The sequence below is a fragment of the Helianthus annuus genome, chromosome 12 (assembly GCF_002127325.2).
Source record: "Helianthus annuus cultivar XRQ/B chromosome 12, HanXRQr2.0-SUNRISE, whole genome shotgun sequence".
In the NCBI taxonomy this organism is placed as follows: Eukaryota; Viridiplantae; Streptophyta; class Magnoliopsida; order Asterales; family Asteraceae; genus Helianthus; species Helianthus annuus.
In genome coordinates this window covers 12,393,418-12,448,112 of record NC_035444.2, presented here as the reverse complement: position 1 = coordinate 12,448,112, position 54,695 = coordinate 12,393,418, and the positions used below count along the sequence as shown (strand labels likewise).

The 54,695-nt window shown below is 39.8% G+C and overlaps 2 protein-coding genes across 2 annotated transcripts; one reads left to right on the top strand and one right to left on the bottom strand.

Moving 5' to 3' along the window:
* The first annotated feature begins 6,557 nt into the window (after positions 1-6,557).
* LOC110892453 lies at positions 6,558-7,720 on the top strand. Its single transcript, XM_022139613.2, has 2 exons — positions 6,558-6,738; positions 6,807-7,720. Exons 1-2 carry the CDS (start codon positions 6,558-6,560, stop codon positions 7,718-7,720), a joined length of 1,095 nt encoding a protein of 364 aa, XP_021995305.1.
* A 2,684-nt stretch (positions 7,721-10,404) lies between these two features.
* LOC110892454 (NADPH-dependent aldehyde reductase 1, chloroplastic) lies at positions 10,405-36,401 on the bottom strand. Its single transcript, XM_035981184.1, has 5 exons — positions 36,279-36,401; positions 11,370-11,752; positions 10,721-11,082; positions 10,600-10,610; positions 10,405-10,446 (listed from the first exon to the last, which is right to left on the bottom strand). The coding sequence occupies exons 1-5, from the start codon at positions 36,399-36,401 to the stop codon at positions 10,405-10,407; spliced, it is 921 nt and encodes a 306-aa protein (XP_035837077.1).
* Positions 36,402-54,695: the final 18,294 nt, after the last annotated feature.

Genomic DNA, 54,695 nt, shown 5'->3' with positions numbered 1-54,695 from the left:
TCTCAACAAAACAACCACCACCACCATCCCACCACAACCACCACCATCACCGCCGCAACTCCCTCCACCACCGCACCACCTCCCCCATCGCCGCAACTCCACCACCGCTGCAACTCCGTCCACCACCTCACCACCTCCTCCATCTAGGGTTTGACGACGGTGGATCTAAGGTTTTTTTCAAAGACATTGGAGGCGGCGCCGTCACAATACGAGGTTTTTTTCAGAGTCTACGGCCGACACAACAAGGTTTCTCGCTCAATGGCGTCATAGGGAATCTTGTGAACGGAGAATGTAGGGAATCCTGTGATATAAAGCCGTTTCAGGAGCATTTTAAGGGGTTTGTAGCACATGTATTTGTCTTTCCATTCGGGTAGGGTTTGTTCCAGATGGATCCCGAATACTTTATTGAATTTCATCAAGATGAAGATCGATTGAAACAGAGAGAGTAGAGATGAGAATATTATTGTGGTGGAATATTCTATCCTATTGTTCTTGATTCCAAGGATAAGACATGATATAATTTAGTAGTAGATAGTGATGTCCTCCTCCCGTGATCTGTCTTTTATATCATCAACCATTACAGGATTCACGTAAACCATTCAAATGTGATATTGGTTAGTAGTTAGTACAAATAATTATGTTTCATTATTCTGATTTGATTGTGAAATGTTTAGGAATGTATGTGAAATCAGATGTTAATTAGGGTGTTTCGATGTGTGATTAAACAGATTATTGAGCTACGGTGGTGGTGGGTGTTTGGAGGTGGCGGTGGTGGGGATGGTGGGGATGGTGGTGACAGTGGTGGGGATGGTGGCTGTTCGGTGGTGTTTAGAGAGAGAATAGTGTGTAAAGATGAGAAAGTGTGTGTGGGTGTGTGTGTTTTATTATATATATGTAATTATTTTTATATATATTATATATTAGAGTAAATTACAAGTTTTGTCCTTTATGTTTGTCCCAAATTTCAGGCGCTGTCCTTTACCTTTAAAATTGATGAGTTTTATCCTTAATGTTTCCAAATCCTGCACGTTAACAAACCCCAACTATATCATCATCAAATCGATTTTCAACAATTTCATCACCACTAGGGTTTCTTTCTTCCACCTCTCCCCATTTCAACCACTGTAATTAGGGTTTCAGTCACAAACCTCCAATGGCACCATCAATGGCAGCAGCACAACCACTACCCTCTTCCAAAACCGAAAGCTACGTCGACAATAAACGCAAAGACGACATCTGAACTGCCAACATCAAAGCCGCCCGCTCCGTCGCAGACGCCGTCCGTACATCTGTGGTAAACAGTGGTTGGAGTCAAAAGAGGGGAAGAATGCGGTGGCGCTCGGGTTGGGGTTAGGGTTCCGGTGGTTGGAGTCAAACCGCACATCTGATTTTGGTTGTTGCAGGTTGGGGTTGGGGTTAGGGTTCCGGTGGGGTGTGTTGATGGAGGAGGTGGGTGAAGGAAAGAGACAAAGAATCGATGGTGGCGGATTGGAGGGGGAATTTAGGGAGAGAGAAGGCAGAGGATTGGAGGGGGTTTGTGACGGTGGCGATGGAGGGTGGTGGTGACGGTGACGGTGTAACATCCCAAAAACGAGTTTGGTAATCAAACCACGTTAATAGTAAAGACGGGTAAAATACCGTTAGTGGTAAAAATTAACCCGGTAAATATTAGGACTCAAATAAATAAACATAATATTAATAAAAAAAGAGGAATAAATACTTTGAGAAAACAAAGTATATAGAAAGGCCAAATTAACGAGAGTTAAAACATAACGGGTTATAACTTTCCGAACCCGTTAAAGTAACTAGGAGTAATTAACCTAGTTAGAAACATGTGATTAAGTGACTAATGGTGGGATATAGCTTCATTTGATCAAAATAAAACATGAGGGACTGATATTGACAAGTGGGAAACTTGTTTTATTAAAACAAAAAAAAATAAAAACACAACACACACTTGGTGTGTGTGTGTGTGTGTGCGTGTAATTACCAGGAGAAGAAAGAAAGGGGTTAAAAACCCTAGTTCAACAAATTCATCAAATTGAAGCTTGATTCGAGCCCTAAATCGATGTATGAATGTGTAGAAACGATCACCTAGTCATGGGAATCATAAGGTATGTCATAAAACCTAGATTGGTTAAAGTTGAAATTTGTGACAAGTAGGGTACTTGCGAATAAATTGATGGATTATGTTGGAAAGATGAAATTAGATGTTTATGTATGCCTAATTTCGTTAGTTATGATAAAATTTTGAAGAATTTGATATAATGTTGCTTGTAAGTGATTAACAAGTAAACTAGGAAGTGGGTTTTGACTAAATAGTGAAGATGATGATATATTTGTTCTAAAAATCATCATAATTGATAGTTGAAGTAAGATACTTGAACAAATTATAAGTTTGAGTAAGAGCTCATGCATGACTTGAAGTGGGTTTTTGTATGATATGATGAAATTGGTAATTTTGTTCATATAAGTAGATGTATGAAATCGTGTAGTATATTAGTTCATATGAAGAACTTGATTTTTATAAGGTGTTGGGATGAATGCTAGTGATATGATGAACGGGTCTCACTTATAGATGAGAACCCTTAGTTCTTGTGAAATGAATGAATAAATTAGTCTTGATAATCACTTGAACTAATTAAAGTGATTGAAATGTGATAAACTTGGTTAGAACTTTGGTTAAAACGATGGCCTAAAGATAACGCCTACTAATTAAAGAATGCTAAAACTAGTTGATGAACTCGAATATGCAATTAGCTTACTAATGGGCATTTGACTTTTAAAAAGTCAAACTGACCGACGATGTGATGAATGATAATTAGATATAGAAATGCGTAAGGTGGAATAATCGTACTAAGTCATGATTAAACTAACCACCTTGTGAATGATGAATAATAGTTGGCGCTAAACAAGCTAGGTGAAGCTTGGGGACAAAACGGGTCAAACAAATCAAGTACGAGACGAAAAGCGTAAACTGGATGAGAGGTAAGTAAAGCTTACACCCTATTTGTAAGACATGTATTTATTATAGGTTATAATTACAACTGTGTTTATATTTGAATTATGTTTCCGACACGAAACGATACGGGTCAGAATATATCAAAAGATGAAAAACCATATGTAATGGTAAAAAGGGTCGAAATGGTAAATTAGTCATGAGATGACATTTATAAAAAAAAAGAGGGTTTCTTTGAATGGCTACTTTATAAGGTAAGCCTAAGAAAATAATAAGGGTAAAATGTTGATTTAGTCACGCATGGATGGGTAAAAAGTTGAAGTTTAAAATGACACCGTATGGCATATGTCATGTTAGGTGGAACGCGTAAGAAACGGATGTAAAAAGATATAACTATATGGTGGGAAATCCGTAATGAATTAAATAATGAAATGGTATATGTATATATGTATACCATTCAAATATAAGCGCAAAATGTTTGGTCATTTAGACCAAGCGGGTCAAATGGTAATTTTAGCGCCATCTGACAAATAACGACTAATAAGTACTTGTTGACTCTAATGCTCACAGAACAAAACGGCTTACGGAGTTGCATTGCTATGGATTAGCAAATCATTAAGGCAAGGTATTAAAGTGGGTCAATATTTTGATCCAACCCAGGTACGCATAAATAAGAATATAGTTAAATATGCAATTTTGGTCAAATAGCTCATTAAAAGTCCTTCGTTGTGAAAGGGGGAACCAATGTTAACCAAAACGCCCTCGGTCGAAGAATCGGGTAAAGGACCCTTAAGGGTTGCTTAGAAATATGTATTATGGTAATGTAACTCTTTGAAATGTATAAGAGTTATGGGCATAAACCTTTGTGGGTCGAATGCCTAAGAATGGGTATTTTCCGTAAAATGACTAAGCAAAGGATAAATTCGGAATAAACGTATTATTGTATTAAATCACCACAATTATAGTTGTGGTGGAATATAAGTAGACATCATAATATGGAAATAAGATGTTAGAAATGAATGGGCGTGAATTATGCGTAAAAGCGCTTAAATACCCTTAACGGGTCAAAATAAACATTTAAGTAAAAATGAGTTTAAGGATGTATATAAACCCGTGATTTGAACCTATTATGATGGGCAACATTGAAATTATGATATTCATGAGAAGTTGGGATCAAACAAACATGTTTGTTTGATAAATACATGAGCGGGTCAAAAATTAGTAAAAAGGGAGTAAACCGAAGACTTAAAAGTCTCAAATTTTGTTAAACTGGATAACAGATCTTAACTCCATATGATGGAGGATAAAATTACAAGCGCATAGGAAAAAGAATCGGGTAAAACGGATGTGTAGTTTGAAAGTTATGCACATTTTCGTAAAAACTTGATGCTGAAAAATGCAGGACCCAGCTCCAAACTTGCTGGAAAATGCTATCCCCCGCGCCACGCGACAGGATCACTTAGATCCGGCGCGACACGCGAGAGCCATCGCGACACGCGACAGAGTGAGGGGTGTCTGCCGCGACACGCGACAGAACCATATTTGAAATTTTATTTTATTTTTCATGATTTGATGCTGTAACTTGTTTATGCGCGCTATATCAATGTCAAAACTAACATTTTAAGTGGTTTTGACTTTAGGTAATGTTGGAAATGTCTCGGATGAAGATCAAGCTCATTGAAGAACCGAACACGACCAAAATACAAGCTTCCGCGCATGGTTTCGTCGTCATTTAAAAACGACGAATTTATACATATTGTATTGTATTGTTTCAAACCCGAAAATATTTTAATTAAACCGTATTTTTCGATGTACATGTAATTATAATTACATGTTTATTTACGAAAATCCTAAAATAATAGCAAGGGTGTTACAGACGGTGACGATGGAGAGTGGTGGAGATGGTGGTGACGGGTTGATTCACCTAACCAGATTCACACCAATTTGAGCACTGGAGTTTATAAATCGATTTGAGGTTAGTTAGTTCGTCTGGATGTGTTTGTTTTTGTTGGGATTTTTGGATAGGGTGGTTGATGGTGGTAGAGATCGAGAGAGAAGCAGAGAGCTAGAGAGAGAGCAATTGTAGAGAGAGAGGAGAATCAATATATATAAATAAATAATAGTAATAATAATAATAATAGTATTTTTTTAATAATAATTATATTAAATATATAGGTAAACCCTTAGGGGATCAGATTTAACCAAAAAATTTAACTGAGTTTGCCATAAAAGACGTAACGTGCAACATTTGCAAACATTAAGGACAAAACTCATCAATTTTAAAGGTAAAGGACGGCACCTGAAATTTTGGACAAACATAAAGGACAAAACTTGTAATTTACTCTATATATTAAAAGTTTATGCATTAGACACTTGTCCCTTATACTTTTGTGCATTTAAGAGTTGTACTTTGTGTGTAAATGACCAAATTACCCTCATAGTTAACAGACTTGATGGATGAAGTTAGAAATTTGGACTCAAATGGTTAAAGAAAATGCTTATGGGGACTCAGGTCGTTAAACTTTTCGTTTTTGGACTCAAGTGGTTAAAACCCATAAAACACAGGGACTCAAAAAGTAATTTACCCTTTAAAATATTATATATATTATCTCCTATATGAATTGTTTAAATTTATATTAAATTTAATTGTATAATTATCTTTTAATTGATATTAATTATCTATAAAAATAGATGACGTCAATGATTGACACATGTCCAAAAATTGGTTTCTTTTATTATAGTAGATAGGTTCAACATGTGATAAATGAGAAGAAATTTGGGGTTGTTGAAATACCGAATACAGGGCCGTCGCTATCTCTCTCTCTCTCTCTTCGCATGTGCTTCTTCCCGATCTAAACTTTGCGTCTCCGTCTCTTTCTCTCTCTCTCTGGTACTATAAAACAGAGATGAAATGAAGCAGAGGTGTGGTCGTCTTTACACGCAAGAGGGATGCGGCCCGATAAGAAGTTTCCACCAACTACCAAGAACTGTTCACAAAGTTGATAATTTTATAGATTGAAATGAAATTGAAATTGAAATGAAATGAAATAATGATAATGATAATATGGAATGTATTTAAACTTAGATTCTAATTCAATTAAAACCTTAATTTGAAAATTGTTCACTTCATTAGATTTTAAAAATTTAGTTTACTTGTTTAGAAAATCGTTCACTTCACACGTGCCGCAAAGGTAAGGAAGCCCCAGGAGACTTGAACATTTTATCCCTTTGATGTTTGTGCACAACTCGTCAACTTATGCTTACTTCATCAGCTTCTAGAAGGCATGCATTTGGGGTCTTCCATTAGACTAGAAGGTATGGGGGCCGGCTTGGCCCGGCTTGGCCCGGCGCCGGACCCCCACACCGCCCCCTGGCCCGGCAAGCATCACAACCGGCAACCTCCAGCCGGGTGTGCCGCCCCAATTTTCAAAACATATAGCCGTTGAACGGCTAGTTCTTTAATAAAAAAAAAAAATTCATTTTTTCCTATAAAATCACCCACTTTCAATATTATTTCCCCACTTTCAACCCAAAACCCTCTCACTTTTATACCAATTTCTCCCTACTTTTATAAAAAAAAAATATCCTTTTACCCACAATGGCTTCTAATCCTTGGTGGCCCTCGTCTTCGGATGACGAAGAGGAGATGTTTTTCGCAAACGCTGTTCTACGGGCGGGACAGATTTTAATCGAAGAGGAAGAGGAAGAGGAAGAGGAAGAGGAAGAAATTGGTGAAAATGTTATTACCACACGAATACGCATTAACAGAGACCGCCAAGGTTTTCATTACAAAATTTCATTGTCCTTATTTTTTTTGTAACTCGTACTTATATAATTTATACGACAGGAGCGCACGACAAATTGGTGAACGATTATTTTTCGGATGAGCCACTTTACAACGCCGACATTTTTAGACGCAGGTTCCGAATGAGTCGCCGCTTATTCACAAGGATTGCCAATGATTTGGCGGGGCTAGACCCGTTTTTCACGCAACGTCCTGATGCTCGAAATTATGAAGGGTTTACAACGTTACAAAAGTGTACTGCGGCCATTCGACAACTGGCGTACGGGACAGTGGCCGACGCTTTGGACGAGTACTTACAGATGTCGGGAAGAACTACGCGGGAATGTTTGTATCGGTTTTGCCATAATGTGGTGAAACTGTATAGCAAAAAATATTTGCGGAAACCAAACGCGTATGATGTTCAACAGTTGTACCAAGCGCATGAAGCAAGGCACGGGTTTCCGGGAATGCTTGGTAGCATTGATTGTATGCATTGGGGGTGGCATAATTGCCCGACTGCGTGGCGCGGCCAATATACGCGAGGTGATCACGGCTATCCAACTGTGATACTTGAAGCTGTGGCATCACAAGATTTGTGGATATGGCATTCTTTCTTTGGTCTCCCTGGTTCACTCAACGACCTCAACGTGTTATACCAATCGGCCATCTTTACCGATGTCGTTAATGGAACGGGACCGGACACAAGTTTTACAGTTTCTGGGGTTGAGTATAGACGTGGGTATTATCTTGCTGACGGGATATATCCGTCTTGGTCTACAATTGTGAAGACTATTCCGTATCCCGAGGACGAAAAACGGAAAAAATTTGCCAAGCGTCAAGAAGCCGCAAGAAAAGAATCGAACGCGCTTTTGGTGTCTTACGAAAAAAATGGGCCATCGTTGCACAACGGGCACGTGCGTTCACCCCAAAAAGGCTGCATCTTTGTATGTACGCTTGCATTTTGCTCCATAACATGATTATTGAAGACGAAGGTCGGGCGATTTGTGAGTATGATGAGAATGCAGCTTGGGGGAACACTGTCCCGGTTGATCCCCCACAACAGGATTTAAACTCGTTCTCGCTAACAAACGACTTCACGCATGCAAACCTTCAACAAGATTTGGTAGAACATATTTGGAACAACGTTAACATTGTGGAGGGTGACGGAGCCGAAGACGAAGACGAAGACGAGTAGTGTGTTTGTTTTAAATTTTTAAATCTAGTCTTTTTTATTTTTTAGGTAGCGTAATTTTTTATTTTTTAGGTTATGTAATTTTTATTTTTTTTATGTAATGGATTTTATTATCTTCCTTTATGTAGTATTTTTATTTAAATGTTGAATACTTTTTATAAAAAATAAAAGTTAAAGAAATAAAAATTAAACAATTAAAATGACTTAAACAATAAAAAATATGTGGTGGGGCCCCATCCTCCATCCCCCTCCATCTTCATTTTGGCTCATCCCATGCTAGCCGCCTACGTGGCGCCTACGTGGAGGCTCATCCCCGTGGGGATGAGCCAAACCATACCTTCTAGTCTTACCGGTAAGACTTCACGTGTATTGTGTACTGATATTATTTCTCCTTGAATCAAATGTTTTGTGTATAAGTTGTTTTAACAAAAATGGCTGTAAACTTGCATTAGTTGGTTGCTGCTGATAATACTTCAATCATCTGATTTGATTTTTGCTAAGGTTCTTCATCTAAAGTTTTTTGGTCATCATCTATAGGCTACTAGAAAACTCCAGCTGCAGATAGAAATACTTTAGCTGACATCAGACGTTTCATTGTTTAGCTAGACTTGTTCTTTAATCAGCTATAAACAATTTTCTTGGAGATTTCTTTCAACACTTAACTAAAATGGACTAACACTCAACTTCTTCTTCGCTTTTGTATACGTATATGGGCAAAAAAAACTGATATGTGATGTCGTAATTGTCAAGTAAGATGCATTCGTATATTATGTGCCATTATCACACACCCGAACATCTTAATTCAATTATAAACAAGGAGCGAATAAACACATAAAAGTGCAAAACAAAAGCTAAAAATTTGTCATTTTGTGTTTACACAAACGAAGGGAGATTAATTTTAAAAACAAATATTTTTTGGTTGGAGAATGCTATAGAATCGGCTCCCTACGTTGGACAATCTATCTAAACGTGGTATTCTGGTTGGCCCCTCTATGTGTGCTCTTTGTAACTCTGCAAGCGACTCCATTGATCATGTTTCCACTTCATGTTTTGTGGCTTCGGTTGTATGGCAAAGCATTTGCTTTCGCTATACGGGATTTAGTGGACATGCACTAGCTTGTTCCAGGCTTGAACGTGAGGAGAAGACTAATCCAGTCCATTATCTTGGTGGCGTGTTGGCAAGAAGCTGTAAGCCCACACACCAAATTACATAATAACGTCTCTAATATTGAAGTCGCGCCATCTCTCCCGGTGAATATTTTGAAATTTAGATCTACTACTAACCCATAAGAAACAATTGAGTAATATATTTAATAACATTCTTGTGAAAATTGACAACATATGTGAAGAAGAGATTAAGACCTATAGCTACTTATGGGTCAAGATTCGGTCTAAAGGTTTTACGATGGATTGGTCTAGATCAGGGGCGGACATATATATAGCCCAAGGTGGGCGGGCGCACCCCCGGGAAAAAAAATTTTAGTGCTATTTTCCGTTGAAAATCTCGTCTGCACCCCTTGGATTTTTTTCGTCCGCACCCCTTGAATTTTTTCATCCGCACCCCTTGGAATTTTTCGTCCACACACCTTAGGAAAAAAATGTTTTCGATTTATATTTTAAATTTTTTAGTAAACTCTAATTAAAAAAACTACCTAAATTATATAAACTTATACTACCCAACTTAACCCAAATACCCAATACCTTAACCCACTATTTCATTAAACATAATTAGCCCACTAATTACTAGCCCATTAACCAAACTCAACCTAAGTTCAAACTATAATAATTAAAATAAGCCTAATAGTCCCTTAGAATTCATCCCTCCCTTCCTCTCTTACGTCGTCTCCTACCAGCGATCATCGACCACAACAGGAACCACAACAGCACGTCATCAGCAGCCGCGAACCACCGCCGTCCGACACCAAAGGGTAACAAAATTCTTACATAGGTTTGAAATTTCATGTGTTTTGACGTTGTTTATGGTTGTTTAGATGATTTTTAGGGTGATTATGTTGTTTAAATGATTTTTTAGGGTGATTACACACGATTTCTAGGGTTGAAAATTAAAATTGAAACATTATTTTATGGAGCGATGAACTTATGCATCAATTTGTTTGTGATAGGAATCATGAGTAGGGACGTTATGGCGCAATTTCTTTTGTTTTACATGACCCGACCCGAACCGACCCGATACGAACCAATTTTTTTACTTATATACCTAGAGGCCTAAAATTTTTAAAAATGTTTCGCACCCCCATGAAAAAATTCTTGGGTCCGCCACTGGTCTAGATGGATAACTTTTGATGTTTGCATGGTTGTTGGTTTGGTTTTTGTTGTAATGTTGGTCTTGTTTGTTGTTTCTGCTCTTTGCTAGTTGCTTGCTAGCAAGTTTGTATTTTTAAATAAAAGTTGTATAAAAAAAGAAATTATCAAATTTACAATCATATCTTTTACTAATATGCGATGTAATCAGGACTTTAGTACAATCGTTAGCTTTGCTATTGATGGAATCTACATCAGAACGTCAATTTATTTAAAATACACCAACATAGTAGGATGTCTACATCAGAATGTCAATTCATTTATACACTCAAAACTTATGTATATATGCTTCACGACATTATTATATGAAATTCAAGGACCTCACAAGTACTAACCATTTACGATTACCCCGCCTGCAAAAATGGAAACACGATCACTATCTTCACACAATATCGAAGACACAAGACCAAAAACTTAAGCAGACTACAACAATAGATTTGCATGTGTGCAGAGAATTTATTACCATTAGGATGAAGAACCTGGCCAGTAAAGTAGGAAGAGTCCTGCTCGGATGCAAGGAATACATACGATGGAGCTACCTCATAAGGTTGACCTGCCCTATCCATGGGTACCTGTGACCCAAATATCGCTATATCCTCGTCATTAAGTGCTGCAGCTTGCAGTGGTGTCCATATAGGACCAGGAGCCACACCATTGACACGAATCTTCTTTTCAACTAGATGCAATGCTAGAGCCCTTGTGAAGGACACTATGGCTCCCTTTGTTGAAACGTATTCGAGCCAACTTGATTGGCTCGCTGTGTACGCCAACACTGATGTCGTGTTTATGATTGCGCTTCCTTCTTTCATATGCTCCAAGGAGTGCCTACATAACCAAGTTATTAATAATCTTTTGTAATATTTAATACTTGTAAATTAAAAACCTAAATGCACAAATTTATTAATTTTTCCTATGTTCATATATAAATTTTATTGAAAACCGAGTTATATTCTAAATAAAATGTTTTTTTAGTGTTCACGAGACCAAAAAACTACTTTATTTTAAATACAACTCGGTTTTCAATAAAGATTTATATGAAATAAAAATGTGTATTTTGATTTTCTACATGTATAAATTTATCCAAGAAAAAATAACAACAATGTTACACACACCTTGTCATGAAAAAATAGGAGAAAATGTTGGTCCTAAATATCCTTTCAATTCTCTCCTCTGTGACCTCTTCTAACGAATACGAATACACATAGTACTCAACAGCTGGATTGTTCACCAGGACATCAATGCGCCCGTATTTTGCAATGACCTCATCTACGACATCTTTACAATTCGCGCTATACCTAAGATCGGTAGGTATTGCAATCGGATCACCCGAGCCTTTAACTTTTGACTCATTTATGGTCCTCAAAGTATCATTTGCGTCTATGTCCTCGACACCCTTCACATAAGTGAAGGCTACAGTTGCACCCTCCATTGCAAAGTGGTAGCAAACAGACCTTCCAATACCTGAATCTCCTCCTGTCACCAATGCCACCTTTCCCTACAACAAGTAACCACATTTTTTTTTGATGATTTTTCTTTTAGTAAAAAAGCAAGGAGAGATGATATTCCTTCTTATGTTTATTACTCATTCGGAAGCTACATACCCATGAAGGCTTCACATACATAACCTAGAAATAATAAATTATTAAGCGTGAAATACTGTATTAATGAGTATATGAGACTTTGACCAAGTATTGTAATGTTTGAGAAAGTATGGACATATACATAATTTGATCAAGTGCAAGAATGTTTGATTCATTATGACTATATTTCACCATGATTCATTATGGCTATGTTTACTCAGCTTTGAGTTCACTTATACAACATCTAACGATATAGTTTCTTTTCTTGTGGGAAAGGCGGACAGTTAATAAATTTAAAAAAGGAACCTATCAGCTACAAAAAAAAAAAAAAAAAAAAAAAAAAAAAAAACCCACTAGTAAAATTTGCAGCTACCCAATACTATAAAGAAGAGTTAAATGCTATTTTCGTCCCTTTGGTTTGTTCATTTTTACCATTTCATACCAATTTTCAAAAATGCATCAGTTTCCTCCCTGACATACTGAAAAAGTGCCATTTCAGTCCAAAAATTAAAACTCAGATAAGTCAGACAGATTAAATGAAGGGTATTACTGTCAATTCATAAATAAGGTGAAAATAAAAAAAATATATGAATTGACAATAATACCTTTCATTTAACATGTCTGACTTAACTGAGTTTTAATTTTTTGACTGAAGTGATACGTTTCCAGAGTATGCCAGGGAGGAAACTGGTGCATTTTTGAAAATAAGCCTAAAATGGCAAAAAACCACAACGACGAAAATGACAAATAACTTTTATCAAAATCAAGATACTCTAGTTAGCCAGATCATGAGAGCTGCGACTCAAGCGGTTCATAACCATCTCTTACAATATATTATATGAGAATATACAGCACATTATTACACAGTCATGACCTCTTATAATACATCATCATCATATAGTCAGTAAATTTCACTAATAGCAAAGCTTAGATAGGGTCTAAGGAGCGTAAGATGTAGACAGCCTTACCTCTACCCTGTAGCCTGTAGGAATAGAGAGGTTGCTTCCAGTGAGACCCCCGGCTCCATAATAGTTTTGCGTCAAACACTCAAACTTATTACGACGAAATATAACTCACTGTTTCCCAATGTAATTAGTTGTTCCCTTCAAATTAATTAACATATGTATTAATTTTTACGTTTTAAATTTAGTGATCGTAATATGGGTGTCAATCGCATCGGGCTGGCGGGTTCAATCGTATCGTGTAACCCGAACACGACCCATATTATTACTTATGTCATAGCTTTCAATGTTAACCCACACACACATAAATTCAGGTCAAACCAAACTCGGCCCGTTTAACCCTTTAGACTATGGGGTATGGGGCGGGGGTTGAAGAGAAACGCCCAAGTCACCACCCCGGGTGGGCTTGGGTTTGGGCGTGGCCCCATTGGCGTGGGATTTAGCCCAGGGGTGGGGCGGGGCTACCCACATGACATGGTGAAACCTCATTGGTCAAGAGCACTAGCCACGCCACCCCAGCCACGCCCCACCATACCTCTTTGAAATTGGCTTTTGGTCTTGGGTGCCCCATACTCCACGTGTCGCATCATGCCCCCAACACACGCCCCACCATACCTCACGTTCTTATTTTAAGTAAGTCATACATGCTAAAGAGTTATAAGTAGGTTGTAAGTGGTTATCGTTTAAAAGGTGAATATAAGTGTTACAAATATATAAATGGTGTGAGAAAACTACCATTATTACGGTACTAACCATATAATATTGAAACCAAAGTCATAATAAAGTATGAAAGCGAAACCATAAAATAAGAAATTGAGAATCTGAGACTAGTGAAGAATTATATAATATTAGAGTCGGCAGAGGAATATTAAGAGTTTTCATGAATGTCTTGAATACTGACTGGGAATTGTAATTGCATTACCTATATATTAAATTTTGAAGACAATGAACACTGTTACCTATATATTAAATTTTGAAGACAATGAAAAGTAATATTATCAAGGGATTAGCAAATGGTATCGGGTACTGGTACCAGTATTAAATTTACCAAACCAGGTATATTTTTGGTATCGGTTTGGCACCGGTATTCACCGGTTTTTACCCTCAAATACCGGTACCGTACCAGTATCGACCGGTACCGAACCAGTGTCGACCGGTACCGAACCGTACCGTGTCAGGTATATTCGGTACCGGTACCCACTTTTAGGGATTTTTGGTCAAGACGAATCGGTATGAACGGAAATTGAAATCGGAAATTGCAAAGTATTTGGCTAACACCCAAACGTTTATTATTATTCAAGAAACTAACTCAAAACTTGAATTACAATCACTAATACCCAAAGCATGGTATTTATAATCTAAACACTCCTATTAGACTATAACTAGGATTGCTAATAAACTATTAAATTGGACATGATAATTATCACTAAATAATTAAACCTGAACACGTTTAAATATTCTATAATTATCCACTCCATGTTTCCTCGCCTTGCACGCAAAGAAAGCTCTTTTTATTCGAAATTTCCAACAATCACCCCCGGAATTTCGAACTCGTATCTGACAAGTCTTCGACTCCAAGCTTTTCAGTCATCTCCTTGAACTTGATCTTCCCAAGAGCCTTCGTCAAAATATCCGCCTTTTGATCTATGCCACTAACATGCTCGATCACGATATCTTCACGCTCAACACATTCCCGAATGTAGTGAAACCGGGATTTTATGTGTTTGCTTCTTCCATGGAAAACCGGGTTCCTCGCGAGAGCTATTGCCGATGTATTATCAACACGTAACACCGCCGCTTGAATTTTCTTGTCGAGTAATTCACCAGTTAATTCTTTTAGCCAAACCGCCTGACACGCGGCTGCACTAGCCGCCATATACTCCGCCTCACACGATGATAAAGCAACAGTACTTTGCTTTTGAGAACACCAAGTAATTGGGGAAGACCCAAAATAAAACAGGTGTCCCGTAGTACTTTTTCCATCGTCCGGATTTATGTTGTGACTACTATCACTGTAACCGACCAACGTATTTTCTCCTCGAGTATAGGTAATGCCATAACTAAAAGTACCTTTTAAATAGCGAAGAATTTGCTTGATGAGAGCTGCATGAGATTGCTTCGGGCAATGCATGTACCGACTGGCTACTCCGACCGAAAACGCCAAATCTGGTCGAGTCTGTAAAAGGTACCGGAGACACCCGACAATCTTTCGATATCTCGTTGCATCAAAATCTTCTTCGTCTTCAAATTTAGAAACTTCCACGTTCGGGTCTATGGGAACACTAGTAGGATTGCAATTAATCATACCGGCTTCCGTCAGTATTTTCTTTGCATACGCCTCTTGCTTAATTTTTATCCCGTCCTTGCTCTGCGACACTTCAATTCCAAGATAATAAGTAAGCTTTCCCAAATCCGACATTTCAAATTTTTTAGCCATCCCGCGCTTAAACTCCATAATAAGTTTCAAATTTGAACCCGTCACAATTAAATCGTCCACATACACGCCGATTAATAAGACGTCCGTTCCAACGGTTCTTCGGTATACGGCTTGTTCTTGCGAGCATCGGTGAAATTTCATATCTAATAAAATATTATTTAATTTCGTATTCCACGCACGTGAAGCTTGCCTTAACCCGTATAACGCCTTCGATAATTTATAGACTTTATGCTCTTCGCCTTTTTTAATGAACCCTTCCGGTTGAACGACATAAACTTCTTCTTTTAATTCGCCATGTAGGAACGCGGATTTAACATCTAGATGATGTAATTCCCACCCTTCATTCGCTGCGAGAGATAAAAGTAACCGAACCGTTTCAAGTCGAGCAACTGGCGCGAACACTTCGTCAAAATCGACTCCGGGTTGCTGAACATAACCCTTCGCCACGAGTCTAGCCTTGTGTTTATTTAGCGAGCCATCCGCGTTTCTTTTAACCTTGAAAACCCACTTCAAACCAATCGCTTTTGCACCACGCGGTAACTCGGTTAACGACCACGTGTTATTTTTATTTATTGATTCAATTTCTGCGCGCATTGCTTTCATCCACTCCGGTTTATTTTTGGCATCATTAAAATAAGCCGGTTCGTCATCCGCAAGCAATAAATATTCTTCATCAATAGAACTCGAATTTAATATATAATCGTTAAAACGTACCGGTGTAACCGTTGCGCGATTAGATCTACGAACAACCGGCTCGGGTGTCGCAAAATTATTTGATCCTGAATTATTGTTACCACACATGCTACTGTTACTGTTGCTTGGGGAATTATTACTGTTGAGCTGGGTCACCTGACGCCCAGAGGGGCCTTGTTGATTATGACTAATTGAAACAGTAGCTTCTTCACAATGTATTGGGCTATGCGAGCCCACATCCTTCATATTAGCTGGATATATAGAATTCACTAAAGTAGTGTTGTTGACTTTCCTATCTTTTTCTTTCAACAGTGGATTAGGTGGGCCACCCATATAATTTGATGATGTTGAATTTAAATGGCTTTGACTATTAGATGAACCTGTTGAATTTTCACTCATTGAATTTGTTGAATAAGCTCCACCATCATCATACGAACCTAACGATCTCGAACCAGAATTCGTTCCAACAATTTCGGTATTAACAGTTCCATCTCCGGTGTCAATCACGCCATTAAAATCTACCCAAAACATACTCGGTTCGCGAGACTCTTCGTTATTAAAAACAATATTTTTTCCCCAATTCCAACCACGCGTTTCATCAAACTCCGTATCCCCGTCTCGACCCACAACAATTCTTCGAGTCGTTGGATTGTATAAACGATACGCCCTCGAACCTTTTTCGCTTCCAAGATAAACTAGACGAGTCGAACGATCGTCTAATTTTGGAAGATGCCCGCCAACAATTTTCAAATAAGCGGCACATCCGAAAACCTTAAGAAATTGAAGATCCGGTTTCTTTCCTTTTAACATCTCGTACGGTGTTTTGTCTTCGTGTAACGCTCGTGTTGGAGTTTTATTTATTAAATCGGTTGAGTGCCTCACCGCCTCCCCCCACATAAAATTAGGAACTTGTCGCGCTTTTAATATACTTCGAGTCATCTCCATTAAGGTACGGTTTCGCCTCTCCACCACCCCGTTTTGTTGAGGTGAATATGGAGCGGTTAAGTGTCGAATAATCCCTTCGTTTTCACAGAACCGATTGAACTCATGAGACGTAAATTCTCCCCCTCGATCGGTTCGAAACGTCTTGATTTTTCTACTAACTTCCACTTCCACCATGACTTTAAACTTTTTGAAGGTTTCAAACGCGTCACTTTTTTCCTTCAAAAGAAAAGTCCACATGAAACGTGAAAAATCATCAACTAAGACAAATACATACCTATTTCCCGCTATTGTGCTCGGAGAAATTGGACCGCATAAGTCTCCATGAATAAGTTCCAAGGCACGCGTTGCCCGAAACGACGCCGTCTTCGGAAAAGATTGTCTCGTATGCTTCCCGACTAGGCACGAATCACATATTTGATTTTCATGATTGATTTTTGGCATTCCCACGACCATATCTTTATTCACCATTTGTTTCATGGACTCGAAATTTAGGTGACCAAGTCTCGCGTGCCATAACCAATTTTCATTATCAATCCGAGCTTTCAAACAAATGGGTTTTCCAACTTTTAATTTAATCGTATAAAGACGATTTTTAGATCGAGTAACATTCATTAATACCTTGCCTTGAGCGTCACGCATTAATAAATAATCGTCTTTCATACGAATATCACATCCACACTCCGTTGCTTGACCGAGACTAATTATATTACTACGTAAACTAGGGATATAATAAATATCGGTCATTAACCTTTGCTCCCCCGTTTTACCCAATAGTAATATAGACCCTTTCCCGCATATTTCGACTTGAGAACCATCCCCGGATTTAACTTTGCCACCAACACGCCTATTTAATTCAGAGAAAAAAGATATATTACCCGTCATATGGTTGCTCGCGCCATTATCCAAATACCACAAGTCTTTTTCTTCCGAACCATTCTCGTAATTTTTTGGAATGACCTTTTCTTCATTCAAGTAAACGATTTCTTGAACATCTTTGTCACACCCCGATTTCCACGTGTCTCACCGGTGGGCCCGGTGGGGGATTACCGTGACGATGTTGGCAACAATATAGTCAAACCACACAATTATATAATGCACAGCGGAAGCATAAGATAAATATATAAATTTCAACCTCTGATCATAATATCAATGTATTACAGAGTTGAATATCCACAGTGGATCGAAAATAAAAGTAAGGTATTGTTCCATTAGATACTGCAATCAAGCTTGCGAGGCTTATCCTGACGCTAGGGAGCTAATACCAGCCAATTACGTTTAGGTACCTGCACTTAATCTTTTTGGGGAAAATACGTCAGTTTACACTGGTAAATACATTCAACTGCCACATTTGAAAATGTTTATTAAAATTGATTTGAATGCACAAGGCACAAACTCTTTTATAACTTGGGAAAATTCATAATGATCTTGTGAACGTTTTACATGTTCTTTTATGCGTTCAGTAGCCCGGGTCGTGCCGGGTTAAAGATTTATAGACACACCACGTTTGCGTAAAACCGTAGTATGAAAACCAACGGCTACGTCTTTTAATTTTAATGTCGACACTTTATACCGGGTGTACGCCTACACCGGGATGTCGATGGTCGTGGCCATTTCGTAAAATGATGCCGAGGATATCCGGGACAACGGTCATTAAACCCCCCAAAGGCTTATAAGCAACAAAACTGTTTAAATGAGCCGATCATATTTAATCAATTAACCACCTCAGCGATGGAATTATATAATGCTCAATCAAGCGGTATTAATATACCGTAACCCAAGCCCATATAGGGGAAATAAGTCAAAAGTATTTACCTTTGCAAGTATTAATCCTTAATTTAGATCAAGTCACCGATAGCTTTTACTGGGGCTCCTAATCTGGAACGAAGGTTTTAATTAACCTCTTAGAATCCTAGCGGTCCTTATATTAGCCGTAGCTTAAACCGGTTGATTCCGATATATAGATATGGTTAATTCGCCCGAAGAGGCGAAAACCGAGAATGGAGTATGATTTGGACCCAACAAGTTCAGAGACTTGTTTTATATGGGTTTATAGTTCATACTCTGGATTTTGGGGTTCAAATAATATAATTTGACCCGTATCGGCTATTGCACGAAAACTAGTTCCATGAGTCGTACCGTGTGCGCAAATAGGCGAAACGGTTAACCATAAGAGTCGTACGCTTATTTCCTAAGTCAATATGCCTTAAAAGTATTTTGGTATCAGTAGGATACCTTCCGTAATGCCCGTAACGAGTTTAAGTTTATATTATGCCCCGTAGGGGCTTTTCGGTCATTTTAAAGACTTTAAAAGGGATTTTCGAGTTCTACAGGAAATCTGAGTTTCCCGAACAGCTTATAAAGCTTAAAATACTTTATTTATTATTTAAAACCAGTAGCAACTGGAATCGGGTCAAAAGACCTTGTAGAACTCCCGTTTTGGCCAAAAAGGGCATATTCGGTATTTACCGAACCGTAGCCATAACCGCAGGTTATGAGCAAGGTAAAAATTATTAAAAATCTTTAAAATTCCCAAAATATTATTTTACCATAGTGGGTAAAAGTTTTGGTGACGAAAACTTGGGTTAGATGAGCGTTATGCTAATTACGCCGTTAATTACAAAACTTTCTTAAAAGTGCGCCTTTTAGCATAACTCTCATTCTAGACCTCGGATTGACGTGAAACTTTAAGGACATGCTTATAATTTAACAAGCAAGGTTTTGGTCCGTTCACGTGTCCGAAATACTCGTTTTAATTTTTAAAAGGCCGTTACGGTCAACTTTTTAGGCGAATGACGGAAATGCGCTAAAGACTCGGATAATTCATGAACCGACCACAGAGGCTTATACCAACATGTGACCTGGTCCTAAGAGAGTCCTAAGGTATATTTATACCTCACTAAAACGGGTCAGAACTGAAGTCAAAGCAAAAGTCAAACTTTTGCGACTTTCGGCTCCGAACCGGTTCTATATAGTAAATGATCGATTCAAACGAGCGCAAACAGGTTTATATACTTATTATCATGTTTTATGATTGTCAAAACAGGTTCCATAATATATATATTACAGATTATGCTTAAATCGCTAAAATAGCTTTCTGTTGACTTTTTAACCGCACGTTTGACTCGATAATTGACATAGTTAGAGTGGTGATCAGGGGGAACCATTTTAGAGGTTTAATACCCACATAAATACCAACTCAAAACTACTTTTGGTTCGTCATAAGACTGAACCATCGCTGAGTTATTTTAAAGTCAAACCGTACTTACGACGGTTTGGTTTTTAGCTAAATACTAAGCATAAACTGAAGTATGAATGATCAAGGCAACTTACAGAAGTTAGGACTTGAATATGGAGCAGGGAAGAACACTTGGGAGCACTTAGAATAATCAGATGGGAGTTGTTTGAGTTGTGTGAATGATATGAGCTTAAGGTGGCTATTTATAGCCAATGCCAAGCATCTTTGATCATTACAACTCTCACAATCAGACCAGAGGTGATGGTAAGTGTCCCCTAAGTGTTATGGGTCGTGCATAGGGTGCCCATGCCCCATAATTATGTGCATGATCGTTCACAAGCTCCAAAAGTCAAGAAACTACAAAGTTTCTGCATCTGGGCACTTTACGCGACCCGCATGGACATTCCATGCTTCTTTTACGCGGGTCGCCTAAAGTTCATATAACGGACGCGTTTTTTAAGAGGCTCGCGGCCCGCCTCAACTAAACCTTAAACTTCACGCGGGTCGCCTAAGGTTATATTTTCTGAATTTTTCAAATCTTTTATAATGATTACAGAATCGGGCCATTAATAACGAAATCTTTCGTAATGATTTGCCTGACCTTTCGGATTTGAAGGGGTAACTTTGCGGTTTGGCCCTCGGTTATTTACCGATAGGGGCCTCGTGTTAATTACCCGCATTATTTAGTCCCCGGTTTATTTATTAATTATATTGGAAAGCCTTAACTTTCACTGTTGACGCTTTTAACCCTTCTTCTTCGAATTCGATCGTAACTTTCTCGTTTCATATCGAAACTTCGCGAAATTCATATATATTATTTTAGTGAGGGTATAATACCGTTACAAAGTCTTTGGGACGTTAAAGGGTCACTCAGAGGTATTATTAAACATGTTGACACAGTTAACCCCTGTAGTTTGTAATCTCTCACTTTCTTCCGCGTTTTATTTTTGTACGATCTATAATTTATTCGTTTGAAGGTTTAAGCATTATTTAGGGATACTATACAGTATATTTACCCTTGTTGACATTTATAACCCTCGAATTTATATATTTTCAAGGTTTGTCAAAATTAGTCCTTTATTTATTATAGATGCCACGTGTAAACAAATGACACGTGTTAACACATTATTGGACACAAAATTTCGAGGTGTTACATCCTCACCCCCTTAAAATAAATCTCGACCCGAGATTTACTCAAATAAATAGGGGTATTTTTCTTTCATTGTAGCTTCGACTTCCCACGTATATTCAGGACCTCTACGAGCATCCCACTTGACTTTTACAATCGGTACGTGCTTTCTGCGAAGCTTCTTCACCTGTCGATCTTCAATCGACAAAGGTTTTTCTATAAATTTTAAGCTCTCATCTATATGCACATCTATGTGTGGTATCACCAACGATTCGTCGGCGAAGCACTTTTTGAGATTGAAGATGTGGAACACATTGTGAATTCCATTGAGCTCTTCAGGCAAGTTTAGTTTATAGGCAACTGATCCGACTCGTTCAATGACCTCAAAAGGCCCTATGTATCTCGGACTCAGCTTGCCCTTCTTGCCGAAACGCATCACCCCCTTCCAGGGTGACACCTTAAGTAATACCTTTTCACCCACTTCGAAGTGAAAATCCTTACGCTTTGGATCAGCGTAGCTCTTCTGCCTATCGCGGGCAGCCTTGAGACGTTCCCGGATCTGGACAATCTTGTCCGTTGTCTGGAAAACAATCTCTGGTCCCGATAATTGGACCTCTCCTACTTCCGCCCAACAAACAGGCGATCTACATTTCCTACCATATAATGCCTCAAAAGGCGCAGCCTTTATGCTGGTGTGGTAGCTATTATTGTAGGAGAATTCGATCAGGGGTAGGTTTTTATCCCAATTACCACCTAGATCAATCGCACATGCGCGAAGCATGTCTTCTAGTGTTTGGATAGTACGCTCACTTTGACCGTCCGCCTGTGGATGGTAAGCCGTACTAAAATTTAAACGCGTGCCCAAAGATTGCTGGAAACTTTTCCAGAAGTGTGATGTGTATCTAGTATCCCTGTCAGAGATAATAGACACAGGTATGCCGTGTAAGGCTACAATCTTATCAACATAAAGTTGGGCTAACATATCGGAGCTATACGTCTCCTTGATGGGTAGAAAATGAGCTGATTTAGTCAGCCTATCAACTATGACCCATATTGTATCGTTTCCTTTCCTGGTTTTGGGTAACTTGGTTATGAAGTCCATCGTTACACATTCCCACTTCCACTCGGGAAGTTCAGGCTGTTGTAGCAAGCCAGACGGCTTTTGGTGCTCGGCCTTGACTTGAGCACAAGTCAAGCACTTTGCTACATGGGCGGCTACAGACTTTTTCAAGCCTATCCACCAATAATTTGCCCTTAAGTCTTGGTACATTTTATCAGCACCAGGATGGACTGAGTATTTGGAACTATGGGCTTCCTGGAGAACAACATCTCGTAGTCCTCCATATATCGGAACCCATATACGTCCGTTCAGCCTAAGAATTCCATCCTTGCTAAGAGTCAACTGCTCCTCAGTTACTCCTAGCTTTTCATTTGGATAATTAGCTTCCAACACAGCCTCACGCTGCGCAGCTAATATCCTTTCCATCAAATTATTTTTAACTTCAATGCTCTTGGCATTGATTCGAATGGGTTTTACCCTTTCTTTTCTGCTCAATGCATCGGCGACTACATTCGCCTTGCCGGGATGGTACCTGATTTCGCAGTCATAATCATTCAGGGTTTCCATCCAACGGCGTTGTCTCATGTTCAACTCCTTCTGGTTGAACAGGTGCTGGAGGCTTTTGTGATCAGAATAAATCACAAATTTAATACCATAAAGGTAGTGCCTCCACAACTTAAGTGCAAATACAACGGCACCCAACTCCAAGTCATGGGTGGTGTAATTCTTTTCATGCACCTTTAATTGTCTTGAAGCATAGGCAATCACCTTGCCCTTCTGCATAAGCACACACCCCATGCCTGTATGTGATGCATCGCAGTAAACTACGAATTCATCTGTACCCTCGGGTAAGGTCAACACAGGTGCGTTGCTTAGCTTCTGCTTCAGTATTTCAAAGGACTCTTGCTGCTTCGGGCCCCAAATGTACTTTTCTTTCTTCTTGGTCAAGGAAGTCAAGGGCGCAGCAATCCTTGAAAAATTCTCAATAAATCTCCGGTAATATCCTGCTAATCCCAGGAAACTACGGATTTCGGTAGGCGTCTTTGGCTCTTGCCAGTTCATGACTGCCTCTACCTTAGCGGGATCCACTTGGATACCACGCTCACTCACAACGTGTCCTAAAAACTGAACTTCTCGTAGCCAGAATTCACATTTCGAGAATTTGGCGTAGAGTTTCTCACGTTGTAGTAATTCGAGAATGCAACGGAGATGCTTCTCGTGGTCAGCTTGATTCTTGGAATAGATAAGGATATCGTCGATGAAGACTATGACGAATTTGTCCAAGTACGGCTTGCAAACGCGGTTCATGAGATCCATGAACGCAGCCGGTGCATTTGTGAGCCCAAAAGGCATCACTAGGAACTCGTAATGACCATAGCGAGTCCTAAATGCAGTCTTGTGTACATCTTCATCTCTGACCCTTAGTTGATGATAACCCGACCTTAAGTCGATCTTGGAGAAGTAGCTTGCTCCTTGCAGCTGGTCGAACAGATCATCGATCATTGGTAAAGGATATCTGTTCTTTATGGTAACTTTATTCAGTTCTCTATAGTCGATGCACAACCGCATCGATCCGTCCTTCTTCTTTACAAATAGGACAGGAGCTCCCCAGGGAGATGAACTAGGTCTGATAAAACCTTTCGCCAGCAGTTCATCCAACTGGGTCCTCAGTTCTTTCATTTCCGTTGGCGCTAATCTGTAAGGTGCTCTTGCTATCGGAGCTGCTCCAGGAATGATGTCAATTCTGAACTCCACTTGTCTATCTGGTGGCAAACCAGGTAGTTCTTCAGGAAAAACCTCGGGGTATTCAGAAATGACAGGAAGATCCTCGATCTTCGGCTTTGGTTCTTCAATTATCACTTGAGCCATGTAAATTACACAGCCTCTGTTCAAACACCTTGAAGCTTTCAGCATAGATACGTCTTCGGGCAATCCGTAATGCGTATCCCCTCGAATGGTAAGAGATTCACCACTCGGAGTCTTTAAAACTATTTGCCGCTTGCCGCAAATGATTTGGGCCTGGTTATGGGATAACCAGTCCATACCTAGCACGATATCAAAACCCGCCAATTTGAAGGGAAGTAGAGATAAAGGAAAAGAATGGTTCCTAATGGATATTTCACATCCTTCTAGAACGGTAGAGACGGTTTCTATCGTTCCGTCTGCTAACTCTACTTCGTATTTCATGTCTAGGGTTTTGATTGGCATTTTTAGTAGTTGGCAAAATTTCTGGTCTACAAAGGACTTGTCAGCGCCAGAATCGAACAGTACTCTTGCAAATATATTATTTACGAGAAAAGTACCTGTAAGCACATTGTCGTCCTTGACCGCTTCCTTTGCATCCAAGCGAAAAACTCTCGCATTTGTTTTCTTCGTCTCTTCCGCCTTCTTGGCATACTTCGGGCAATTACTCTTTATGTGCCCCTTTTCATTACAATTATAGCAGGTTGTGTCCTTTATCTTTCTGCACTCCACTGTCTTATGCTCCTTGGACTTGCATAGCCCACAGGGTGGAGTCCTTTGTTGCGACTGCGAACCAGACGCAAACCTACACTTCCCGGAGTGAGGTTTCTTGCAGACCTTGCAGTAAGGTCTTCCATCAGCTTGCCCCTCCTTCCTTGCCTCCGACCCTTTCTTGCCTTCACCGTTTCCACGGTGCTTTTTCCCAGACTTTTGTGAGGTATCATCCTCACGCTTTCGCTTTTCAGCCTCCTTGCTCCTTTGTGCCCTCAGACGGACAGCATCAAGTGTAAGAGACAAGGAGAGGTCAGTAACTGACCTGAAGGTCGTTGGCCTAGAGGCCTTCACACTGGCCTTGATTGCCGGTTCTAAGCCCCCAATGAATCGGGCAATTCTTCGTGGTTCTGGTGTCACAAGATATGGCACCAGGCGTGACATAGTGTTAAAGCTTGTCAGATAAGCTTGACAATCCAGGTTTGTCATCACTAGTGAGACAAAATCTGCCTCAATCTTCTCAACCTCGTGCTGAGGGCAGTAGTTTTCTTTTATGAGGGTAATAAACTCCCCCCATGACATTTTGTACAAGGCAGACTTACCTGAAGCCTGCACCAGAGCTCTCCACCACGCCAGGGCCTCGCCCTTGAATGACTGGGACACAAACTTAACCACGTCCCTCTCAGCGCACCCGCTGATGTCCACAATCGTGTCCATCTCGTCCAGCCAGGTGATACAATCAACCGCACCTTTCTCCCCTGTAAATTCACGGGGCTTACATGATACAAAGTATTTGTAGGTGCAACCCTTAGCACTGGACGCATCAGTATATTCTCTATCGCGGTGAACGCTGTGCTCAGTAGACGAATGTTTGTCGTCATCTTTCTTGGGTTCAGAGGGTGGTTTGGAGTGTGTCTTTGGTTTAGAGGGTGGTTTTGACACAGTTCTGCCTTGAGACTCAGTATTTTGACGATCAATCGCTGCCTGGACAGCATTGTTGATCAGAGCCTTCAGTTGTGCGCCTGTCAAATGTACTGACGCATTGTCATAGTCATCTTCATTCGTGTGGCTGTTCTCTCCATTGGGATCCGCCATTGTAACTTGAATCTGTTACAGAAGATAACAAAATTTTAATTTAGGAGATTATTATGTGATTGTCTTTTATGACAATTTGTCAACCATGGTACAGGGACCATATTCGGTTAACTTATTATCTCATTACATATTAGGATTTGAATATCTCCTATTTCAACTATATAAATAGTATTGGTGGCATAAAGCCTAATCATGATGATGTTTTATAATATTAGCCGAGATTTCATAGAATCAAAGGCATAGAGATTTGAACCGTAGTTCTTTTATCTCTTTCTGACAGAGAGTCATAGACTACCACTGCCTTTTGTCTTTATAAGACAATTATTATGGCCCATAGGCACTACACCTCTAATGGATGTTTAAATATAGTTGGCCCGTAGGCACTACATCACTAAATGGATGTTTTACAGTACTGGCCCGTAGGCACTACACCACTAACGGATGTTTTAATAATATTGGCCCGTAGGCACTACATCACTAATGGATGTTTTAATAATATTGGCCCGTAGGCACTACATCACTAATGGATGTTTTAATAATTCTGGCCCGTAGGCACTGCATCACTAATGGATGTTTTAATAATTCTGGCCCGTAGGCACTGCATCACTAATGGATGTTTTAATATTTCTGGCCCGTAGGCATTGCATCACTAATGGATGTCTTTATAATATTGATCACCTTCATTGGTGATTTAACCCACGATTTATAAATCATTTAGTTGGGTTTTGAAATCCTTAAAGGATTATTGTATAAGAATGACGTGCGTGATTTTAACGAATCACGTCTGCCATGAATGTTAACATGCGTACAGAGGTTAACAGGGAATCAGAATCTTTTCAGCTAGGTCGTACCATCTTGACTGATCTTAAAAGACCCCAAGCTAGGTTTCACCCCCCTTAAGATTCTTTATTTAGGCGGATCAATGTAAAAGGAATGGTTTTGATTTATTTTTATATATTAAAACAAAACTCATAACATACATTCCAAAATCTCAAATACAATTACATATTGCCCTAAACGGGTCTTTCAAATAATACATACCTCCATAGAGGTTTTTAAATAAGTGACAAGTCCACGCAGAGACTAATATAAGATAGGTGTCCATGCAAGGACTAAAGATAAGTCCACGTAGGGACTGAAATACGATAAGTTATCCACACAGGGACTTATTTTAAAGTAGGAATTACATTCGTACTACTATTTAGGGCTAATGGTCACGTTTCTTCTTTTTGCCCTTTAGTAGGTTCGCCAAGCCTTTGAGAAAACCTCGGTGGCTTTTCTTTTCTTCCTCGAACTCTCTCTCCACACGATCTAGTCGATGGAGTATTTCTTCCTGTTCAGGAGGAGAGAAACGTGGTTGTGGCGCTTGTTGCGGAATTGGAGGTCTGGGAGGCATTGGATACCCATGAGCTGAGTAGTCCGGTGGTCCCATGTTTCCATGTGCTCCGTCAGGGTAGCGCGCACTATATCTAACCGACACCACATATGGGTCGCGCTCATAGCCGTAGTTGTATTGTGCTTGTGACGGTTCAAACGGGTTGTAAGCCGTTGGACCTGTGTAAGCTGGTATGGGTTGGTCATACCCAAATGGTGGCGAATTTCGTGCGGTAGGTGCGGAGTTCGCTTCTTGTATAGGACTTGAAGGTCCTTCTTCTTGTAGTGGCGGATAGTGGCTACTACTAGAATGTCGAGGAGTGCTGAAGTGGTTACCCCCTCCTCCTCGTGTAGACATACGAGCATTTGTCCTCCTACGCCTCGGCGGATCAGGTATTACTGGTTGTGCCGGTGGCGGAGGTGGTGGCGTAACTGCCTCAAAGCGTGAATCCTCAGAGGGATCCTGTGGATGTCTCGGTTGTTGTGTCTGATGAGATGGTGTGTTGTACCACTCATGTCGGTCAAACAAGGCCATAAAGCTGTCTGGGCCTTGATACTGTGGACCATGATATGAAGATCCATCAGATACTTCTATCGGATGCGTGGGCGTACCACGAGCTGGTTCAGTTGGATCCTCATCTTCCTCCATGGGATCTTCAGAAAAGTGGTCTTGTGGCCCTAGTGGAACAAAACCTGAAGGTTCCTGTATGTAGTCAGCCGGATTAAACTGAGCTACGTAGTATGGACTAGGGTCGTCGTAGTTTCGGTGCGATACCGAACGTTGTAGAGGTATAAAGGAAGGTTGTGGGTTATTGGGATTATTTTCTGAATCTGGTCCAAATGAGTGCCGGTAGGATGGCGTCGAGCTGTGTGAAGTGGAATGCCTCGCTGGTTCGTAAAGATCTCTTCGTCGTTGTGGCTCTTCGCTTCGTGTCATCGAAGGATGTCTTGTACCAGATGGTCCAGCTTCTTGATCGTGACGTGTCACGATTTCTCCTCGGCCTCTACGTCCCCTTCCTCTTCCTCGGAATATAACAGGTGGCATTTTCCTGCTCCAAAACTTATTAAAAAATCAAATCGAAAATAAAGACAAAAAGGAGTAATAATCCGAATTTGTCCTAAGTTCTTGTCTAGACTCAAGCATGTGCAATTGTGTCACTGAGATTAAACACATTAGGATAGTGTTTAATTCACTCAATGTTGGCTCTGATACCAACCTGTCACACCCCGATTTCCACGTGTCTCACCGGTGGGCCCGGTGGGGGATTACCGTGACGATGTTGGCAACAATATAGTCAAACCACACAATTATATAATGCACAGCGGAAGCATAAGATAAATATATAAATTTCAACCTCTGATCATAATATCAATGTATTACAGAGTTGAATATCCACAGTGGATCGAAAATAAAAGTAAGGTATTGTTCCATTAGATACTGCAATCAAGCTTGCGAGGCTTATCCTGACGCTAGGGAGCTAATACCAGCCAATTACGTTTAGGTACCTGCACTTAATCTTTTTGGGGAAAATACGTCAGTTTACACTGGTAAATACATTCAACTGACACATTTGAAAATGTTTATTAAAATTGATTTGAATGCACAAGGCACAAACTCTTTTATAACTTGGGAAAATTCATAATGATCTTGTGAACGTTTTACATGTTCTTTTATGCGTTCAGTAGCCCGGGTCGTGCCGGGTTAAAGATTTATAGACACACCACGTTTGCGTAAAACCGTAGTATGAAAACCAACGGCTACGTCTTTTAATTTTAATGTCGACACTTTATACCGGGTGTACGCCTACACCGGGATGTCGATGGTCGTGGCCATTTCGTAAAATGATGCCGAGGATATCCGGGACAACGGTCATTAAACCCCCCAAAGGCTTATAAGCAACAAAACTGTTTAAATGAGCCGATCATATTTAATCAATTAACCACCTCAGCGATGGAATTATATAATGCTCAATCAAGCGGTATTAATATACCGTAACCCAAGCCCATATAGGGGAAATAAGTCAAAAGTATTTACCTTTGCAAGTATTAATCCTTAATTTAGATCAAGTCACCGATAGCTTTTACTGGGGCTCCTAATCTGGAACGAAGGTTTTAATTAACCTCTTAGAATCCTAGCGGTCCTTATATTAGCCGTAGCTTAAACCGGTTGATTCCGATATATAGATATGGTTAATTCGCCCGAAGAGGCGAAAACCGAGAATGGAGTATGATTTGGACCCAACAAGTTCAGAGACTTGTTTTATATGGGTTTATAGTTCATACTCTGGATTTTGGGGTTCAAATAATATAATTTGACCCGTATCGGCTATTGCACGAAAACTAGTTCCATGAGCCGTACCGTGTGCGCAAATAGGCGAAACGGTTAACCATAAGAGTCGTACGCTTATTTCCTAAGTCAATATGCCTTAAAAGTATTTTGGTATCAGTAGGATACCTTCCGTAATGCCCGTAACGAGTTTAAGTTTATATTATGCCCCGTAGGGGCTTTTCGGTCATTTTAAAGACTTTAAAAGGGATTTTCGAGTTCTACAGGAAATCTGAGTTTCCCGAACAGCTTATAAAGCTTAAAATACTTTATTTATTATTTAAAACCAGTAGCAACTGGAATCGGGTCAAAAGACCTTGTAGAACTCCCGTTTTGGCCAAAAAGGGCATATTCGGTATTTACCGAACCGTAGCCATAACCGCAGGTTATGAGCAAGGTAAAAATTATTAAAAATCTTTAAAATTCCCAAAATATTATTTTACCATAGTGGGTAAAAGTTTTGGTGACGAAAACTTGGGTTAGATGGGCGTTATGCTAATTACGCCGTTAATTACAAAACTTTCTTAAAAGTGCGCCTTTTAGCATAACTCTCATTCTAGACCTCGGATTGACGTGAAACTTTAAGGACATGCTTATAATTTAACAAGCAAGGTTTTGGTCCGTTCACGTGTCCGAAATACTCGTTTTAATTTTTAAAAGGCCGTTACGGTCAACTTTTTAGGCGAATGACGGAAATGCGCTAAAGACTCGGATAATTCATGAACCGACCACAGAGGCTTATACCAACATGTGACCTGGTCCTAAGAGAGTCCTAAGGTATATTTATACCTCACTAAAACGGGTCAGAACTGAAGTCAAAGCAAAAGTCAAACTTTTGCGACTTTCGGCTCCGAACCGGTTCTATATAGTAAATGATCGATTCAAACGAGCGCAAACAGGTTTATATACTTATTATCATGTTTTATGATTGTCAAAACAGGTTCCATAATATATATATTACAGATTATGCTTAAATCGCTAAAATAGCTTTCTGTTGACTTTTTAACCGCACGTTTGACTCGATAATTGACATAGTTAGAGTGGTGATCAGGGGGAACCATTTTAGAGGTTTAATACCCACATAAATACCAACTCAAAACTACTTTTGGTTCGTCATAAGACTGAACCATCGCTGAGTTATTTTAAAGTCAAACCGTACTTACGACGGTTTGGTTTTTAGCTAAATACTAAGCATAAACTGAAGTATGAATGATCAAGGCAACTTACAGAAGTTAGGACTTGAATATGGAGCAGGGAAGAACACTTGGGAGCACTTAGAATAATCAGATGGGAGTTGTTTGAGTTGTGTGAATGATATGAGCTTAAGGTGGCTATTTATAGCCAATGCCAAGCATCTTTGATCATTACAACTCTCACAATCAGACCAGAGGTGATGGTATGTGTCCCCTAAGTGTTATGGGTCGTGCATAGGGTGCCCATGCCCCATAATTATGTGCATGATCGTTCACAAGCTCCAAAAGTCAAGAAACTACAAAGTTTCTGCATCTGGGCACTTTACGCGACCCGCATGGACATTCCATGCTTCTTTTACGCGGGTCGCCTAAAGTTCATATAACGGACGCGTTTTTTAAGAGGCTCGCGGCCCGCCTCAACTAAACCTTAAACTTCACGCGGGTCGCCTAAGGTTATATTTTCTGAATTTTTCAAATCTTTTATAATGATTACAGAATCGGGCCATTAATAACGAAATCTTTCGTAATGATTTGCCTGACCTTTCGGATTTGAAGGGGTAACTTTGCGGTTTGGCCCTCGGTTATTTACCGATAGGGGCCTCGTGTTAATTACCCGCATTATTTAGTCCCCGGTTTATTTATTAATTATATTGGAAAGCCTTAACTTTCACTGTTGACGCTTTTAACCCTTCTTCTTCGAATTCGATCGTAACTTTCTCGTTTCATATCGAAACTTCGCGAAATTCATATATATTATTTTAGTGAGGGTATAATACCGTTACAAAGTCTTTGGGACGTTAAAGGGTCACTCAGAGGTATTATTAAACATGTTGACACAGTTAACCCCTGTAGTTTGTAATCTCTCACTTTCTTCCGCGTTTTATTTTTGTACGATCTATAATTTATTCGTTTGAAGGTTTAAGCATTATTTAGGGATACTATACAGTATATTTACCCTTGTTGACATTTATAACCCTCGAATTTATATATTTTCAAGGTTTGTCAAAATTAGTCCTTTATTTATTATAGATGCCACGTGTAAACAAATGACACGTGTTAACACATTATTGGACACAAAATTTCGAGGTGTTACAATCTTGCACCATAAACAAAGACGGGTCAATTTCTTCCGCATCGATCAAGTTTGCTTGTTTCTCTTTCTTTCGCTCTGGACATCTCGAAACAAAGTGACCGAACTTGTCGCATCGAAAGCATTGAACCTTCGAATAATCCTTCTTTCCTTGTTGTTTATCCCCTTCGTTGGACCCGTTTTGTGACCCGCGGTTTTGACCGGATTGGTTTCGACCGCGTCCACCACCACCACCACGTCCACGGTTCGAGCCTTTCCCGCGTCCCCTACTCGAATCGCGTGAAGTCTGTCTAGAACTTGAAGAGGCATTAGAATTATTAAACATTAGTTTCGTTTGAGTACCTTGATTATCCGACTGCAATTCTTCATCTTTTATGCGTTCTTCATACGCCTTTATTCGACCAACAACATCGTCGAATGCAACTGTTTTTAGATCCACAAGTTGCTCAACTGAGGCTACCATATGGATGAACCGCCTTGGTAAACCACTGAGAAACTTTTTCACGATCCTTTGTTCCTCTATTATAGAACCGAGAGACGCCGCTTTTGAAGACATTCCTGTTAACTGGCTAGAAAACTCATCAACTGTACTAGAATCCTTCATCTTCAACGCCTCAAATTCAGACATGAGTGTCTGTAGTCTTGCTTCACGTACCCGATCGGCTCCTAGATGGCGCGCTTTTAGTGCATCCCACATCTCTTTTGCCGTCTTCATATTACCAACTTGCAAGATCTGTTCTTCCGGTATGGATTGAAACAACAAAGCAATCGCCATATTGTTTTTCTTCACATCGGTTTCAGTTCCGGGTTCAATGGCCTCCCACACGCCATGAACGTTAAAAATCGCGCGAATACGCAACGCCCAAATAGTATAATTAACCTTATTCAACATCGGGCATTGAAGCGCTGTTGAATTTGGAACCGATTTCTCGGTATTCGAGCCGCTACCGCCATCGCTTCCAACCATATTTTTCTTTCGTCGACTATACGTAAGATTAAACGAACCCAGTGTAACTGGTTCAGTTTCTTCCGGTCTACACGTTTAAATCCTGAGTTTGGACTTCGACACGAACTCAAGAACTGATTAAAATAAGTTTACGTTTTCCAAACTTTAATCCACTGTTCTAAATAAATTTTATGTTTAATTAATTCAAGGTGAATTAATTCCACTTGAAACGTCAGATGCACCACACTAGTTCAAAGTTTTTGGTGTTTTGTGCTTTTGGTATAAACAATATTAATTTTTTTTATGGGGAATCACACCAGAGAAACAAAAACAAATCTGGTAAAGCACCTTTCCACTTTCTTCTGATAAAACAACCCTTTCTCACACCAACGACACACCACCGCGGTAATTTCCGACTGCCCTCTTCGATTTGCCTGAGAACAGAACCAACAGCAACACTACGCACTTGCTGTCACCTATTCTGATCCTTCTTCGAATTCGCAGCAACCAGACCCGATTCTCTCTGACCGGTTACGAACTCAGTTCCGATCTAATGCGCAGGACAATCAGCAACTATAAAGCTGCTTTCAACCTGCTTGTGATCGGCGAACGACAGGACAATCAGCAGTTACAAGTAACTGCTTCCAACCTGCCGCTTTCGAGTTTCGCGTTGCCGGAGAGTTACCTTCGATTCCAGATCTCGATCGTAGGTAACAGTTCTTCCCAGGTCGCTCTGATACCAATTCAAGACGAATCGGTATGAACGGAAATTGAAATCGGAAATTGCACTAACACCCAAACGTTTATTATTATTCAAGAAACTAACTCAAAACTTGAATTACAATCACTAATACCCAAAGCATGGTATTTATAATCTAAACACTCCTATTAGACTATAACTAGGATTGCTAATAAACTATTAAATTGGACATGATAATTATCACTAAATAATTAAACCTAAACACGTTTAAATATTCTATAATTATCCACTCCATGTTTCCTCGCCTTGCACGCAAAGAAAGCTCTTTTTATTCGAAATTTCCAACAATTGGTACCGGTATTTTCTGTACCGGTTGGTACCGAGCTCATCAAATCCTGTAACAACGTAGCAACGCAAGTAATTGCACCGTTTAGATTACTTTCCATACACAACCCAATGAATAGTAACATCATCAAGGGGATGAGCAAATAGTATCGGGTACCGGTACTGGTATCAAATTTACCAAACCGGTTATATTTTCAGTACCGAATGGTACCGACTTTTGACATTTTTGGTATCGGTTTGGCAGTTGGCACTGGTATTCACCGGTTTTTACCCTCAACTACCATACCGTATGGTACCGAGCATTTTCGGTGCCGGTACCTAATTTCGATGATTTTCCGGATTGGTACTTTTGGTGCCGTTGCCTGTACCGAGCTCATCCATATTTTAACGTGTTAGTACCGTAATAACTAAACTGAAAACAACCGAATTTCCAACATTTGGGTCCTATTATTATATATTAGATTATTTAAAATCGTTTTTTTAGGACGAAGTGACTATCGTTACCACGTCATTTTTATTTATGTTTTGATATTCAGTATCTGCTTACCGTTGCCGACGCGTTTCGCATACTTTAGGTCCCCGCCGCAACGCGCGGACGGGAAATCAACTAGTTTTTTTTAAAGCAAAATAGGTAGTACTTAGGCTAAAGGGTGTGGGGTCATGGTTGGGATATGATTTGACACCTAGGAATATGAATGGAATGCTACACCACTCTTAGGATAGTGGTTTTGGATGATTGATTACATGGCACTAACGTGGAGGGTCATGATGATCACAAGGGTCATGACCACACCCTATAGCGTTAGACTAGTGGGTATGGGGAGGCTCATCCCCATGAGGATGGGCCGCCACGTATGCGCCACATCACCATCTCATGGAGGATGTGCCTCCTTGCTTTTTGAGGGGGGTGGAGGATGAGCCTACCCCACATAATTTTTATTGTTTAATTCATTTTATTTGTTTAACTTTTATTGTTTAACTTTTTTATTTGTTTAATTTTTATTGTTTAATTTTTATTTGTTTCCTCCTCCATAAGAATCTGCGACGCCCTTAGCACAGCGTTTGTGAAAAACATCTCCTCTTTCTCCTCCGAAGACGAGGACCACCAAGAATTAGATGGCATTGTGAATGAAAAGATAATTTTTTTATAAAAGTGGGGAGAAAATGGTATAAAAATGAGAGGGTTTTGGGTTGAAAGTGGGGAAAAATGAAAAATGGGTGTGTTTTATAGAAAAGTGGAATTTTTTTTATTTATAAACTAGCCGTTACAACGGCTACATAATTCAAATGTTGGCCCGTCCTCTCCGGCTGTGGGGAGTCGGTCTTGCCAAGCCGAGCCCAGGGGGCGGTGTGGGGGACCGGCGTCGGGCCTCAGCCGGCCCTCATACCCTCTAGTCTTAGAAGGGGGTGCCATGACACTAATATGAATGGTCATGACCACACCCTATAGCCTTAGAGGCGAAGGAATATTAAGAGTTTTCATGAAAATCTTGAATACTGATTGGGAATTGCAAGTGCATCTATTAAAAGATTTAAAGAGAATTTTTTTTAAAGCAAAACAGATATTACTTAGAATTGTCCAAGTAAATGAGTAATATAAATTTGCCTAGTGAAGATCTATATAATCCGATAGTTTTGGTGGTTTTGCTTGTGACACTATTATACTTTAGTGGTACGTCAATGATTTAAATTTGTCGTTAAAAAATGAGTAATATGAATAGTTTTTATAATAATATTAAAAATGAATTGAAAATTACAAATGTATCTTTAGAAAAAAGAGAAGTAGAAAACAGAAAAAGCAAAAACAAAATTATAAAAGTTTTTTAAATATTTAACCGGGGTTAACCCGTATAAATATGGTTAACCTAAACCATACTGGATTTTAAAACAGGTCAATCCATTTAAACGGGTTATATTAATTAACTCAAATACCTATTTTTCTCGTGCCGTGTTTCGGGTAATGTAAAGAATTATAAGTTTGATTATAAAATAACATATTTTTTTTGTTTTTAATGTATTTAGTAAATGCCCATGGCTTTATAGCCTAGTGACATCTTGGTGGTGAGATAAGGCTTTGGGACCAATAGGTCTTAGGTTCGATTCCCACAAGGAGGGTTTTCCCATGTTTATTGGGTTTTCTCCTGAATTGGTGTGGCATTATGCCTAGTGTAGATGGATATGATCGGGTGGTTCCTCTGGTGGCATGATGATACCCCAGTGGTCCGTCAGTGATCCAAATTTGCCGTTCAAAAAAAATGTATTTAGTAAATTTAAATACATTTAATGATTAATTTATAAAGAAATATAAATTTGGGTCCAATTGGCAAAGCCATTGGAGTTAAGGTGTTAATGTGGTGTTGCTCCCCTTGAAGTTGGGGGTTCGAGGCCCGCCGAAGACGGATTTGGTGTAATTTGTGCCGTTCAAAATAAATTAAAAAAGTAATGAATGCAACGTACATGAAGTTTGCCAGAGGGCTTGTAATTAGGGTTGCTGAATTGTGGGAGAGGGTTCATGAGGTATTCTTTTCCCGGTTGCGACTCCTGGTGTTGCGGTGGGAATCGTCGCTCATCATCATCCATCCGCATTGCGTTCGCCTAAAACAAGTTAAATAATATGGAATTGTCCGACATAAATTTTATAATGAAATTTTAAAGTGGGACCAATCTCTCTATCTTTTGAGATAGAGGAAGGTTTTGTTCCTAGATCTTACGTTTGTGATTTTTTTTATTGAAATATAAACAAACGACTTAAGACGACCTTAAAGGTGTGTATGGCCGACACACCCCGCCTTTCAATCCTTGCTACCGTTGAGGTGAAACCGTTAGTACTATTTCCTGTTATAGCACGTGACCCCATCAAGGTCTGTGACCATAGGCATGATTTGGCAGAAACCGCTAAACGCATCATACTTACAATGTGCTTACAATGGAGGAATGAGTGACAAAAAAGTGATTGCTTTATATAGATGGAAAAATACAGATATAGACCACAAGAGAGGGGTTGAAAGTACAAGAAGTTTTGTTACTCTGAAATTAATGTTGACTGTTAGGTGTACATTGTAGCAATCACAAGACCTAATATGCATTTTTAACATTAATTTCATTACAAGAATTTTATTTTTTGAAGTTTAAATAAATTGTTACTAATATTAGGGGAAGATCGGGTTTTGTCGAAGTAACCTAAGAAGCATTGTCGAGATGATATGTGACACTCCTTATAAGTAGAATGTAAGGATATTTTGATCTTAAAACACGAACTCTCACCATTTTATTTTCTCAAAATACAACACAAAAAATGTAGCATAGAAAAAATTAGCACAAAAAAATCTAGTGCAAAAATGTGACAAAAATTAGTACAAGAAAATCAGTAAAAAACTCATGTACAAAAAATGGAGCACAAAAATCTAGTATAAAAAATTGGGAAATTGGCCTGTAATAATCCCACCTAGACCTTATTAGTCATTAATAATCCCACCTCAGAATATTCCCCCCACTAGTCCCACCTTTCACCTATTTTTCCTACAATGGTCCCCCGTTAAAAAAACTTAACGGAGTTAAGCTTTTTTCCAAATTACAAACAAATTTTTTAGTTAGAACGACGATACGAGTCCATTGATGTATAACTTGCCTCGAAACGGTGCTCCAAACGATGAAAACGGTGCTTCAATTCGGGTGTTTAAATTTCCAATTAACCAAAATCAAGTCACTTGGAGCACCATTTCGAAGTAAGTTTTACATCAATGGACTTGTATCATCGTTCTGATCAAAAGCCCTAAAAAATCTGTTTGTAATTTGGAAAAAGCTTAACTCCGTTAAGTTTTTTTAACGAGGGACCATTGTAGGAAAAATAGGTGAAAGGTGGGACTGGTGGGGGGAATATTCTGAGGTGGGATTATTAATGGCCAATAAGGTCTAGGTGGGATTATAACAGGCCAATTCCCCTAAAAAATTCAGCACAAAAATTTTAGGGATCTTTACATATTTTCCTTTTCTAAGCTGGCCCTAAATAAAAAAAACAATTACATATTTCGTTTCCCTAACTCATATATATTACATATTTCCCCTTTTCATAAAAAAAAACTCTTATTAAATGACTATTTTACCCTTAATGAACTATTGAATGATTATTTACATATTTCTCATTTCTAATATCATCAATCAATTACATATTTGCCTTAGTGATAGATGTATACTCTTTCGGTGTATGAATATGTGTTGCTTAATGAAAAAGAGTTTCTATTACTTCGTCTATCTCTTGTGTTTTTTTGTTTACGTCTCAATCAAGAACAATGTTTATTGTGTTTGTCATCGATCTAGCGAGTCCCGTGGACTTTCACAAATAGACTAATACAAAAATACCCTTACACCTTTTTTTCCTAAACTTTCATCTTAGCCATTGATTTGAAAAATAAATGGTTAAGATTACTTTTTACCTTAGGCCTAACCAACTTTTTATTTGATTCTGCCTCATTAATATTATAATTTGAATATGTTCTTGTAACGTCGGTGTTTTTATCTATTAACTACATACTGACCGCAATCATCCTTAGGTATTGAATATGTTCTTGTAATGTTGGTGTTTTTATCTATTAACTACATACTGGCCACAATCATCTTTAGGTAGTTGGCATCAATATGCAAACAAGCATGTAAATGAACCAAAAGTTCATGAACTATTTATGAACTTGTTCGGACGGAAGTTCGTTTATGTTCGTTTATTTAGGTGTTGTTTGTTTTTTTCTAAAAAACTCTACGCAGGCTCTTCTGACTGCGTCTCGTAGATGACGCACATACTGTTTGTTTTTCCGAAAACGTTTCATTAAAAAACGTCTGTGCGAGCTGTTCTTGGTGCAGACTTAGCTCGGCCACTTTTAAGATCTTCTAAGGTCTGCAGAGGATTAAACACCACCACCCACCACCACCGTCCACCACCCACCACCGTCCATCACCACCACCGCCGTCCACCTACACCCTCACCACCGTCCACCGTCCATCACCATCGCCAACGTCCACCACCCACCACCACCGTCTACCACCATCACCGTCCAGCACCACCACCACCACCGTCCGTACACCACTACCAGTTTATTTTAGAAGTCTACATACGTTAAAAAACAAACAACCTTCTTCTTGAAGACTGCAGAGGTTTGGTCCACCTCTTCTTCTTTAGATGTCGGCAGATGTGGTCTGCAGACTGCATACATTTTACATCTTAAAGACAAACAAACACCTTAATAAGCGAATGTACATGCATGAACAAAACTTTTTGTTAAACGAACAAACAAGAACACACGTTTTGTTCATTCATTTATATTCATGATCGTTTGTTTATGTCTTTCATTTATATTCATTCATTTATGTTTGTTCGTTTATATTTGTTCATTCAAAAGTGTTAATTAATATAAACCTAAAATGTGTTATAAACCAGACATTTTAGGCCCAACCCATTACTTATGGGCTTTAGGGTTTATGGTTATGTTTATCTCTATATATTGTAATGTTGAATATTGTGAAGGAGTGAATTCAGTTTATCTCTTTTTCTCTTTAGTTTTTATCACGTTATCACCACGGACTTTTTATATTTGTTCGTTTAAAAATGTTAATAACATATACATAATTATATTTCTAGGGGATCGCTAAAATGAAAACCACCTCTAGTTGTAAAAACCATGGGAACCACTATCTAGCCTTTGGATCAACAAGATGAATTGATGAGATTAAAAGTAACAAAAATTAATATTATATAGATTTTGTCTTATTATGTCTTTATTATTTTAATTCAAAAGGGTATTTAAGTAAAATAACTTTTTTTTGTCTTTTTACCTTTATTATTTTTTTATTACTTTTTTTGTTTATTATATTACTTTTTAGTTTTATTATATTACTTTTTATTATTTTAAAAGATTTTTTTAGTAAAAACATTTTTAAATTCAAATTTTTTTAACAAAAGACAATTTTTTTTGCGGGCCGGTTTTTGCACGCCGGGTTTTTCAACCGTCGTTTTGTTTTTACGCGCCGTTTTTTACCGCTGTTTTTTTACGCCGTTTTTTTAACGCGTCGTTTTTAACGCGCCGTTTTTTTAACACCGTTTTTTAACGCCGTTTTTTTAACACACCGTTTTAGCGTCCCGTTTTTACGCGCCGTTCATACGGCCCATTTTACGCGCCGTTTTTTACGTTAACGTTTTTTTTTACATTTTACGCGCCAATTTTTACGTTAACATTATTTTACGTTTTACACGTCGGTTTTTTACGTTTTACGCCCCGGTATTTTACGTTTTACGCGTCGGTTTTTTACGTTTTACGTGTCGGTTTTTTACGTTTTACGCCCCGGTTTTTTACATTTTACGCGTCGGTTTTTTACGTTTTACGTGTCGGTTTTTTACGTTTTACGCCCCGGTTTTTTACGTTTTACGCGTCGGTTTTTTACGTTTTACGCGTCGGTTTATTATGTTTTACGTGTCGGTTTTTTACGTTTTACGCCCCGGGTTTTTTACGTTAACGTTTTTTTTTTACATTTTACACGCCAATTTTTACGTTAACGTTATTTTACGTTTTACACGTCGGTTTTTTACGTTTTACGCCCCGGTTTTTTACGTTTTACGTGTCGGTTTTTTACGTTTTACGTGTCGGTTTTTTACGTTTTACGCCCCGGTTTTTTACGTTTTACGCGTCGGTTTTTTACGTTTTACGCGTCGGTTTTTTACGTTTTTCGTGTCGGTTTTTTACGTTTACGCCCCGGGTTTTTTACGTTAACGTTTTTTTCGGTTTTACGTTTTACGTTTTGCGTTTTACGTAAAACATTTTACGTTTTACGTTTTACGTTAAACTTTTTATGTTTTTAAATTTTACGTTTTATGTAAAACTTTTTAAGTTTTAAGTTTTACGTTAAGCTTTTTTACGTTTTACTTTTTTAAGTTTTACGTTAAACTTTTTACGTTTTACGTAAAAGTTTACAGTTGAACTTTTTTTTCACAAAAACTTTTTTACACGAAAACTTGTTTACGCAAAGACGAACGCACCCATAAATCGCAAAGTCGGTAGGTGTCTCGGATAGATTTTTATCGTCATCGACGGGGGGAAAGAATATAAAAAACCAACAACAACAAAAAAACAAAAGTGTATCTCAAAAAAACAAAAGTGTATCTCGAAAAAAAAGGGTTTGGCTCAGATTTTTTCCGATAATTAAAAGGCTGCAAAGTGGGGTTGCGAGTTCAAAGACCTACCCTCCACCATCGTTGCCGAGCCATCGTCATCAAAAATCTATTTTTTTTTGCATCATCGCCGCCCATCCATCGAATCAAAACCCACAGATTCATAGAGCACAAATCAAAACCCCCCAAACATATCAAAAAACCATCAGATTCGTAAAACTTAAAAATTTCAACCAGATCATACAAACCAGAAGGAACATGAACATGTTTCAAACCAGATCATTCAAACCAAAAAGGAACAGGAACATGTTTCAACCAGAAAAGGGACAGTAGCATCATTCAAACCAAATAAAAAAAATATCAAGAACATACCAAAAATCAACACGTCGGGAGGAGACCAGGACCTCCGCCGGTCACGGCGGCGCTGCCGTCGGCCCGCCTCCGTCCTCTTTCTATATCAGACTCTCTAGTGGTGAACATTCAAACCAGAAAGGAATAGTAGCATCATTCAAACCAGAAAGGAACAGTAGCATCATTCAAACCAAAATAAAAAAATATCAAGAACAGAGATCAAACACCCACCATTTCATCGTCATCAGCAGCAACCGCCGTCACCACCGCCGGGGCGGCGTTGCAGTCACTAGATCAAACCTGTTACAAGTAACAAATTTAAAAAAAAACATCGAAAATGAAAGGCTCCGATAATAATACCAAAACCCCCTTCACCTCAGTCACTCATAACCCTCAACACATCTGGCCGCCGTTTCCTCCATAACCGCCAATCTCACTCTCTCTCCACCCGTTGAATCCACATCTTCATCATCCTCTCTCTCCTCAATCCAAATGGCCAGCAACGACCCGACCACAAGGAGGAGGAGGAAACCACCACCACCGCTGAAGAAGAAGATACCGGAGCTCAGGTCGCTCCGATCATCCAGACCACAAGGAGAAGGAGCAAACCACAGGTCTTACCGTCACTGCCTTATTGGGTCAGAGAGAGGTGTGTGACGGTTTCAACGGTGGGAGGTCGAATTTGTCACACCCTGGCTTTGCGGAAGCGTGGTAATTTGGTGTGACTTCTTAATACCATAGCTTAATCATAACAAGCTATATGAATTTAAAAATATGCAAGATCATCCATTAAAAGTAAAATAGTAAAACATTGTCTTAACGGGTTAACACCCAACAACCATAAACTTGTCTAAACATTACAAACCCAAACATAACATAAACATGATCCAAGGACTGTGACTTGTCCAGGAAAGAGTCACATTCCCTGAACCCTGGATGACCCTGGTGGCTAATGCAGCGGAAAACATGCCATACCGTGCCAGATCTTTAATTCCCTGAAATACATGTAAGTTGAAAAATCAACAATAATGTTGAGCGAGTTCATACGAAAGTGAGTAAATAAACCTTTGTATTTATCAAAAATCCTGGTATGTAGCAAATAAGGAAAAAGAGATCACCAATGGTTTGCAAGGCCATTGATATGTGTGAAGTGCAAGTAGGAAGACTCAAACCTAGCGGATTTTGCGTCGGGCACAAAGTCACCCCGATGCCCGTTATGCTGGACCTGGAGTTGGGCTCGCTACACCCAGATAGATCTACCGCTTACATCCCTCGGTCCTACAATGAGGATTCATGGCCTCCAGTTCCCGCCTACCCACTCACATGATCTAAGTAATAACCCTCCTTACGCTAACCATACCATGTATCAAGTACTCATAATCATAGTAACATGTATTTCACCCCCGCAGTTTATAAAACTGAAAAGAGTTAAGAGAAAAGGGGGACATGAACTCACAGTCTGTGCGTCGCTATACCAAGTACTCCAAATGTCCGAAAGCTGTGCAACGACCTACATGTGCTAATTCTATTAGACGGATGGTCGTGCCTTAGCTTTATAGTTTAATTTTCGGGAAACAGTTAGACAACTGTTCCTTGTATATATTTGGTAGTTAATCTCCTTCCCTGGGGGAATTAATACATGCGCTTTTATAATATTAAGTCTCACTTAATATATTTTACTTCTCATTCCAAAATATAATTATTTTTCTCAAAAGTATTATATTTTCTTTTCCCATAATACTTTCCAAAATAATACGTTGACAAAATACGCATTTATGAATATTTCCGTATAAAGCGTAAGTTACGTTTTGGCGATTCAGTGATAATAGTAATTACCGTTGTAACTTATATGTTTGTCGTGTAGGCGTTGGTATTATTTTGGGTTCGCCAAAGTTTGTAAATATTATTTTTACTCTAAAAATAATATTTATATATTTTCACAAAATAATCATAAACAGTGTGGTGAAAAATATATTTATCGAATAAATATTTATCACGTTTAGTTTTTGTGAAAATCCCACCTCCGATTATTTAATAAATAAAGTCTTGGCGAAATGTATTTTGAAAACATTTCAAAATAGTTTAACACTTGCAAATAATTCTAAGTGTTAGATTTTAGAAAAATTTCGCCAGAGTTTCCCCTGTAACTGGAGGTGGCCACGCTTTCAAGCGTATCATTTTCTTTTACAAAATCATTCCAACACTTCCTTAAATCAACCAATCAATTTCCGATACTTCAAACTAGTTTCAACACATCAAACTTGTAGACTAGTATGTAAAAATCGCATTATTACATGAACTTGTAGTATTTCCGAAAGTCATAGTGTAGATCACCTTATATTTAGTGGATCTATGTATAAAATAGTTTCGTCTTGTAAAAACCCCGTTTTTAGAACAAATCACCCTTTACAAGTTCCCGACAACTTTTATAAAAATTGTTACTTTGTCGGATCTTTCGTTTCACAAGTGTTTATACACTTGTAGTTTGTAAAAATCATATTTGTTAACATGTCACCCAACCTTTATAAAACATGATTTTCTCGACACTTGGTTCTACGAATATACCACTTGTACATACGTAGATCCGCTAGTTTTAAACGCTATTTTACAAGTCAAAATACTGTTACACAAGTTCATGTTTCTCGTGTGGTGGAGTTTCACCTTTTAACCCTCGTACCGACAGAAACAAGCTTATGTCAAGATCTATGATCTTAACAAAGTCGGGTTAAACGATGATAAGAGCCACCACAACGTAGATCGGGCCTCAATAATCAACATATTCAAATACTACAACATTTACACATGTTATGAGCTTTTAACCAACAATATTCGAGTTTTAGTAGACTTTATAGATTCAAAACGCATGATTCCGACTTTTAACCGTTAAAAAACATATTAACCACTTTAGATACGATCGAGAGTGAGTTTTAAACATTATACCTCTAGCTCGGGGCTAGGGAAGAATCTAGTCGAAAATGGCGTGGATAAAAGCAAAGAAACGAGGTCCTTCAACTTCCGCTTGCTTCAAGCCTCCTAGTATGTAACCCGTAAGCCTTGTATGTGCTTGGAATGGAGAGATCAAAAGCCGACAATGGGTGTGTAGGTGGGGGGTGTCTCGGCCGAGAATAGAAGAGAGCAAGAGAGAGTGTTGAGTTGGTGAGTTGTGGATGATTCTCTAGTGTGTGTGTGTGTATTTATAGAGAAAATCAAGTGCCATAATCCAAAGGTTAACATGTTCTCTAGATATCCACAAAATCAAATAAAATAATCAAAAGGTGTACTACTAGTTACAAAGGGACCAAACCGGCCCAAGGGGGGGGGGTCACTTGGTTCGATCTCAATTGCTTAGTTAGTGTTTAGTTACGTTAAGTTGGTTAATTTTAGGGATTAACCCCGTTAGTTGCGTGACGCGTTATAAAGCGGGTGTTAGGGTAATCAAGGACCCTAACTGGCTCAGAAAAAGACCAACAGTATTTCTGACAATATTTTTATGTTCCGGGTATAGTCCGGTTGTTCGGTTGGATAGTAATCCGTTAAAGTGCTTAAGTAATCCTTTAAGCGTCGTAAATAATATTTTTAGCGACACAATTTATTCTGCAAAGTGTCAGGAATATTTCCTTATGTTTTGGCACTTTATTAGTTAGCTAGAAGCTAGTATGTTGATAAAAGTGCTGTGTTTTGTGCTTAGAGTACGTTTTAGGCACATCCAATCTCTGTATCTTATTCCTAGAGACGCAGTTTAACAACCCTTGTATCCCTACACACACTATGGGTGTAGTAAAATATTTCTGGCTCATTCAGGCCTTTAGAGGCAGTGTTTGCCTGATGCTGGCTATATCAGCATGTTTAATAGGTTATCCGTTCAAATGCTACTGTGCTTTTGTGCATCATGTTTGTCACTAGAGTTCAGTAAGTAATAATGTAGTGACGGAAATCAAAGTATGATGCAGGTAGGTACAAGTATCAACAGTCAAGTAGCAGTTTATCAGAAATCTCAGTCAAGCACAGTAATTAAGCAACAATTAATAGTTAATTAAGTCGTACGGATACCTGGTTTAGTGAGGGTTGTCACATTCTCCCCCCGTTAGAAAAATTTCGTCCCGAAATTTTAAATTCTGCTTGTAGAAGCAGGGTTCTCAGGAAATAAGTGGGGGTATTACTCTTTCATTCGGTCCTCACGCTCCCAGGTGAATTCAGGACCATGTCTAGCATTCCAACGAACCTTGACGAGCTTGACACTGCTCCGGCGGGTCTTGTTTACTTTCCAATCCGTGACCTCGACAGGTTCTTCAACGAAATAGAGCGTGTCATCAACATGAATTTCGTCGGTAGGAATGGCAACGTTATCTTGAGTTGGACTTCTCTTCAGATTGGATACATGAAATGTATCGTGAACACCATTTAGTTCGGCAGGCAAATCCAACTTGTAAGCTACTAACCCGATTCTCTCCAAGATCTTGAACGGTCCAATATACCTCGGGTTCAACTTTCCACGTTTCCTAAATCGTGCCACACCCTTCCAGGGTGATACCTTCAACAAAACCATCTCACCAACCTCAAACTCTAGAGGTTTCCTGCTTCGATCCGCGTAGGCTTTCTGCCTGTCACGAGCCGCGCTGATACGGTCGCGGATTTGCGCGATCTTATCTGTGGTTTCCTGTACCATTTCAGGACCAACCAATTGTCTATCACCTGCGTCAGCCCAACAAAGCGGTGATCTGCACTTGCGCCCATATAAAGCCTCGAATGGCGCGGCACCAATACTGGTGTGGTAGCTGTTGTTGTATGAAAACTCGACCAGGGGTAAATGCTTATCCCAGCTACCGCCCAAGTCCATCACACATGCTCTCAGCATGTCTTCTAACGTCTGAATCGTCCGCTCGCTTTGACCGTCGGTCTGCGGGTGAAAAGCAGTGCTCAGATTCAACTTGGAGCCAAAAGCTTCCTGGAAAGATTGCCATATCCTTGACACGAACCTTCCGTCTCTATCAGAGATAATCGAGAGAGGTACTCCATGGCGCGTAATAATCTCTCTCATGTAGATCTCAGCCAATTTGCCTGTATGATCCTTCTCGCGGATAGGCAAGAAGTGTGCTGACTTCGTCAATCGATCCCCTATCACCCAGATAGTGTCATGGCCTCTTGGCGTTCTTGGCAACTTCGTAACAAAATCCATAGAGATTTGTTCCCACTTCCACTTGGGAATCTCTGGTTGTTGCGGAAGTCCTGAAGGCTTCTGGTATTCCGCCTTAACCTTGGCGCATGTCAAACATTTGCTCACGTAAACTGCAACATCGCCTTTCATCCTAGGCCACCAATAATAATCTTTAAGATCCTGGTACATCTTATCCGCTCCAGGGTGGATAGAGTACCGTGACTTGTGAGCTTCATCGAAAATAACCTTCCTTAAACCACCAAACAAAGGAACCCAAATCCTTTTCTCAAAACACAACGTTCCTTCCCTGTTTGGTACCAATAACTTCTCCATCCCACGGAGATACTCTTCTGCAAGGTTTCTTTCTTTGAGAGCTTCCTTCTGCGCGGCACGAACGCGCAGAGGAAAGTCGGTTCGAATAACCATCTTCCAAGCCCTAACCCTTATGGGCTCGATCCTCTCTTTTCGACTTAGGGCGTCGGCGACCACATTCGCCTTCCCTGGGTGATACTTTATCTCACAGTCGTAGTCGTTCAGCAACTCGACCCATCGTCTTTGCCTCATGTTCAACTCCTTCTGGTTGAATATGTGCTGGAGGCTCTTATGATCGGTGAAGATCGTACACCTCGTACCATAAAGGTAGTGTCTCCAGATCTTCAAAGCGAAAACAACTGCGCCAAGCTCCAAATCGTGTGTGGTATAGTTCTTTTCGTGTACCTTCAGTTGGCGTGACGCATAGGCAATAACCTTTTGACGTTGCATCAACACACAACCCAATCCTTGACGCGATGCGTCGCAGTATACCACAAAATCATCTGTACCTTCCGGTAGAGCTAAGATTGGCGCGTTACAAAGCTTATCCTTCAATATCTGAAATGCTTCCTCCTGTTTGATTCCCCAATCAAACTTCTTGTCCTTCTGCGTGAGGAGTGTCAATGGTTGAGCGATCTTTGAAAAGTTCTCGATGAACCTTCGATAATAGCCAGCCAAACCCAAGAATTGCCGAATCTCGGTTGGCGTCTTTGGCGTTTCCCAATCTTTGATCGCCTCGATCTTGGTGGGGTCCACGTGGATTCCATCTCCGTTCACCACGTGCCCAAGGAATTGCACTTCCCTTAGCCAAAACTCGCACTTAGAGAATTTGGCGTATAGCTGTTCCTTCTTTAGTAGCTCCAGAATGGCTCTTAGATGCTGCTCGTGCTCAGCCTTCGTCTTTGAATAAATCAAAATATCATCGATGAATACGATCACGAACTTATCCAAGTACGGCTTGCAAACTCGATTCATCAAATCCATGAACACTGCAGGTGCGTTTGTCAAACCAAACGGCATAACGAGAAACTCGTAGTGTCCATATCGAGTTCTGAAGGCTGTCTTTGGGATACTCTCCTCCTGTATCCGTAGCTGATGGTATCCAGATCGAAGATCGATCTTTGAGTAAAAGCTTGAACCTTGAAGCTGGTCGAATAGATCATCGATCCTAGGCAGGGGATACCTATTCTTGATCGTTAGCTTGCTCAACTCTCTGTTGTCAATGCACATACGGAAACTACCGTCCTTCTTCTTCACAAACAAATCTGGAGCTCCCCAAGGCGAGAAGCTTGGTCGGATAAATCCCTTGTCTAACAACTCTTGAAGTTGTGTCGACAGTTCTTGCATCTCAGACGGAGCAAGTCTGTAGGGTGCCTTAGCCACAGGCGCGGCGCCTGGAACTAAGTCAATGCGAAACTCCACTTGCCTTTGAGGCGGCAATCCAGGCAAGTCTTCAGGAAAAACTTCTGGATATTCCCTTACGACAGGGATGTCTTCGATCTTCGGCTCAGCAGCCTTTTTATCTACAATGTGTGCCAGAAAAGCAACACATCCTTTCTGCAAACACTTTCTCGCTTTCAGGCATCTAATCATCCTTAACGGCGTCTCACGCTTCTCCCCATGAACAACAATGGTCTCACCATCTTCGGTCGGGATACGAACGACCTTCTCATGACAAACTATCTCGGCCTTGTTACTCGATAACCAATCCATTCCTACTACCACGTCGAAGCTTCTCAACTGGACTGGTAGTAGATTTAGAGCGAACTCACGCTCTCCCAATTTGATTACGCAACCTCGAATCACCTCACTAGCTTCTACTAACTTCCCATTCGCTAATTCAATCGAGTACGGAGTATCTAACTTACTAGCGGCTAAACCAAGCATATTCTTAAATTCTAGTAACACGAAGCTATGATCGGCACCAGTATCAAACAAAATAGATGCAAAAGTTTTGGTTGTTAAAGAACGTACCAGTAATCACGCCTGGATCCTGGCATGCTTCACAAACTCCGATGCTGGGGGTTCTTTCACGGTCTTGTTTCAACTTTGGGCATTCTCTCTTAAGATGTCCAATGTCCCCACAATGGAAGCATCCTAGCACTCGGCCATTTCCTTTCCTGCTTCCATCTTGAGCGTTGTTACGGTTTTCTCCTTGTCTGGGACTCTTCATCCCACAACCATCCTTGTTGTGCCCTTTTCTCCCGCACCTAGGCTTCCGACATCCACATTCATGGTGATACTTGCACCCAGCACGTCTTGATTTAGGTTCTAAGTAAATCTTATCATTGGCCTGTCTGTTGTTAGGGCAATCTTTCTTGAAATGCCCTTTGTCTCCGCAGTCAAAACAACCTCGAATAGATCTTTGTTCATCATTATTCGTTCGGGTATCTTCGGAAAGCTTCCTTTTGTTCTTTCCAGACGACTCTACCTGAGTCTCCCTATCAGGGTTTGCAAGTTTTTCTAGTCTAATGGCTTCCGTAACGAGTGTCAAGCCCATCTTACTTGCAGCCATAGTTGTCGGTGGCGTAGATGCTGTCATTAAGCTCAGGACTTGAGGTGCCAATTCCCAAATGAAATGTCCTAGTTTTCTCAATTCTGGTTCCACCAAGTACGGAACTACTCGTGCCAAATCATGAAGTCTTTGCATGTATTCCAACATTTTCGGACCTTCCATTATCAGGCTCTGGAATTCACCTTCCAACCACTGTGTTTCTGTTTGGGTGCAATACTTCTTACGCATTATTCCTTTCAACTCATCCCAAGTTAACGCGTATGCTGTAGTTAGGCCCATTATTCGAACTTGAAGATTCCACCATAATCGAGCTCCATCGTGAAACAACTCAAAAACGTATGGGACTTGTTGTTCTGGCGTACATCCACTCATTCGAAAGATGGATTCCAGACTTTCAATCCATTTCACAAAAGCTATGGCACCCCCAGTGCCATCGAACTTCGGAGGCTTGTAATTGAGGAAGTGCCAGTAGGAACAACCGTTATTTTCTGAGGTGCCTTTGCTAGGTTCGGAGCGTAGGGCCTCGTGCTGTGATATAGCTGCAGCAATTATCTCTTGAAGTTCCGCCTCTGAGGTGGGCATGCGCATTTCACGTCTTGGTGGCATCTTCTAAAAGATGTTTCACGTAGGTTAGGTCGTAGCAGGTAAAATGTACGTATGTATTCAACAATATCAGCACATAACATCTCATGCTATCAATAAATCAGCCACATAACATCTCATGTCATAGAACATAAACCATAGATCAAACATCACAAGTGATGAGAATACTGCGATTGCATTACCACAAATCAAGACCACAATGTAAGGCTTATATGTACATAACTGTATCATACAACAATAATGACTTAGTAGGGGACGACCCTAGGCAAGTCGTGCGATCGCTGGACATGTTAAGGAGTCTCAGGTCTCTCCATTTTCAAATTCCAGAACTCCACCTCAAACTTTTGGATTCCATCCCTTGAACCATATTTCCTCTCAATCATTCCCTTGAGCTCGTCCTAGCTCAGTGCATAAGCAGCATTCTGTGCCAAGACTTGACCCTGATGGTCCCACCATGAGATTGTGCCACCTAGAAATGACCCCGAGGTAAAGGTATCACTCTGTTGGGGCGAACAGTTAGTCTTTCTTAGAATGGAGTCATTCTCTTCGGACCAACGAACAATTGCAAAGGCGCTTCCTGTTTCGTCGAAGTTCAAAGGCTTGCAGTTCAGGAACTGCTTATAGGTGCGGTCAGCTGGGGGGGGGTTATTTCCAGTAGTGTCGTTGCTGTGCTAAAAGCGGAGAGCTTCATGTCGTGCAATTGCCTGTGAGTTGCGTTTTTGCAGCTCGGCTTCTATCCTTGGCAACATAGTGGTGTTTGTGTCACGCCTGGTGGCATTCTCTTCTGCCGAAATGGCATGAAGTGGGTTAGACAAATTTCCAATTGTCTATGAGATACATAGCACCATAAGCCATCATGTACTCACCCAATTTTACACATAAATATACTCATTGTATGGGTGGGGAAATAAATTTTTCTGAACCTCCACATAGGCTTGCCAATTTGGCTTGTTGCTTGAAATAGAATGAACTCGAGGCTTCATCGCCTTGGTCATTCGTGTTCGAGTTATTTCCTGCTACATTGGTTTTCATTAGCTTGGCCCGCAGAGTCCATCAGGATTTCTGTGCACTACAAGTCGCTATTACGTGGGCCCCCGTAATAATAAATTGTCTTGCACAGTTACCCCAAATTTTCTCTCGTCCAAGCAGATGATCAATCAAGGAGCAACAGCAGGTGCATCGGCATGAACAGGGTCATGCTCCAATGCGGTGTTAGGAGCAACGCCTGGCTCAGGGGCCACGGCTGGCTCCGGATCAACCAACTTCATCTCAAAATCAGTTGGATCAACCATCACAGGGGGTTACAGGATCCTCCAAGGGCTGGCCTAAGCGTATGAACTCAAGGTCATGGTCTGGATCAAAACCAGATGGAAGAACAGGATCACCCTCAATACTGTGATCAAACTCAAAGCTGTGTGCGGGAACCGGTGCAGCTGATGATGCCGTATCAGGGTCGGCGTTGAGTGAATGGTGCTGCATTCCCAGCAGAAATAGGGCCTCGCCTTCGAATGGGTCCTCCTCTAGTAGATCGTTATCGTCGTCAGAGGCCACGTCGGGGGCATATCAGAAATGGGATAAGCGGCAAGGGGCACAGGAACAGGGATCACCGCGAATGGCAAATTCCCAACAAGATGGCCAGCAGTAGGCTCTGCTACGACATCAGGCATCGCAAAAGGGGCTGAAAGTCGTCATCGTCTGTGCCGGTAGTATCGGAAATGTACACCTCGTGCTCCGATAGAACTATGTCGTCTGATACTATGGCCATGGGATTCGTAGTGTCCATCTTTCTAGTACATGATGAAAGCATGACGTTTGTAACACAAACACATATACGTATAATAATCAATCATATATTCATATGAACATGTAAGTCAATAATAAACAATCAAATAATTCTCCTAGTCCCACTAGCCTCCCAGTCTCTAAGACTGCTCTATCATCCACCTCGACCTCCTAGATCGAGCCTCGGCCTCCAAGACCGAGCCTACTCTCCCTAGTCTCACTAGCTATCTACCTCGATCTCTTAGATCGAGCCTCGGCCTCCAAGACCGAGCCTCAGCCTCCAAGACTGAGCCTAAAAATAATAAACATCTACCTCGATCTCTAAGATCGAGCCTCGGCCTCCAAGACCGAGCCTCAGCCTCCAAGACTGAGCCTAAAAATAATAAACATCTACCTCGATCTCTAAGATCGAGCCTCGGCCTCCAAGACCGAGCCTCAGCCTCCAAGACTGAGCCTAACAATAATAAACATCTACCTCGATCTCTAAGATCGAGCCTCGGCCTCCAAGACCGAGCCCCAGTCTTCAGGACTGAGCCTAATAATGAATAAATGAAATGTGCTCAACATTTGTTTGTAAAAACGTTTTGGATCTGGACTTAAGTGGTATGCAGTAAAAATGTTTTCGTGAGAGCCCTAGTGATCATAGTCTAGACTCGAGAAGGAATCCTAGTTCGCTATGATCAGAGCTCTGATACCAAGCTGTCACACCCTGGCTTTGCGGAAGCGTGGTAATTTGGTGTGACTTCTTAATACCATAGCTTAATCATAACAAGCTATATGAATTTAAAAATATGCAAGATCATCCATTAAAAGTAAAATAGTAAAACATTGTCTTAACGGGTTAACACCCAACAACCATAAACTTGTCTAAACATTACAAACCCAAACATAACATAAACATGATCCAAGGACTGTGACTTGTCCAGGAAAGAGTCACATTCCCTGAACCCTGGATGACCCTGGTGGCTAATGCAGCGGAAAACATGCCATACCGTGCCAGATCTTTAATTCCCTGAAATACATGTAAGTTGAAAAATCAACAATAATGTTGAGCGAGTTCATGCGAAAGTGAGTAAATAAACCTTTGTATTTATCAAAAATCCTGGTATGTAGCAAATAAGGAAAAAGAGATCACCAATGGTTTGCAAGGCCATTGATATGTGTGAAGTGCAAGTAGGAAGACTCAAACCTAGCGGATTTTGCGTCGGGCACAAAGTCACCCCGAGGCCCGTTATGCTGGACCTGGAGTTGGGCTCGCTACACCTAGATAGATCTACCGCTTACGTCCCTCGGTCCTACAATGAGGATTAATGGCCTCCAGTTCCCGCCTACCCACTCACATGATCTAAGTAATAACCCTCCTTACGCTAACCATACCATGTATCAAGTACTCATAATCATAGTAACATGTATTTCACCCCCGCAGTTTATAAAACTGAAAAGAGTTAAGAGAAAAGGGGGACATGAACTCACAGTCTGTGCGTCGCTATACCAAGTACTCCAAATGTCCGAAAGCTGTGCAACGACCTACATGTGCTAATTCTATTAGACGGATGGCCGTGCCTTAGCTTTATAGTTTAATTTTCGGGAAACAGTTAAACAACTGTTCCTTGTATATATTTGGTAGTTAATCTCCTTCCCAAGGATGGGGGAATTAATACATGCGCTTTTATAATATTAAGTCTCACTTAATATATTTTACTTCTCATTCCAAAATATAATTATTTTTCTCAAAAATATTATATTTTCTTTTCCCATAATACTTTCCAAAATAATACGTTGACAAAATACGCATTTATGAATATTTCCGTATAAAGCGTAAGTTACGTTTTGGCGATTCAGTGATAATAGTAATTACCGTTGTAACTTATATGTTTGTCGTGTAGGCGTTGGTATTATTTTGGGTTCGTCAAAGTTTGTAAATATTATTTTTACTCTAAAAATAATATTTATATATTTTCACAAAATAATCATAAACAGTGTGGTGAAAAATATATTTATCGAATAAATATTTATCACGTTTAGTTTTTGTGAAAATCTCACCTCCGATTATTTAATAAATAAAGTCTTGGCGAAATGTATTTTGAAAACATTTCAAAATAGTTTAACACTTGCAAATAATTCTAAGTGTTAGATTTTAGAAAAATTTCGCCAGAGTTTCCCCTGTAACTGGAGGTGGCCACGCTTTCAAGCGTATCATTTTCTTTTACAAAATCATTCCAACACTTCCTTAAATCAACCAATCAATTTCCGATACTTCAAACTAGTTTCAACACATCAAACTTGTAGACTAGTATGTAAAAATCGCATTATTACATGAACTTGTAGTTTTTCCGAAAGTCATAGTGTAGATCACCTTATATTTAGTGGATCTATGTATAAAATAGTTTCGTCTTGTAAAAACCCCGTTTTTAGAACAAATCACCCTTTACAACTTCCCGACAACTTTTATAAAAATTGTTACTTTGTCGGATCTTTCGTTTCACAAGTGTTTATACACTTGTAGTTTGTAAAAATCATATTTGTTAACATGTCACCCAACCTTTATAAAACATGATTTTCTCGACACTTGGTTCTACGAATATACCACTTGTACATACGTAGATCCGCTAGTTTTAAACGCTATTTTACAAGTCAAAATACTGTTACACAAGTTCATGTTTCTCGTGTGGTGGAGTTTCACCTTTTAACCCTCGTACCGACAGAAACAAGCTTATGTCAAGATCTATGATCTTAACAAAGTCGGGTTAAACGATGATAAGAGCCACCACAACGTAGATCGGGCCTCAATAATCAACATATTCAAATACTACAACATTTACACATGTTATGAGCTTTTAACCAACAATATTCGAGTTTTAGTAGACTTTATAGATTCAAAACGCATGATTCCGACTTTTAACCGTTAAAAAACATATTAACCACTTTAGATACGATCGAGAGTGAGTTTTAAACATTATACCTCTAGCTCGGGGCTAGGGAAGAATCTAGTCGAAAATGGCG

Coding starts and splice junctions, on each gene's coding strand:
- LOC110892454 (XM_035981184.1), bottom strand. CDS start 36,401: ATGGATGATGATGAGCGACGATTCCCACCGCAACACCAGGAGTCGCAA. Junction 11,753..36,278: donor AGCCCTCTGGCAAACTTCAT/GTACGTTGCATT, acceptor TACTTGTTGTAG/GGAAAGGTGGCATTGGTGAC. Junction 11,083..11,369: donor TCCTATTTTTTCATGACAAG/GTGTGTGTAACA, acceptor TTGGTTATGTAG/GCACTCCTTGGAGCATATGA.
- LOC110892453 (XM_022139613.2), top strand. CDS start 6,558: ATGGCTTCTAATCCTTGGTGGCCCTCGTCTTCGGATGACGAAGAGGAG. Junction 6,739..6,806: donor CATTAACAGAGACCGCCAAG/GTTTTCATTACA, acceptor TTTATACGACAG/GAGCGCACGACAAATTGGTG.